Below are 71,207 nucleotides of genomic sequence, written 5' to 3'. Positions count from 1 at the left end.
TGACTGACAGGAAATAATAAAGTAGTGGTGGAGTTATTGGGTGGAGGTGTGGATCGGCCTTGCTGTTTGGGGAATCTGCTGGTCCTGGTGTGGATGCTACATTCCTACTCCCAGATGGGAGTGGGATTAACAGTTCATCAGCAGGGTGGGTGGTATCCTTCATGATGCTACTGTCCCTTTCCTGGCACCTTTCAGAAAATATGTTCTTGATAGAGTGTAGGCTGGTGATGCACTGGGCAGTTTTGAGTACCCATTGCAGAACCTTCCTGTCTGCCACAGTGAAGTTTCTGTACCAAGCAGTGATTGTCAGGATAGTCTCTTTGGCACCTCTGTTGAATGACTTGAGTTTGGGTATGCAAAGTCCACCTCTTTTGAGCCTCTTCAGAAAGCAGAGGCACTGGTGAGCTTTTCTGACTCTGTGGAATGTGTTCAGAGACCATGAGAGGTTGAAATTAACTTCAAATTATCAGTCCCACCATGTCGATTAACCTCTAGCCCTATCTGTTCGTCTCATTAAATTTATATGAATTAACTACCTTCTCATTAACCTCCCCACATGATGACCTACTGTTCCAGTTGCTACCCCGCAGTTCAGTATAAATCTTTCTGAGCAGCATTGGGAAACACCATGCAAGTATATTGATGACCCCTCCAGGATAGGTGCAACTTGTGCTTCTTGTATAGACTCACCTGCACTGGAATAGATCACAATAATCCATACTGGTGTCCATGCCTGCACCAGTTCTTGGGTCTTGCATTCAACTGTGGTATTATCCCATTTTTGCCCCACTTAGCACATGGCATAGGGTGTAATCCAAAATTACCACCTGAAAGTCAGAGAGTTATACAGGTGGAAGAAAATGTAGACATGAACCGTCAGAATCGGTGGGCCTGTATAGAGTTCTAGATACTAGCCTCTCACCAAAATAGAAATAGAGAAAGTGAGAATGAGAAAAATTGAAGATCTACTCTGTGAAGTTGAGAGCAGGTAGATATTGGCAGGAATGTTGCTGAGACATCCAGTTCAGGAAGAACAACAGGTGGGACCTAAACATCCTCCAACATCCCAAAAATGTGAACCGGATATGGCGGGGGAGGGAAGTGGGGAGGTCCCTATGGGACTGAACTAAGTATGTTCTATGTCTCTCACAGAGTGACAGGTACAGTTTAAATACATACAGGTTCTACTGCAATTCCTTCTAGTTCAATGGAGAGTGTGGCTAATGGAGAAGTTGTTGAAGGCGAGAGCATTTAGTTGTTAGGATAGGACAGTGTTGGTGGAAGGAGACTAATTGCACCCTTAACCCAAGAAGAGATGAAGGATGCTCAGGCCACCCACATGTGGCCACAAGATACAGAGACATTGGATACCTGCCATGAAAATCATCCAGTGGAGACAAGAAACTGGAAACTCATAGGGGATCAGAAGATTTGTGGGTATAGTTAGGAAGGTACAGGGCAAGGAGAGGAAGAATGAAGTCAAGAAGGAATTGATTCTGCAGGGAAACAACAGGCTAAGACAATGTAAATAGCAGGATAGTACTCTATTGCAACCTTGAGTCAGTGAAGCAGACTTCGTTGTGTCTTGTTGCTCTTAGATGTTTCAGTCTGCTTCTGAGATGACAACGATAATTATTTTCCTTCATTCTCTTTGTTCTTGTCTGTTCACACCAGGGCTCAATTCTGTTCTTGGGAACACAGCACAATGACAGTGCAACATTCCAAGGCACATCACAGCAGTGCAGTCCAACACAATTTAACCTGCAACTAATATTTGCTCTAAAGGCTGAAAAATGCTGGAAATTCTTGGCATGTTTGATAACATCAATGGTAATCACTTCCAGAAGTAGAACTCATTGCAAATGATTGAATGCTTGGTTAAAAAGTTTGTAGGTTTTAAGAACTGTCTTTAAAAGAAGAGGAAACCAGAAAGGTGCAAAGAACTGGACAGAAATTTACAGAATTTAGAAACAGCACAGATGAAAACATAAACAAGAGAGTGCAGACACGGGAATCTGGAGCAAAAAAAATCTACTGGTGGAACTGAACAGGGCAGGCAACATATGTGGAGGGAAATGGGCAGTTATCATTTCAGGCCAAGATGCTTCATCTGCAGATGAAGGCACTGTTGACAATGATAGAACAATTACAATTAGGAATAGGGTAACAGCCTGAATCAGAGACTATCTCACATGCAAATATACGTAACCCTTTAGTCCCAAAGTGTTTTCATTTCCTCTGTTCTTTCCAAGTTGTTGTCTTGTCTGCTCAAATGCAATGACGCAGGGCATTGGTCACTAAAAGAAATGTAAATCAAGTTGATTAAAACAGCTTTTTCTCATCCATTCTAGGAAAACTTGGATGTATCTGAATGTGAACTAAGTTACTAGCTGTGAAAGAAATGGATAGGGGAATTTTGCATTTGCACAACATTGGAATAGAATACAGAAATCTTGAAGAAACAAGTCAAAACATAGAACACAGGGCAAGACCGTACAAAGGACAATGGGATAATATGACAATGGGATCATTTCATCTTCAGGACATTCGAACTGCCTACATAGATGTACAGAATTCAGTTGTCCTAACCTTCCTGAGATGCTGTCCTACTGACCAGGCTCTGATGATGAACCTAGCCTCAGAGTATCAGTGGTGGAGCAATAGCTACACTGAGAAATCTGACAAGAGAATCTGTGCCAGATTAGACCTGGCACAAGCTGGGTTTGCTAACTCTGCTTAACACTCTATAGATCCTGCTTGACCTGATACTATTTGAGGCATTCTCAGTTTCTGCTTTACACCTGACACCAGTTCAACATGATGCATTCCTTTGGATTAATATACATGTACGCAGCAACATTCAAAAACATTCACTTTTGATATCAGGTTTATTCCGGGACTATGGCTTGGTCAGTAATCAAAGCGTTTCTGAGTGGTAGTGATTAAAGGACACTGCACTCAGGGCCTCACAGGTCAGGGAACAGCTTTTTTGAGGAAGGTTTTGCTCAACATACAGCAGATTCGATAGGTAAACCAGCATAGGGTGTCGTCGGCTGAAGAAGCTCAAGACAAATATTTTAGTGATCTTCATATAGATGTGCAGTATATGCATGAACACCAGAGATAATTTCTCTGCTTTTAATTTAAAAAAAAATGCAATGTACATCAACCTAAGCTGATAAACAGGGTAAGGGCACAAGAAAGCAGGAGCAGGGCATTCTGCCCCCCCAGGTCTGCCCCATTAGTCAATATGAAAGTGGCCGATCTGCCCCAGGCTTTAACTCTTCTGTGCCAGTTCACCACAGCCCTCAATCTCCAAATCTTTCAAAAATACTGTATATCGACCTACAACTTAATTACTTCTAATGATCTAGTGTCTTCATCCTCAGGGTAGAAAATTATAGAGATTCACCACTCTTCGCAAGAAGAAATCTCTCCAAATTTTATTTTAAATAGCTATCCCTTGTCATGAAACTATGTCCCTTTGTTTGAGATGCTCCTACCTGTGAAAACATCCTGTCACTCTCCCTTAGGATACAATATGTAAGTCACAGCAACATTCTTCTAAACTCCAAAGAATACTAACCCACCCTGCTTGCCCTCTCATGATAGGGCAATCTTCTCATCCCAGGAAACAGTCTGGTGAGTCTGCCTGCAATGCTATTATATGTTTTCTTAGAAAAGGGAACCAAAACTGTGCACAGTATGCATTGGGTGACCTCACCAACATTCTGTATGATCACCTCAATTTAACATTTGATCATAGAGATCTCCTTGGCTAAGGAGCTTCAGTTCTCAATGGTATGTCATTAAGCATGTGGGATGACCCATGTGCACTGATTCATCTTCTCATACTTCTATACCTACACAGTTCAAGTACTCATCTTGGCTCCTCTTCAAAGCTGTCAGGACTCTACTTCCACCAATCTCTCCTGCGGTTTATTCCAAGTACTTGCCAGCATCTGAGTGAAAATTCCTTCTAAATTTCTTACTCCTCACCTTAAGTCCATGTCATCTAGCTTCATTCACCTCTGACAAGGGAAAAAGATTCCCACAGTCTACCTTATCTATACCCTCCACAATTTATATATACCTTAATCATGTCTCCTTTTAATCTCCTCTGCTAAGTTCTTCACTGCCCACCTGAAGATTTCAAATGCACCTCAGAAATCAATCTTGATGTATTTTTAAATGGAGAAATGGGAAGGGTAATTGGATTGAAAGGATTGCTCTGCTAGGAGACAGCAGGAACAGCATGGGCTGAATGGCCTTTGCTTAATAATAAGTAGCATCTTTGATAGCACTACCAGAGTAGCAAGGCACCTTTTTATGGTGCCAAATTCTTGTTTTCTTTCTGTCAGTGATTAACTCTTCCTGATGCCCAAGGTTGTCTGCACCACATAGATGGTATCTTGCATTGCCTCTTATAAGACAGCATGAATTAAACTTTGTCATCTGACCAGTAATCCAATTCAAAGCCACGCTGTTGTAGTACCATTTGACATAGTCTGTTTGATGGTGGCTCTTAGCTGTAGTAATTTAAGAATAATCTTACAGCCCTGTTCTCATCTAATAGGCAAACAAGTTCAAGTTCTTCAAATCTTAAATCTTTTTTCTAAAGTTCCAGACTTCCTGCTGTAACCTTGGGCAAAGCATTCCATGACTCAGCAACTTGCAGTGGGAAAGCTTTCTCTTCCAATACCCTGGCCTGGGCTAACAGGTGGCAATAACACGACAGCGCAGTGGTAGCGATAATGCTTTGCAGCACCAGTGATCAACCACTGCCTGTTTGTTCTCTCTGTGACCGCGTGGGTTTCCTCTAGGTGTTCTGGTGTCCTCCCACAGTCCAAAGAATGGGTCATTGTAAATTGCTCCATGGTAAGGCTAGGATTAAATCGGGGCACTGCTGGGTGAAGCAGCTCCAAGGGCCAGAAGGGCCTACTCTGTGCTGTATCTCAATAAGTAAATAATAAACAGACATGAACACAAACTGTCTGATGATTACTCCCTGACATTCAGTGATATTCCCATCACTGAATACCTACTATCAACATTCTGAGGTTTGCTTATGACCAGAAACCATATTCTTAATGTGGCTCCCAAGATCAAGTCAGAAGCTAAGAATTCTGTGGTAAGTAATTCATCTCCTAACTCCCCAAAGCCTACCCATATTTAAAAGGCTCAAGTCAAGAGTGTGGTAGAATACTCTCTTCCTATAGATGCTGCCTGGCTTGCTGTGTTCCACCAGCATTTTGTGTTGTTTGAATTTCCAGCATCTGCAGATTTCCTCCAGATATACTCTCCACTTGCCTGGGTGAGTGCAACTTCAACAGCTCATGAAGTTTGACACCATACAGGACATAACAGGCTACACGATAGGCACCCCACCCACCACCATTCACTCACTCCACCACTGATGCACAATTATGGCAGTCTGTATCATCTACAGGATACACTGCTGCAACTTCGACTGCATTTTCCAGACTCTGTCAGCTGGGAGAATAAGGGCAGCAAAAGCATGGAAAGACCACTGCTTGAAAGTTGCCTTCCAAGCCACACACCATGCTCAGTTGGAAATATGCCACTGTTCCTTCACTGTCACTAGGTCAAAATCCTGGAATTCTTTCCCAAACAGTGCTAAGAGAATACCCACTCCTCTCAGACTGCAGTGATTCAAGAAGGCAGTTCACCACCTGATACTCAAGGTTAACTAGGGAGGGGCAATTAGATGCTGGTTCGGTCTGCAAAGCCCACGTCTCTTGAATTAATAGAATAAAATTATAATCCAACTTTTTCCAGGTTTTCCATGAAATGTCTACCTACTTTATGAAGGATGAATGGAAAAACAATTCCACACATCGAATGAATCTGCAGATGCTGGAAATAAATAAAAATACAAAATGCTGGCAGAACTCAGCAGGCCAGACAGCATCTATAGGAGGAGGTAGTGACGACATTTCGGGCCGAAACCCTTCATCAGGAGGGCTGATCAGGAGCTCCTGATGAAAGGTTTTGGCCCGAAATGTCGTCACTATCTCCTCCCATAGATGCTATTTGGCCTGCTGAGTTCTGCCAGCGTTTTGTGTTTCCACACATCAACTCTCTTCTCTGACGAATCCAATCAAATAGATTCTATTGCACTTTTCCATGCTTTTCCGGAATCTTGGCATATATCCTCTTGTTCTTTCCTCCCTGTACTATGGAACAAGGTCTGAAATTTGTTCCTGGATAAAAGGGCAAGATCCATATCTTTCACTGAGAAGAACTTCCTCCCTTCCACCACCCCACCAATCTGTAATCTCTCGACCAATCCCTTCTCCACCACAATAAGGCAAGAGAAGTCAGCACCTTTTCAATGAATAAAAATAGTTGAAAGGAAACCAAAATTATAGGGCCGATAGTGTGACAGTTAAATATGGCTAAATAAAGGGTGGCCGAATAACTCCTGAATATGATAATTTTCATGGATAATATAGGAAAGCAACATTGGGGCAAGGATGATCTGCAGCAAAAAATAAACTGACAAGCAGAATGTACCACACATGGCTACATGTACACCTAAACAAAGAAGCAGCGTCTGGTAATCCCTCAGTCATCACTCCAGTCTCCCTGATTTGTGAATGACATTGCACAGTTCCACAATGAACGGTGGGAAAAGACTTCATAGAGTCACAGTCATGGAGCAATGCAGCACAGATATGAGCCCTTCAGTGTAACGTGTCTATGGCAACTATGGTGCCCACCCAGATCATGGCAATTTTCTGTGTTGGGCCCATCTGCTTCTAAGCCCTATTCCCTCTGTGTACCTTAAATGAAACCATTATACCGGCCTCAACCACCTCCTCTGGCAGTTCGTTCCATATGCCTACCCCACTCCAGATGAAAAAGTTGCCCCTTAGGACTCTTCTAAATCTCTCCTCTGTCACTCTAAATCTATGCCCTTAGCTCTGGTCTCCTCTACCCTGGGGAAAAAGCTGTTACCATCCACCATATCTTGGCCTCTCACAATTTTAAATATTTCTTTAAGGTTGTCCTTCATTCTCTTATGTTCCAGGGAATAAAGACCTATCCTGGCCAACCTCACCCTATAACTCACATTTTCTAGTCCTGCAACATCCTCGTAAATCTTTTCTGTAGACTCTCCTGTGTAACTACAGTACATCTGTCTTATAACAGGATGACCAAAATTGTGCAGAGTACTCCAAGTGCAGCCTCGTCAATGCAATATAATGTCCCAACTCCTAAACTCAATGCCCTGACTGATAAAGGCCAGCATACCAAATACATTTTTGTCTCCTTGTCTACCTGTAATACTGCTTTAAACGAACTATGGATTGGGCTCCTAAGTTCCTCTGTTCCATTACGCTCCCCAGTGCCTACCATTCATACTATAAGTCCTATGCTGGTTTGACTTTCCAAAATGCATCATCCTACACTTATCTGTATTGAATCCATTCTCTACTCATGAGGCCACTTTCTCCATTGATCTAGCTCCCCTGAAATCCAGAATAACCTTCTTCACTTAACAAAATCTCCCAATTTCATGTAATCTGTAAATTTACAGAGCAAGCTTCATGCATTTGCCTCAAATCATTTTCATAAATAATCAATATTAAGCTCCCAAACTCAGTTGGCTTGATGACAATGATAAATACCAGAAGCTGAACACAAGGTGATGCTGTTACAACCACCCTTGGCCAGAATCGGCATTTCGTTGATACACCTTCACTTCCTCCTGCATTAAACAGGCACTAAACACCTTCAGTTACTTGATTCTGAATCATTTTGATATAGATCAATGAAGGTTCTAGACCAGACTGATTTTGTTGTGTACCACATAATCACCCAGGCATCAAGGCAGATGTTTTCTTTCTTCTACAACTTGTCGATGAGCAGGGACCCATCACTCCACATGGACAGTGAGTTACTTAGAATATTGTTATTGGAGGAGTGGGGCACAGATAAAAGAGTAAAGAGTAAGCTAAGGGGAGACACAAGACTGCAGATGCTGGTATCTGGAGCAACACACAAAATGCTAGGGGAACTCAATGGGTCAAGCAGCATCTGTGGAGGGAAATGGATGATTGATGTTTCAGTTATGGTCAATGTTACTCTACCCTTGACTCCATGTTCTCATCTAACCCTGGTAATTTTTCACCCCCTTAATTGTTTAATCCAGGACCTGTCTACTTCTGTCTTAAAATTATTCTGCTTCCACAACCCTTTGAGTAAGAGACCCAAAATATTGATTGTCCATTTCCCTCCACAGATGCTGCCAGATATGCAGAATTCTTTCAGCATTTTGTGTGTTGCTGACTGAATTGCAGGGTTGGTTTACCTTCTCATTCTAAAATTATATTCCTGTGCAGGAGTTGTTGACCACAGCCTGCCTTCTCTCCCATTGAAGACTGAATACTGCCTAATGGTGCATGGATTTGCACCAAACATGTCCAGCTGTTTGCTGCAGATCCGTGCAACAATAATCACAAAGGAAAAAGACAGGGAGAAGTCATGAATGAGGCCTCCATAGGGTAGATTGTCTTTAAACTCTTTTGAATTTCTTGTTTGTCCAGATGGACTTGGTGGTGCAGGAATACAATACACATGGATGTCCTGTTTTCCTCCTGATTCCAGAAAATGCTAACCAAGGTATCTATTGGAGTTCAACCTTCAAAAAGGGATCTAGTGCTTTCCTGGTGTATATGATGAATAAACACTCCTCAGGCTTCTAGCTGGGTACCGGCATCAATGTTAACCAATATTTCCATGACAGTCTCTGCCATCTTTATCAGGAATGATGCTTGGGCATGTCTAGTTTGTTGGTATTTATACCCCCGTTGTCTGTCCTTCCTGATTGGTTAGTCCTCATCCAATCAGGTTTCCAATGGTTTGTTAAAATTCCCTGTGTATGTGGAGCAGTGTATATCATCCTAACGGGATGAACAGTGGGTACCTACATTGAGCTCGGGAGGTGTATCCATCTGGGTAAATTGGAAAAATTGGTGAATGCACAACATTGCATTCACCATGTCCATCAGATTGACTTAGACCGTACGAATCTATTGTGCTACGCCAGTGGCTTTTGGGACTGACTGGTGAAGGAAGCCATTGAAATGAAATGAGAGGGAGAGAACTTCAACAAAGATGAAGATCTCACATTAAGTAAGAACTGAAATTCGATTGTAAAAAAGGTGGGACAGCGGAAATGTAATTGGATGAGGACTAATCAGTCAGGAGGGATAGATGATGGTAGTATAAATACCACTGGACTAGACATACCCAGGCATCATCCCTGATGAAGATGGCAGAGTTTGTCATGAAAATGTTGGTTAATATTGATACCTGTACCCATCTGGAAGCCCAAGAAGAGTTTAATTGCCATTTGCCGGCATTTGGCCTATATTCTTCTGAACATTTTTTATCCATGTATCACTCTAAATGTCTTTTAAACACTGTAACTATACCCATGTGTATAGGTTCCTCTGGTAGCTTTTCCAAATACCACCTCTGACTTTCTGAAAATGTATTTCCTCAAGTCCCTTTCCCTTCTCAGCTTAACTAACACCCTCTTACCCTGGGAAAACCTCCAAGAGGACCACAAACTTGTCATTGGGTTTGGAGGCTTGGTGCCTCAATGACCCAGAGAGTTATATTGACTGGAGTCAGGGCTCTTGGTAGGATCACCCATGCCAAACAGATCAAAGGCAGATACCAGACTAAGTGTGGCCCACTAGTCCTCCAAGTTCAAGGATTCAATTCAGGGCTAACAACTCTAACTGGTCAAACAAAATTGTTGTGAAAATAACAAAGAATCCTTCTACGTCTGAGTGTGACAGTATTCCTGAGACTTGACCTGGGGCTTGTGTGACTGACAGTAGTGAAAACCAAGAGGAAGTTACTACATGATTAAGGAAGCTCTGAATACACCAGAGATGGAGGACCTCCATTGCTGCCCTGAACACCAGTGCCATAATAGGCAGTACGTAACTACTCTGGGAAAAAGAAAATGATCAGCTACCTTATTTACACCTGTCCTACTCTCCAGGGAGTGAAATTTCAGCTTATCCAGCCTCTCCTCATAACTCCGACAATTCAATCCCAATAACATCTGCGTAAATCTTTACTGCAGCTTTTCCAGTTTAATGGCATCCTTCCTATAGCTGGGCTGTCAGAACAGAATACCCCAAGTGTGGTCTCACCAAAGACTTGTGCAGTTACAGTATTCTGATCAATGAATACCAGTGTGCCTGATGTTTTCTTCATCACCCCATCCAACAATGTCACCATTTTTACAGACGATGAACCTGTTACTGGAGGTTTCTCTGTTCAAAAATCTCTCAAAAGGCCCCGCCGTTTACTGTGCAAGTCCTGCCCTAGTCTAACTAACCAAAATGCAACACCTCACGCTTGCCAAAGTTAAATTCCATTAGTCATTCCTTAGACCACTTCTCGATCGAATTGTAATCTTATGTAACCTTCGACTGCTATTACATCACCTCACAGAGCTGGGGTTCATTTTGAGGCCGGTTTGACGTACGGGGTATTTACCTAAAGAACTTTTACCGCACTTTGCGTTGTTTTTTTGGAGTTCAATAAAAATGTTGTTATCTTCGTTTTATTTGCGAAAACCCACACCCCAAGCGGTTCATATTGATGACAAACAACTGCACTCAACAGCAACCCTGCAGCAGGCCACTGATTTCAGGTCTCCAACAACCTCTGCCTCTGAGTCCTAAAACGGAGACAATTTCGTATCTTCAAAGAACTACGGTGTAATATTTTGTCCAATTTCCAATATTTCCCTTGCATGACCACATCATTATATTCTAGTACGATTCGGGGCAGGAGAGGTAAGGCGAAGGCGGTAGCATTAGGTGACGACAAGGGGCTGGCCGGGTTCGCGCTCGGTGACGACAACGCGCGGGGCGAGCACGCGCTCGGTGACGACAACGCGCGGGACGAGCACGCGCTCTGTGACGACAACGCGCGGGGCGAGCACGCGCTCGGTGACGACAACGCGCGGGACGAGCACGCGCTCGGTGACGGCGCGCTGCAGACGCGGCCTTTTTCGGCCTCTCCACTTGTTTCCTGTCCTGCTCCCGGACTGAAGGCCGGTTGCGCAGCAACGATGTAAGTGAGGGGGCTTTTGGGGTGAAACATGCCCGGCTGAAGCTTGGGACCACAGGCTCTCCAGAGGGTCCGCTGCATCCTGAGGCAGCCCGGGGAATCTGCGCAACGGGCAGATGGCCGCGTGGAGAGTCAGTCACGCATCACGGCTCCCTCACCCTCCGCTCACCACTCCGGGATTTTTATATCTCCTGGAGACTTTACCTCTCCTCCTGCCTTCACCTCTTCCTCCTCTGCCGACCCTTGGCCCCTCTTGCACCCCGCCGACTCTTCGCCTCCTTGCACCCCCTTCTTCCTCCCTTGCACCCCTCTTCCTCCCTTGTACCCCTCTTCCTCCCTTGCCCCCCTTCCTCTCTTTTTCCTCCTCTTCCCTGACATCCCTTCTGCCCCGCTTCCCTTGACCCCTTCTCTCCCTCTTTTCTTTATCCGTCCCCCCAATCCTGCTGTCCACTGTTATCCTAATAATGAACAAAACTGTGTTTCAAGACTCTGGCCTGTATCTGAGGTGCCAGAGTGAGTTTGGTGCTGTGTATTGTTTTTGACGAGAATATGAACTGGCAATCTGAGCTACTTCACATGAAAATTGAAGTCTTTCCTGGGTTTTGACTGTGCTCTAATTACCTACAGTGTCCCATGCTATATCTATGCTGAGTAAATTACCTGCCAAATCTTGAATTTAAACAGAGGAAGGAAGTCTCTGCCTAGTTGTTTTACATCTTTGTTTTTGTTATGTGTCATTCTTAATTTTTAAAAGATAGGTTTCTTTCCCTGCTTTTAATTTTGATGTGACAACCAACTGTTAAAACTCAACAATGTTTTGGGAATTGAGTTGCTTCTCCAGAGAATGTGAAGTAAAGCAGATTGCTTGTTTTAATTTCAAGCTGAAGGGTAGGTCTTGCCTGACCGTACATGATAAATTATATTATCTCATCATTTTCTGCAACCATCAGTACTTGCATTAGTTATGGCAGACATTGATAAGGCTGCTTTTGCGGAGACCAAATGAAAATTTCTCTTGCTTTTCTTTAATTAAATTTCACACTGCCCTTGTGGGCAGGTTTGTTAGAGCTGTTTGGGAGAGAGTTTGAACCGATTTGGTGCGGGGATGGGAACTGGATTGATAGCATTGAGGATGAGGTACAGGTAGTTGGTTTGCAAACAAAGGCAGTCTATAGTGAGACTCCTAGCAAGGAGAGGCTGATGATAAGGCAAAATTCCAAAATAAAAAGCAGACAAAATTAAAAAAGGTCAATACAGGACGAAAGGTGTTATGTTTGAATGCGCAAAGTATATGGACTAAGGTAGGTGAACTTGTACCAACTACAGATTGGCATGAATGATATTGTAGGCATCACTGAATCATGGCTGAAAGAAGATTATAGCTGGGAGCTTAATGTCCAAGTATACACATATTGAAAGGGCAGGCAGGAAGGCAGAGGGGGAGTGTTCTGTTGGTAAAGAATTAATTCAAATCATTAGAAAGAGGTGACACAGGGTCTGAAGGTGTTGAATTGTTGTGGACAGAGGCTCTGGAACTGCAAGGGTAAAAAGACCCTGATGGGAGTTCTATACAGTTCCCCAAACACTCGTGAGGATGTGGGCTACAAATTACAACGGAAATAGAAAACGCATGCAAAAAGGGCAATGTTGCAATAATCATGGGGGACTTCAATATGCAGGTAGATTGAGAAAATCAGATTGGTGCTGGATTCCAAAAGGGGTGATTTCTAGAATGCCTGTGAAATGGTTTTTTTTTAAGAGCAGTTCATGGTTGAGCTCTTGAGGGGATCAGCTATTCTGGATTGGATGTTGTGCAATGAACCAAATTGATTAGATGGGTAAAAGAACCCTTAGGGGAAATGGTCATATGATCGAATTCACCCAGAAATTTGAGAGATGCTCAAGTCAGATGAATCAGTAATACAGTGGAGTAAAAGGAATTCCAGATGCATGAGAGGGGAGTTGCCCAAAATTGATCAGTAAAAAAACACTTGCAGGGTGATGACAGAAATTTCTGGAAGCAATATTGAAGGTTCAGGATGTATACATCCCAAAATGGAAGAAGTATTCTAAAGGTAAGTTGACACAACCATGGCTAACAAGGGAAGTCAAAGCCACCAGAAAAGCCAAAGAGAGGGCATATAATAGAGCAAAACTTAGTGGGAAGTTAGAGGGTTGGGAAGCTTTTTAAAAACTAACAGAAGGCAACTTTAAAAAAAGTCATTAAGAAGGAAAAGATGGAATATAGAAAATAAGCTAGCTAATATTAAAGAGGGTACCAAATGTTTCTTCAGTTACATAAAGTGTAAAAGAGAGGCAAGAGTGGATATCGGACTGCCTGAAAACAATAGTGGAGAGGTAGTAATGGCAGACAAAGAAATTACAGGCAATCTAAATAAATATTTTCTATCAATCTTCACTGTGGAAGCTCCAGAGTGTCAGGGGTCAGAAGTGTCTGAAGTTGCCATTACCAGGAGGAAGTTCTTAGAAAACTGAAAGGTCTGAATGTAGATAAATAACCTGGGCCTGGTGTTGTACACTTCAGGGTTCTGAAAGAGATGGCTGAAGAGATTGTGAAGGCATTAGTAATGATCTTTCAAGAATCACTGGATTCTGGACAGTTTTGGAAGTCTGGAAATCTGTAAATGTCATTTCACTCTTCAAGAAGGAAGAGAGGCAGAAGAAGAAATTATAGATCAGTTAGTCTAACTTTGGTGTTTGGGTAGATGTTGGAGAATCGATTGTTTAGGATGAAGTCTAAGGGTAGTTGGAGGCACATGATAAAATAGGTTGTAGTCAGCATGGTTTCTTCAAGAGATAATCTTGCCTGACAAATCTGTTGGAATTCTTTGAAGAAATAACAAGCAGGATAGGCAAAGGAGAATTGGTTAATGTGCATTTGGATTTTTAAAAGGCCTTGACAAGGTGCCACATAGAGGCTGCTTAACAAGTTAAGAGCCTATGGTATTACAGGAAAGATTCTATCATGTATAAAGCAGTGGCTGATCAGCAAGAGACAAATAGTGGGAATGAAGTAAGCCTTTTCTGGTTGGCTGCCGGTGACTTGTGGTGTTCCCCAGGGGCCTGTGTTGGGGCTGATTATTTTTATGTTATATGTCAAGGGCTTTGATGGAATTAATGGCTTTGTTGCAAAGTTTGTGGATGATACAAAAATAGGTGGAGGAGCTGGTAGTTTTGTGGAAGTAGAGAGGCTACAGAAGGATTTAGACAGATTAGGAGAATGGGGAAAGAAGTGGCAGTTGGAATACAGTGTCGAGATGAGGATTCAGATTCAGTTTATTGTCATTTAGAAAGCACAAATGCATGCAGTTAAAAAATGAGACAACGTTGTCCAGAATGATATCACAAAAAAGCACATGACAAAACAGACCACACAAGAAAAACCACATAATGTTTGGTAATCCCCAATCCAGAGTATGGTCATGCACTTTGATAGAAGAAATAAAAGGATAGACTATTTTCTAAATGGAGAGAAAATTCAAAAAACTGAGGTGCAAAGGGTCTTGGGAGTCCTTGTGCAGGATTTGCCGAAGGTTGATTTGCAGGTTGAGTGTGATGAGAAAGACAAATGCGATGTTAGTATTCATTTCAAGAGGACTGGAATTTAAAAGCAAGGATGTAATCTTCAAACTTTATAATGCACTGGTGAAGCCTCACTTGGAGTATTGTGAGCAGTTTTGAGCCCTACATCCTAGAAACGATGTGCTGACACTGGAGAGGGTTCAAATGAGGTTTATGAAAATTATTCCAGGTTTCAGTGGCTTGTCATATGAAGACTGTTTGATGGCCCTGGTCCTGTATTCACTAGAATTCAGAAGAATGAAACCTTTTAAATAGTGATAGGCCTTCAGTGAATGTGGCGAGGAAGGGACGAGAGGGGACAGCCTCAGAATAGAGGGGTGTCCTTTTACAATGGAGATTAGGAGGAATTTCTTTAGCCAGAGAGTGGTGAAATTGTGCAGTTTGTGCCACATGTAGCTGTGGAGGCTGTCTTTATGTGTATTTAATATAAGAGGTTGATAGATTGTTGATTGGTTAGGGCATGAAGGGATCCAGGGAGAAGGCAGGAGATTGGGGCTGAGAGAAAAAATGGTGGAGCAGACTCGATGGGCCAAATGGCCAAATTCTGCTCTGATATCTTATGATATGACTGCAAGCAATTATTAACTTTTAAACAATTCATATGCAGCGTGTAACAAATTTAACCGAAGTCCAACAGGGAAAATGATCCAGTTGCAGCAAGCAGAACATTTAAAGTTTAAAGTATTATTAGATCGAAGAAAAAAAAGCTTATAATGTTATCAAAAAGAGCAGTAAGCTCGAGGACAGGAAATAATACTGGAATTCATCAAAGGACAACAGATATTAATAAGGAAAAAGAAAGTAACGAGAGAAATTTTGTGAAGTGCAAGAACAGGTCAGAAAAGTTATGCAGATACGTAGGAAGATAATGTTCCTTTTTTAATGTGAGGTAGGACAATAAGGAAATAGCATAGAACAAGACACAGAAAGCCTCTCAAAATAGTGGAGAAATACAGCAAATGAAATGAAATAAATTAGCAATGATCAAGAAAGCAGCATCGGAGTAATTAGTGGGACAAGAATCACACTTGAAGAATCAATCCTCAAGATCTGATGATCTACAATGAAGCATTTTGATAAGGGTGGTTATGGAGATAAAAACAGAGCAGGTCAGGGAGCAGCTGTAGAAAGAAAAATAGTTTGCCATCCAGATGTGGGATCCTTTGTCAGAACTGGGAAAGAGAAAGTAAGTTCCATTTAACTTTCTTTTCCACTTCTGATGAAGGAGTTAGGGATCTGAAACATTAACTGTTTCTCTGTATATATTTGCTGCTTGATCTGAGTTTATAACAGCATTTTCTGTTTTTATGTCAGGTTTCCAGTGTTGGTGTTCATAGGGACCTGGGTGTCTTCTTCATGAATCACTGAAAGTCAATGGGCTAGTACAGTAAACAGTTAAGAAGGCAAATAGAATGTTGCATTTATTCTAAGAGGGTTTGTATAAGAGCAAAGATACTTTGCTGAATTTATGTATGACCTGAGTGAGACTGTATCCAGAGTGTGGTGTACAGTTTGGGTCTCCCTACCTGAAAAGGGGTGATTAGGAGCACAATAAATTATCACAAGATGGAATCCTGGGATGACAGTTCTTCCTATGAGGCCAGATTAAGATCTCTGGACCTTCACTTTATTTTTCTTTAGAAAGGGTAGGAGGTGATCTTACTGAAAAGTGCAAAATCTTAGAGCCCATGAAGATTCGGTATTTCCAGTGGCTGTGTAGTACAGAACCATGAATCATGATTTTCAAAGTAAAGGATATGCTGTTCAGAACAGAATTAAGAAATTCTGCATCAAGAGTGTGGTGGTGAGTACATACTTGAAAGATTAATTTTTTAAAATATGTTAAGGAAATAAAGGGATGTGGTGTTAGTGCAGTAAAGTCTTGTTGAGATAGATCAGCGAAGATCTCATTGAATAGATCAGTCTGCATAAGGCTGAATGGCTTTACTTTTCCTCTATATATGCTATCCTAACCATTTAGCAGCTACATTTCTTTAGAACATAATGAGTTTGACAGGAGCACTGTTTTACAGAATTTGCAAGTAAAGAGAACCAATACTTCAGGAGCATCTCAGTGGAAAGAGGAAATTTAGGAACTAGGGATTGCTGGTTTAGCAAGATGAATGGTTTCATGTGTTGGAGCAAATTTAAATGTAATGTCTCAGAAGAATGTGAGGCTATAGAGAATGTTAGAAGTAGGAGAAACAAGGCTGAGATTTTTAACTTGTAGGAATTTTGAAATCAAATGAAGTGAATTGTTCTGCTGTGCCATGTTTTTAGAGAATTCTTGCATGTCCGGTGAAGGTTCAAATCCTAGTCCTGATGCAGGGTCTCAATCGGAAACATTGACTATGTTTTTGCCTGAATGCTGCCTGAGGTTTCTCCAGCAGTTTGTTATTTTGCTGAAAAGTCAATTCCTGCTTAATAAAATATTGAATGTTCCAGATTCTAGCAGGAAGTGAAAATACACAAGGTTCTTTTGGAGGGGAAGGTATGTTAATTGTTGCAAGCTTGGAGCCAGTTATTTGTAGTAGTCCTTGTAATTGTGGAGAGATTGCTCTCAGCACTTGGAAGGCTAAGTCATCATGTCCTCCCAGGTAATTCTGCATCCCAGTTCTCCAGTATTTGGAGTGATCCTGGCTGAACAAGAAAACAAAAATTCAATACTTCTGTGCTTTCATAAACTACACAGATCATGATTTACTATGGAGGTGCCTCTGCTCCCTCATTTAATGATATTTTGAAATGGATGTCCTTTTGATCTGTGCTTTGACACTCTCTACTTGGATTTCAGTGGGAATGTTTATGCCTTATAGAGAATTTTTGAACATCTGTACATTTTGGACTGTTAAACTAGGGGGAAAGATGACTTCATGCTCTCCCCATCATTGATTTTAAAGTTTGAGTTTGTGAATTGTAATGTTAATAAATTAATGCAACTATCTTCTTTAAATATTTGGATTGTGCTATCTTGTTTCAGATGCATAATCTGGGTTTAGATCATAAAACAGTAGCAGAATTAGGCCATTCAGCCCGTCGAGCCTACTTTGCCATTCCATCATGGCTGATCCTGGATACCACTCAACCCCATATATCTGCCTTCTCGCCATATCATTTGGTGCCCTGACCAATTAGGAAACGGTCAACTTCCGCCTTACAGACAAACTTGGCCTTCACCACACTCTGTGACAGAGCATTCCATAGATTTACCACACTCTGGCTAAAAAATTCCTCTTTACCTCTGTTCTAAAGGGTTGCCTCTCAATTTTGAGGCTGTGCTGTCTAGTTCTGGGTACCTCCACCATAGGAATCATCCTCTCCACATCCATCCTATCTAGCCCTTTCAACATTCAGTAGGTTTCAATGAGATCCCCCCACCCCCACATTCTTCTAAATTCCAATGAATTCAGCTCCAAAGCTGCCAAACACTCCTCATATGTTAACACCGTCATTCCTGGAATCATCCTTGTGAACTTCCTCTGGACTCTGTCCAATGACAATACATTCTTTCTGAGATATAGGGCCCAAAAATGTTGACAATACACCAAGTACAGCCTGACTAGTGTCTTATAAAGGCTCAGCATTAGCTCCTTGCTTTTATATTCTATTCCCCTTGAAATAAATGACAACATTGCATTTGCCTTTACCATAGACTCAACTTGTAAATTAACCTTTTGGAAGTCTTGTACAAGGACTCCTAAGTCTCTCTGCACCTCATGTTTGAACCTTCTCTCTATTTAGATAATAAGCTGCACTATGGTTCCTTTTACCAAAATGCATTATCATACATTTCCCAACACATCTAACACACATGAAATGCTGATGGTACTCCATCTAACGAAACACCCAAAAGGTTGGTAGCCTCCAACCTGATGGCATGAACATTGATTTCTGTAACTTCTGTTAATGGCCTTCTCCCCTTCTTACCCCATCCCTTATTTATTTCTTATTTTCCCCTTTTTTTCCTCTCTCTGTCCCTCTCACAATCACTCCTTGCCTGCTCTCCATCTTCCTCTGGTGCTCCCCTCCCCCTTTCTTTCTCCCTCGGCCTCCCATCCCATGATCCTCTCCCTTCTCTAGACTTGTATCTCTTTTGCCAATCAACTTTCCAGCTTTTAGCTTCATCCCTCCCCCTCCTGTCTTCTATCATTTCGGATCTCCCCCTCCCCTTTCAAATCTCTTACTATCTCTTCTTTCAGTTAGTCCTGACGAAGGGTCTCGGCCTGAAACGTTGACAATGCTTCTTCCTATAGATGCTGTCTGGCTTGCTGCATTCCACCAGCACTTTGTGTGTGTTGCTTGAATTTCCAGCATCTGCAGATTTACTCGTATTTGTGACTGTATTCCATCTGCCACTTTTTTGCCCATTCTTCCAATATGTCTTAAGTCCTGCTGCAATCATGTTGCTTCCTCAGCATTACCTACAAAAGTTTTTTTGGTTATATAGAGTAAAAGAGAGTTAAGAGTTGATATTGGACCACTGGTGAGGTTGTAATGGGGGGAAAAGAAATGGCAGATGAACTTAATGGACACTTTGCATCAGTCTTCTGTGGAAGACACTAGCAGTGTGCCAGAGGTCTGAGAGTGTCAGGGAGCAGGAGTGAGTGCCATCGCTATCACAAAGGAAGAAGTGCTAGGCACAATTAAAGGCTTAAGATGGATAAGTCACCTGAGCCAGATTGACTACATCCCGGAGTCCTGAGAGAGGTTGCTGAAGTGATAATGAATGCACTGGCCATGATTTTTCAAGAATCAATTGATCCTGGCATGGTCCCAGAGGACTGGAAGATAGAAAATGTCATTCCACTCTCTAAGAAGGGAGGAAGGCAAAAGAAAGGACATTATAGGCCAGTTAGCATTACCTCATTGGTTGGGAAAGTGTTGGAATCTATTATTAAGGATGATGTTTCAAGGTATTGAAGCATATTACGAGTGTGAGGTATTGCACTTTGGAAGGAAAAACCAAGGTAGAACATACAAGGTAAATGGTAGGGCACTGAGGAGTGCAGTAGAACAGAGGGATCTGGGAATACAGATACATAATTCCCTAAAAGTGGTGTCATAGGTAGATAGGGTAGTAAAGAGAGCTTTTGGTACTCTGGCCTTTATAAATCAAAGTACTGAGTATAAGAGTTGAAATGTTATGGTGAGGTTGTATAAGGCATTGGGGAGGCCAAATTTGGAGTATTGTGTGCAGTTTTGGTCACCGAATTACAGGAAGGATATTAATAAGGTTGAAAGACTGCAGAGAAGGTTTACAAGGATGTTGCCGGGACTTGAGAAACTGAGTTACAGAGAAAGGTTGAATAAGGTTAGGACTTTCAATATTCAACTGAATACATCAGGAACTTAATGCAGTTGGAAACATCCAATTGAATACATTAACTTCCTGAATTATGCCTTGCAGATAATCAACAAGACTTTTAAGGCATTTTTCTTTTTGGCTATGTACTATTGGAATCTGTTGATTTGACAGACACAGATTAGTTCCTGGTCAGTGGTGACCCCTTAGATCTTGGCAGATATTTCACCAGTGCTGGTGATGTGGTCAAGGGAAAGTAACTGAAATTCCTTTTGTTCACTGTCCATTTACTAGTGTGAATGGTTTCTGCTGCCTGTCACATTATTGGTTCATTTTATCCTGGTTTTGCCATGGACTGTCACAGGCTGTCTCATTAATGGAATAGTCTGTGAAGCTTGACCTTCTCAAACTTTTACATCTCTTGTTTTATAACCAGCAGCCAGTTTCTTATCCAGTTAAGATTTAACTTGACTCCACATTTTGAAAGTCTTTCATGGGGGAAATGTTTGCAGAATATTTCTGGAAATCTGATTGTATGTGACTGTTTATCATGGTTGACACACTTGGGAGTAAGTGCTTTAAATATGTTAGCAACATACAAAACGCAGAAGGAATTCAGTGGGTCAGGAGGCATCCTCTGCGCCATTGTTTTGACTTTAGAAGGCATAGAAAGCACTGCATGAGATTAGAAAATTTAATAGCACATTCTCTGATTTAAGAAGAGGAAGGTAGAGGGATGTCTGTTGAAAAATTGCTAGATCATACAATTTATCTACAAAATTATTTCTACTGATCTGAGACAGGCTTGGATTTGGTAAAGGCAGATAAAGTGCTTGATAAAGTGGATTGAAAAATTTTCAAGGTGACTGACAGAGGGTGGGGGAATGTCTGATTTTATTTGTATGGTGTCTCAAAAGTAATCTAATAAAGTTCCTCATAAGAGACTTTCAACTCAAGCTGCAACTCCTGGGTTTGAGATTAATGTACTGACCTGGTATAAAATTGTCTGAACAGGTGACAAATTGGCAGCAGTGATGACTAATTCGGCAAATTTATTTCAAAGTGTGTAGATGATGTAGGTAATGGGATTGAGAGCCATTTATCCAAATTTTCCTCCTTGTCTAGCTTTCCTTGGCAATGTTGGATAAAAGCTATTTGGTCTGTGAGACCAAACCATTCTACTAAGCACAGGTGGACTTTCTGGTATATCCTACCTATCATTTTAATTGCCAAAATCATCTCTATTTCAACCAATACTTTGACAGCATCCTGTCTGTAGACATTGCTGAGTACTCACTGAGTCTTGCTCTATGCATTTAATCATGTTCCACCTTTGAAACTAATTTATCTTTTTTTGTAATTTATTTTTTCATCATCAAACATTTCCATAAGATGTATTTCAGATATTGTACATTTATATCGTATAGTCATATTTGCCACAAATCTCCATGTAATATTTATCTGAGGTATACACTTACAGAAAAGAAAGGAAAGAAAGAACAAGCAAAAGGAGAAAACTATGTACAAATAGGGAGTGATTTTTTTTTTGCAACATATTCATTGATTTGTGAGGATAAAATCAGGCCTGTGAGGTGTTATGTAGTTCTTATTACATCCTTCCTTCCAGTATGAATCAAATTGTTCCAACGTATGATTAATAGATACTGTTATCTTCTCCATTTTGTAAATGTCCATTGCAATTTCCATCCATGCATTTAAAGTTGGGTTGTCCTGTGATAACCATTTCCTAGTAAGAGTTTTTTTTTACCAGCCACCAACAGTATATTCATTAAATATTTATTTCTTTGCAACCATTCTTGAGGTATATACCCAAAATACATGGTCTTACTTTCTAAGGGTATTTCACATTTAAGGATGTCTTGTAGGGCATTGTATATCCCACTGCAATAGTCTTTGATAACAGGGCATTCCCAGAAAATATGATAATGGTTTGCATTTTGATTTCCACAATTTCTTCAGCAAACAGGGAGGTTACTATTATAATGGGATTTCTGAGCGGGTGTAATAAAATATCAAGTTTTTCCATCCAAACTCCCTCCATTTCTGTGAACTGGTACACTTCCATTGATACCTCCATATTATTGTCCATTCTTCCTCAGATATAATTATCCCTCCTTCCTTATAACCATATAACAATTACAGCACGGAAACAGGCCATCTTGGCCCTTCTAGTCTGTGCCGAACACTTACTCTCACCTAGTCCCACCAACCTGCACTCAGCCCATAACCTTCCATTCCTTTCCTGTCCATATACCTATCCAATTTTACTTTAAATGACAATACCGAACCTGCCTCTAGAACTTCTACTGGAAACTCGTTCCACACAGCTACCACTCTCTGACTAAAGAAGTTCCCCCTTGTGTTACCCCTAAACTTTTGCCCCCAACTCTATCAAGTCCCCCCTCAACTTTCTACGCTCCAAAGAATAAAGGCCTAACTTGTTCAACCTATCTCTGTAACTTAGGTGCTGAAACCCAGGTAACATTCTAGTAAATCTTCTCTGCACTCTCTCTATCTTGTTAACATCTTTCCTATAATTCGATGGCCTGAACTGTACACAGTACTCCAAATTTGGCCTTGTACAATTTTAACATTGCGTCCCAGCTCCTTTACTCAATCACACACACAAAATGGTGGAACACAGCAGGCCAGGCAGCATCTATAAGGAGAAGCACTGTCGATGTTTCGGGCCCAGACCCTTCATCAAGACTATACTCAATGCTCTGATTTATAAAGGCCAGCATGCCAAAAGCTTTCTTCACCACCCTATCCACATGAGATTCCACCTTCTTCCTAGATCACTCTGTTCTACTACATTCTTCAATGCCCTACCATTTACCATGTATGTCCTATTTGGATTATTTCTACCAAAATGCAGCACCTCACACTTATCAGCATTAAACTCCATCTGCCATCTTTCAGCCTACCCTTCTAACTGATCTAAATCTCTCTGCAAGCTTTGAAAACCTACTTCATTATCCACAACGCCACCTATCTTAGTATCATCTGCATACTTACTAATCCAATTTACTACCCCATCATCCAGATCATTGATGTATATGACAACATTGGACCCAGTACAGATCCCTGAGGCACACCACTAGTTAGCAGCCTCCAACCTGACAAACAGTTATCCACCACTACTCTCTGGCATCTCCCATCCAGCCACTGTTGAATCCATTTTATTACTTCAATATTAACACCTAAAGAACCTTCCTAACTAACCTTCCGTGTGGAATCTTGTCAAAGGCCTTACTGAAGTCCATATAGACAACATCCACTGCTTTACTCCCGTCAACTTTCCTAGTAACCTCTTCAAAAAATTCAATAAGATCTGTCAAACATGACCTTCCATGCACAAATCCATGTTGACTGTTCCTAATCAGACTGTGTCTATCCAGATAATTATATACACCATCTATAAGAATACTTTCCATTAATTTACCCACCACTGACGTCAAACTTACAGGCCTATGATTGCTAGGTTTACACTTAGAACCCTTTTTAAACAATGGAACAACATGAGCAATACACCAATCCTCTGGCATCATCCCCGTTTCTAATGACATTTGAAATATTTCTGTCAGAGCAATTTCTACTCTAACTTCACTCAAGGTCCTAGGGAATATCCTGTCAGGATCCAGAGATTTATCTGCTTTTATATTCTCCCATTTTGTTTTAATGTACAAACCCCATTTCCAGAAAAGTTGGGATATTTTCCAAAATGCAATAAAAACAAAAATCTGTGATATGTTAATTCACATGAACCTTTATTTAACTGACAAAAGTACAAAGAAAAGATTTTCAATAGTTTTGCTGACCAACTTAAATGTATTTTGTAAATATACACAAATTTAGAATTTGATGGCTGCAACACACTCAAAAGTTGGGACAGAGTTAAAATAAGATTGAAAAGTGCACAGAATATTCAAGTAACACCGGTTTGGAAGACTCCACATTAAGCAGGCTAATTGGTAGCAGGTATCATGACTGGGTATAAAAGTAGTGTCCATCAAAGGCTCAGTCTTTGCAAGCAAGGATGGGTCGTGGCTCACCCCTTTGTGCCAAAATTCATGAAAGAATTGTTAGTCAGTTCAAAAGGAACATTTCCCAACGCAAGATTGCAGAGAATTTAGGTCTTTCAACATCTACAGTACATAATACTGTGAAAAGATTCAGAGAATTCACAGATATCTCAGTGCATAAAGAGCAAGGTCAGAAACCACTGTTGAATGCGTGTGATCTTCGAGCCCTCAGGCAGCACTGCCTAAGAAACCATCATGCTACTGTGACAATTATAGCCACCTGGGCTCAGGAGTGCTTCGGAAAACCATTGTCACTTAACACAGTCCGTCGCTGCATCCAGAAATGCAACTTGAAACTGTATTATGCAAGGAGGAAGCCATACATCAACTCTGTGCAGAAATGCCGGCGAGTTCTCTGGGCCCGAGCTCATCTCAGATGGACCAAAAGACTCTAGAATCATGTGCTGTGGTCAGAAGAGCCAAATTTCAGCTAGTTTTCAGAAAAAATGGGCGTCGAGTTCTCTGTGCCAAAGATGAAAACGACCATCCTGATTGTTATCAGTGAAAGGTGCAAAAGCCGGCATCTGTAATGGTATGGGGGTGCATCAGTGCCCACAGCATGGGTGAATTGCATGTATGTGAAGGTACCATTGACTCTGAGGCGTATATTAGGATTTTAGAGAGACATATGTTGCCATCAAGGCGACGTCTCTTCCCAAGACATCCATGCTTATTTCAGCAGGACGATGCCAGACCACATTCTGCATGGGCTACAACAGGGTGGCTTTGTTGACACAGAGTGCGTGTGCTTGACTGGCCTGCTGCCAGTCCAGATCTATCTCCTATTGAAAATGTATGGCGCATCATGAAGAGAATCAGACAACAGAGACGACAGACTGTTGAGCAGCTGAAGTCTTATATCAAGCAAGAATGGACAGAATTTCCAATTGCAAATCTACTACAATTAGTATCCTCAGTTCCAAAACGATTAAAAAGTGTTATTAAAAGGAAAGGTGATGTAACAGAATGGTAAACATGCCTCTGTCCCAACTTTTGTTGAGTGTGTTGCAGCCATCAAATTCTAAATTTGTGTATATTTACAAAATACAATTAAGTTGGTCAGTAAAACTATTGAAAAATTTTTCTTTGTACTTTTGTCAGTTAAATAAAGGTTCACGTGAATTAACATATCACAGGTGTTTGTTTTTATTGCATTTTGGAAAATATCCCAACTTTTCTGGAAATGGGGTTTGTACGAAGTCAAATGTGTTTTAAGATTTGACAAACCTTTATATACGCTTGAAATGATTCTACTACTGTTATCTGAATTATTTGCTTTGCTAAATAGCTCTATCAAATATGTACTTGCCTTGGTTACATTTTTAACCTTCCTATTAACATATTGTCACATCTGTAAATACCGATAAAAGTCATTTTTCTAATAAGTGCTTCTCTTTAAGCATTTCAAAACTGAACAGTGTTCCTTTTATTATATTGCAAAGAACTGTTATTCCTTTAGCTGTCCAGTCCTTAATCTAGCATCCAGTTTATACGGCGTAAAATCTGAGTCATATGCACACCACTTAAGAATTGCACTATCTCCCTCTAGTTTCTATTCTTTTATAATAGTTTTCCATATTTTCAGAGTCCATTTCAACCATGGGTTATCAATATTATTTATGTACCTTTGTAGGTTGTTATCAGCCAAAATTGCCTGTATGGGGATGGGAAGTAGCCCCCCTCAATGTTTTCCCATTGAGCGTCATATGATGGGTTGCACCAACATATCACAGCTCTCAACTGTGCTGCAAAATAATAATCTCTAAGAGAAGGTAGGCCCCCCCCCCCCCTTTCCTTGACTAATTGCAAAGTCTTGAGATGAACTCTAGGTCTTTTACCTTGCCAAATATATCTTGATAACATTTGTTCCATTCATTGAATTGATTTTGATTAATCTCTATTGGTAGGGTCTGAAAGAGATTTAATAATCTGGGCAGTATATTCATTTTAATAGATTCAATCCTTGAACTGAGACTAAAAAAAAAGAATTGGGTTCTATCTTGTTATATCTTCCTTAATTTTTTTAATATATAGGCTAATAATTGCATTCTGATAATTTTGCCAAATCTTTTGGCATAATGATGACCAAATAAATATTTGAAAGACTCTGTTTGCCATGCCCAGGGATATCTACTTTCAATTTCTCTTGGTGGGCTATAGTTAGATGAAAGTAATTGGGTTTTATCTATGTTGATCTTGTATCCTGATAATTGACCATATTGTTCCAAAGAATGCATCAGTTTAGGTTAAGAGTATGTTGGTTGCCCTAGATAGATGAAAATGTCATCTGCATAACAGGCCAATTTATGCTCTATTCCTTTAATAGTAATTCCCCTGATACCTTCATTTTGTCTGATGTATTGAGCTAATGGCTCCAGATATAATGCGAAGAGACTCCACACACTTTGTTAGATGGAGGGGAAGTTTCCCTCTATTTGACCTTCAACCTTTGCTCCTTGTCTTAGATGCCCCACCATGATCGACCCTATCACCCTCATATGGTCACCTCTTAGCTTCCTCCACTCAGACCTAGATGATTCAGTCTCTCCTTTTAACTGAAGTACAACCTATGCCTTAGAGAAACTTTATATACTTTATTGTTTTGATATTGGTGTATTCTATAAAGACCATTAGCAAATCAATTGGTGAGAGTTTGTCTTGTTTTATTATGGGAGTTTTCATCAGGTATTCATTCTGTGTCATGATGTTGCTTAATCCACCTTCTTGATAGAGACAGAGAAAACCTACAGTGCAATACAGGCCCTTCGGCCCATAGTGCTGTGCCAAACATGTACTTGCTTTAGAAATTACCCAGGGTTACCCATAGCCCTCTTATTTTTCTAAGCTCCATGTACCTATCCAGGAGTCTCTTAAAAGACCCTATCATAACCACCTCCACCACTGTTGCCTGCAGTCCATTCCATGCACTCACCATTCTCTGCATGAAAAAACACTTACCTCTGACATCTCCTCTGTACCTACTACACCTTAAAACTATGCCTTTTCGTGTTAGCCATTTTTACCCTGGGAAAAAGCCTCTGACTATCCACATGATCAATGGCTCTCATCATCTTGTACACCTTGATACTTCATTATGAGTGAAACCAAATGAATTATATTATTGCAATGTTTGAATTGTACACAAGGAACCAATAGGCCTTTTGATGTTGGAAAACAGTATCCTAACATGTGTCTTTTAATTCTACAGGGCGGATTACTGGAAGTCCCAGCCAAAGAAGTTCTGCGAGTACTGCAAATGTTGGATAGCAGATAATAAGCCTGTATGTTGAATTTTGCTATTTGACTCATTTTGACTGTGTAGATTTGTTTTAGCTACTGTGACTCATTTTGACTGTGTAGATTTGTTTTAGCTACTGTCTAACCCAACCCACCATATTGTTATAGCATAATTTTTTATTATTAAAAGGATATGTTTTCTACATAATTTTCAGCATCCTATTTAACTAGAGTTTGAAGGTTGCACTTCTTCCATGAAACTTATTTGTTAGGTTCATCAGGATAGTTTTGAAGACAGAGGAGAGAGTTAGTGGTCAGGTTAGGTTTTAGGGACAGGGATATGATTGAGTTAGAGGTCAGGCTGGTCTAGGGTCTGCTCCACACTCTGCTGTCAAAGGCCAGTGATCTCCATGTACGGACGTCAGGCCAGTAAGGCTGTGGATGAAAACCAACAAGGGTTAGGGTTGGTTGCCCTTCAGGTTGGTGAATCCCTCTGGGTCAGCGGAACCTACGATTGGAGGTCTTTGTGGGCTAAAGGCATGAGAATTAGCAATCCCTTAAGTTGTCGAGTCCAGAGTTTGAGGCCTAGAGTTTGGTGTCCTGTCATTGGCAAGTCTTGGAGTTGATACTGAAGAAAGAAAGACAAAAACCGAAATTGGGGAGTCCAGAGGATGAGGACTGATGACCGAAGCCTTGGGTCTGCAGGTCTGCATGTCCACTGGGGAAATTGGAGTTTGATGTCAGAGTCTGATGGAGGCCCAGAAGTGGCCTATATTTGTGTGAATGGATGTGTGCATGGGAGGGAGGAGATGGGCTTGTTTTGCTGTTACTATTTTGGCTTGTGTTGTTCTGAACATTGTAGGCCTGTTATATTGGCATCAGAATGTGTGGTGACACTTGGAGGCTGTGTTGGTTGTTAATACAATCAACATTTTAGACTGTTTCGATGTGCATGTGATAAATGAATCTGAAACTATTGAATTGTAATAGATTTGGTTCAATAACATCGTGATGACTTTCACTAAATTTACAGTCCTTGATTAGTCTGACGTATACAAGGCACTGGGCCTCAGCATAGTGGAAATGACTTGTATTAAAATTTACAGGAAGTTTAAAATAGGATGAACCACCTGACATCAGTTCAGGCACTGAACAAGATGGATAGAGAGATTCTTTATTGATCGCAATGGAAATTAGTGTCACAGTAACATTACAAAATAAAGACATACACAGCTCAGTGACCTCTACAAGGTCAAGCTCACTATCATCTGATGATTGACAGAACTTAAAAGAGTGCTTTAAACAATGGCCTGGCACAATTCATCTGAGCTGAACCAGACTCTTCATCACTGTCTCTGTGAAGGCCCATGCTGGCTTTGTGATATCAGGAAATAGCTTAGTGCATTAGATTCAACAGAAGCTATGGATTTCAAATATAGTGAACGGACCTGTCAACTAGAATAGGTACATTCCAATGTAACTGCAGTGACATCCACCTGACTAGGAAAAGGCAGGATCTGTCAGTCTAGCCAGTCACTGCCCAGTTGTTCAAACAGTTATGAGCAAAATGTTATTGTGACAGTACTAACAGCACTTGAACATCAGTAATCTACTTTTGGTTGGTACTTTGCTTCCATTAAGGCTAGTAGATCTTATTTTAAGCTTGTTCCACACAGCATAAAGAACTGGATTCCAGGGGTTGTTGCTCTTGATATCCAGGCAGTATTTGACTGACAGTGAAGATAGCCTGTCTCTAACGACTTTTTACCTAGCAGCAAGGAAGTATGGTCATCTCTGCCCTCAGGATGTTATAATATTTTAAAAGACCATTTACTGTGGAAATTCAGAAACTCCTTAAGACAGACTTTGTTAATAAAACAGAAAATATGTATAACTAGTGGGTCTAGCTTTGAGTTTTTTCCAGTTGTGACCACATGGGTTTTTTCCAGCCATTCCTGTTTTCCCCCCCTCATCCCAGAGTTCTGAGTTGTTTGGGTATTTAGCTATGGGCAAGAAGTATATTCTGAGGGGAGTTATGGGAATATAAGGAGAATAAAACTGAGTTTTGTATAAGGTTAATGTAAATAGGTACTTGACGATCAGCATGGACTCAATGGCTGTTTTGTTTTTATACAATGATATCACCACAGATCTACACCTTTGATATAGTGATCTGCTGTAACAGATCCCTTTTCTATTATAGAACCTACTTGATTTCAAACTGATTAAAGGCGCCAACCAATTGATTGTGTTTAATATGTATTTCAGTTTTACATTTTCCATTTACATTTTAATTGACATTTGATCATTCCTTATAATGTAGTGTTATAACAATATGTTTGGAAAGGATTTGGTTTTAAAGATAATATTTTTAGGAACATAATTTCATCTGGTATTTTAAAAGTTATGCTCTGTACACTTACAGTCACAGTATTTGTATTGACTATGTTGGATTCTGATGTTTCTTGGTGAAAGGTTCTTTCAGAAGTCAAAGAGACATAATGGCTCTGGAAATGGACAGTAGTGGGAGTCTAGTAGGGGAAGGAAAAGAAGCAAAGATGGTGGTCCAACATGCCCTTACACCATGGATAAGAGACATTTTATTCAAATTTGTAGATAAGAGTTAACCAATCAGATAGCCCCTATTTGAATAACTTGACACCTAATAAGCTTCCAAAAAGAGGGGAAAGAACACTAAGGGGTACACTGAACAACTGCATATATATACTATGACTATTAGGAAACATACTGAGTGATTACATGTATGTAGGTAATTATATAGTTATAAAATAGATGCAGGCATAAAAAGTTAACCTGCAAACAAAATGACTATTATACAGTCCAATCCGATATTGCACCCTTAGATTGTAAATCACACAAAATCATTATATCTGAAAATTCAAAGACAGAAAAACTTGATATCTACGTTAAGTATAAAATAATCAAAAACCTACCTAAATTATTGAAATATCGAAGGGTATTCATAGAATTAAGTTATTGTTAGATTAGAAGGCACACTTGCTTGAGTTTGAACTACTGTATTGATCGCCCTTATCCAAGTAAAAATTAAGAAGAGGCATATCAGGATAAATAATATGACTCATAATATTGAGTAACCCTAGCTTCTCTCAGTTAAATGAATCAAACAAAATAAATCCTGTCAATCAGGTTGATGTATTTTAGCTGCTTCTTTACAAATATGATCAGTCAAATCAGTTATGTCTTCAGACTCATCAGGTATGATGTGATTGGAATCAAGCTGTAAAGTTTAATTCATGAAGCTTTAAGCTGTATAATACGTAGACTACATTATTTTTCGCAACTGTTTCCTACAGAGTGTGGAATTTCATGAAAGGGGAAAGAATCATCAAGAAAATGTGGCAAGAAAAATTAGTGAGGTATCTCTTTTTTTTCAGTTTCCATTTTTTTTGTTGTTGGCTATGTGCACATACTTTTCCTATTCCTGTTTTCTGCTGTATTGCAGATTAAAAAGAAAAGTTTGGATAAAGCAAAGGAAGAGGAGAAAAAGGCAAAGGAATTTGCTGAGATGGAGAATGCAGCCATGAAAGCTTATCAGGAAGATCTGAAGCGGCTAGGAGTAAATACTTCAGGTAGTTTTACATGTTGGTGTATTTTGAGGACTGACTTGTATGTGATTTTGGACTATTTTTAATTGGTGATTAACGAAAAATGGATCTTCTCAGGAATCCTGAGAAAGATGGTAGATGAAAAATTGTTTAGATCTTTTTTAATAGGTAATGATTAGTCATTAAAGGAAAGGTTAGAAGATTAGCATTTAATAAAATAGACTTAACATTGTTTACTGTTTTGAATTTAGCTAGGAGCTCTTTAATCAATTTAACCACCTTGTGTTACTTGGGAAGTTTAATTGTTCAGAGGTCACATTTTACATTATAAAACAGCAAATAGAAAGAGCTTTGTGCAGTCTCATTGAAAACTTCTTGATATGAAAGAAAACCATCGCTTTATATTGAAGTAATGAACATTTTAACCTAATTACTGTTAATTCCCTCCTATCAACTCAGTTTTAGAATATCTTTGCCACTTAGAAACTTAATTTTATGGATTAGAATGTGGTCATGTCAAACAACAATTAGCTTACAACTAAACCATTTAGTACACTTCACAAGGATCAATTTGGCATGAAGGACAAATTTAGTTGGACCAAATAGATTTTTAAAGGTCAATCCACCTAATTATAAAAGGGTAGCCCCCTCAATTAAACTTGGATTAGCAGACCTCTTTGCTTAATTTAGATTGTTTGCAGCAATTCTGTTTTAGAATTGTAATTTCTATGAATATAGTTGATTGGTGCTTATGGCTCCTTAGTACACAATGTTTCGTTCTTTGAGCAGCATTGTTCACTTCTCTGTGACTATTCTTTAGTATACTCCTTTCAGTAATTGGTGTCTTCCACAGCTTTAGTGCAATTCAGTGCTATTTGTTGTCTTAGATGTAATCTAAGATACAAAGAGGATGAGGAACTAAGGTTAAAAATAATGCTGGAAAAGTTGGTTTGAGTGAAAACCAACAAATTCTTAGGACCTAATGATGTACGTCTCAGCATTGTGAAAGCAGTGGCTTTAGAGATGGATGAACCTCTTATCATTTTCTAAAACTTGATATATCCTGGAACTGTTCTTTGGAATAGTAAGTGTGACTACATTGTTCAAGGAAGGAGGGATAAAGGAAATAGGGAGCCAGCAAGCTGTTAGCTTGATAGCAGTGATGGGAAAAGTATTAAACTTATAATGCAGGATATAATAGCACCACCCTGAAAAGTGTGAGGGGATTGAAAGTGTTTACATTGTTTAATGAAAATAAAACCCATTTTATTAGATAAGGGGGAGCTTGTAAACGTGTACATTTGGATTTAAGGAAGGCATTGAGTAAGGTCCCACATAAGAGGTTGGTCAGTCAGGTTTGAGTACAAGTAATAGGGCGTTATGGTGACAGCCATTTAAAACAAATGGTTGTTTGACAGAAGACAAAGAGTGAGAATGGAGGGACCTTTCTCAGATTTGGAGTCTGTGGATTATGGGCAAGGATTAATGCTGGGGTTCCAGTTTATTACTACATATGTCAGTGATGAGAGTGTCGTATTTTTATGATTACTTGTAGTACCAAGATAAGCTAAGTGGGATTATGAATACAGAGGATATAAGGAGTCTTCATAGGGGAAACAGTGTGAGTGAATAGGCATTTTTAGAATATAATAAAGAAAAATAATTTATCCACTTGCACAAAACAGAAAAGTGATATGTTTGTTAAGTGGTGAGAGGTTGGGTAATGTTCAAAGCATACAAACACAGCAAGACTATGTTATTAAAGAGCTACAGTACATACACTTAGTGTGCAATAAAAATAGGAAATGGTACATTAACCTGGGAACTCTATTTTCTGAAGTTCAGATTTATAAAAGGCAACCTCATCAAGCTGTACAGCATTCTTATTGGGCTTAACAACTAGGTGTAAGGAGAGGTTCCTCCTATCTGAGTCTAGAAGCAGAGGTTAGGCTATTAAGGACTGACATGAGAAGTTCTTCACTCAGGAACCTTTCGAATTCTCTGCCTTGGAAGGTGTGGAGGTTCAGTTACTGATATCCAAAACACAGATAGAAAGATTTCTGGGCATTAGTCCAGGAATCAAAGAATAAGAGCTTTGACTTGCAGCCAGTCCAGACATTGGAAGTTTTAAGAGGAGGGGATTTCAATCAAAGGGAATATTCCTCTTGCGGGATGTGGGAAGGCAGGGAGACCTCCAGTGTCCCTGACGACTACAGTTGTGAGAAGGCATCCAGTTGCAGCTTCTAACAATCTGCGTTAGAGAATTGGAGCTTGACCTGGATGAACTCCAGATCATTTGGGAGGTTGGAGGGGGTGATGGATAGGACATACAGGGAGATTGTTACATCCAAGGTGCAGGATACAGGAAACTGGGTGACTGTCAGAAAGGGCAAAGAATTTTAGGAGCCATTGCAGATTTTTCCTGTGGCCACCCCTCTGAACAACAGGTATGTCGCTTTGGATACTCTCAAGGGTGATGACCTAACACAGTAAAGTCACACTGGCACTGAGGATGTGATGCTAAGGCTTTATAAGGCAATGGTGAAGCCTCACCTTGAGTATTGTGAAGAGTTTTTGGCCCCTCATCTTAGAAAAGATGGAGAGGGACCAGAGGAGGTTCATAAGGAGGATTCCAGGAATGTAAGGGCTATCATACAAGGAACATTTGATGACTCTGGGTCTGTACTCACTGGAGTTCAGAAGGATGAGGGGGGATCTCATTGAAATCTTTCAAATGTTGAAAGGCCCAGACAGATGTGGAAAGGATGTTTTCCATGGTTGGAGAGTCTGAGACAAGGGGGCAGAGCCTCAGACAGGGGGGTATCCTTTCAAAGCAGATGTGGAGAAATTTCTTTAGCCAGAAGATGGTGAAATAATGGAATTTGCTGCCACATGCAACGATGGAGGCCAGGTCGTTCACTGTATTTAAGCAGAGATTGAAAGGTTCTTGATTGAATATGGCATCAAAGATCATGGGGAGAAGGCTGGGAAATGGGGTTGAGGAGGAAAAAAAAGGATCAGCCATGATTAAATGGCGGAGCAGACTCGATAGACCAAATGGCCTACCTCTGTTTCTATGTCTTAGGGTCTTATGGCTTGTTAATGCTGTACAGTGGGGTTTAAACTAGAGTTACAGGGGAGATGGGATCCAGAGTGCCAGAACAGTTAGTGGTGAGGTGGTGGAGGTAGATGTTGGTTAGACCTCAGACTAAGTTAGGGTTCAGAAGGTTGAGCATGATGCGACTGGAGCTGCGTATTTTTCAATGCAAGATGTATTATAGGAAAGGTGGATAATAGAGAAGAAGATGAGGTAGCTGGTATTCAAATGGGCAATGTGTAGTGAGGGAGAGGTTGTTGATGGGTGAAGACTGGAGTCAATACGTTGAGTTGCAGCATAAAAGGTGGACAATATCAAAAGGGTGAATACAGGACTGATGGTGTTATTTGAATGAGTGCAGTGTATGGAATAAAGTAGATGGACTTGTAGCACAGTTGCAGATAGGCAGGTATGATGTTGTAGGCATCACTGAATCATGGCTGAAAGAAGATTATAACTGGGAGCCTAATGTCCAAGGATGCACATTGTATCAAAAGCATAGGCAGAAAGGCAGAGGGAGTGACATTGCTCTGTTGGTTTTTAAAAAAAAGTGAAATCAAATCATTAGAGGTCACATAGAGTTGGGAAGTGTTGAATCATTGTGGATAGAGTTAAGGCACTGCAAGGATAAAAAGACCCTGATGGGAGTTGTATACAGACCTTCAAACAGTAGCAAGGATGTGACCTACAAATTACAACTGGAGATGGAAAATGCATGCCAAAAGGTCAATGTTACAATAGTCATGGGAGACTTCAGTATGCAGGTAGATTGGAGGAAATCAGGTTGGTGCTGGATTCCAGTAGGGGAATTTCTAGAGTGCCTATGAGATGGGTTTTTAGAGCAGCTTGTGGCTGAGCCCACTAGGAAATTAGCTACTTTGGATTGGATGTTCAGTGCACCGAATTGATAAGTGAGCTTAAGGTAAAAGAACCCTTAGGGGAAGTGATCATAATATAATTGAATTCACCCTGAAATTTGTGAAAGAGAAGCTAAAGTCAGATGTATCAGTATACATACACAATGCTGGAAGAACTCAGCAGGTCAGGCAGCATCCGTGAGAAGAGAGTAGCCAACATTTCGGGCCGAGACCCTTCATCAGGAATGGGGGGGGGGGTGGAAGAGAGGGCCGAAGCCCAGTAATAGAGATAGGGGAGGGGGTAGGGCCTAGAGGCACCAGGTGGAAAACCAATCAGAAGAAAGATAAAGATGTATCAGTATTGTGGTCGAGTAAAGGGAATTGCAGAGGCATGAGAGAGGAGTTGGCTAGAATTGATTGGAAAAGAACACTGGCTGGGATGATGGCAGAGCAGCAATGGTTGGAATTGCTGGAAGCAATTCAGAAGGCAGAGGATGTATACATACCAAAGGGGAAGAAGTATTCTAAAGGAAAGATTACACAACCATGGCCGACAAGACAACAAAAGGCAAAGAGAGGGCATATAATAGAGCAAAAAATTAGTGGGAAGTTAGAGGATTGGGAAGCTTTTAAAAACCAACAGAAAACAACTAGTTATTAAGAAGGCAAAGATGGAATACGAAAGTAAGCTAGCCAGTAATATTTGTTAGCCAAGAGGATATTGAAGTTTCTTCAGATACATAAGTGTGAAGGAGAGTTGAGAGTGGATATTGGACTGCTGAAAACCGGTGCTGGAGAGGTAGTCATGGGAGACAATGGAATGGCAGACATAATAAGTATGGAGGAAGTTCCAAGAGTCTGGAGTCATGAAGTCTGTGAAGTTACCATCACTAAAAAGGTCTTGGGAATCTGAAAGGTCTGAAGGTAGATCAACACCCGAACCAGATGGTGTACACCCAGGGTACTTAAAGAGATGGCTTAAAAGGTTGTGGAGGCATTAGTGAGATCTTTCAAGTGTTACTAGATTCTGGAATGTTTCTGGAAGACTGGAAAATTGCAAATGTCATTCCATACTTCAAGAAGGGAGAGAGGCAGAAGAAAGGACTCTAAAGGCCAGTTAGTCTGACCTCAATCATTTGGAAGGTATTGGAGTTGATTGTTAAGGATATGGTCTTGGGGTACTTGGAGACACATGATAAAATAGGCCATAGTCAGTATGGTTTCCTTAAGGGATAATCTCCCTGACAAATCTGTTGGAATTCTTTGAGGAAATAACAAGCAGGATAAACAAGGAGAATTGGTTGATGTGTACATGGATTTTCAGAAGACTTCTGACAAGTTGCCTACAGGAGACAAGTTTTAAGAGCCAATGATATGACAGGAAAGGTTCTAACATTTCTAAAGCAGTGACTGATTGGCAAGAGGCAAATAGGGGGAACAAGGGTGCCTTCTGGTTGGGTGCCAGTGACTAGTGATGTTCACAGGGGTCTGTGTTGTGATTGATTCTTTTTATGTTATATGTCAATGATTTGGATAGTGGAATTGGTGGCTTTGTTGCAGAGTTTGCGGAGGATATGAAGTTAATTGGACGGGCTGGTAGTTTTGATGGAGTCAGCTACAGAAGGACTTAAGCAGGTTAGGAGACTGGGCAAAGAAATGGCAGATGGAATATAGTGTCAGGAAGTGTATGGTCATGCACTTTGGTAGAAGAAATGAAAGAATTGACTATTTTCTAAATGGAGAGAAAATACATAAAAACTGAGTTTAGAGGAACTTCCCTAAAGATTAATTTGCAGGTTGAGTCTGGTGAGAAAGGCAAATGCAATGTTAGCATTCATTTCAAGGGGACTAGAATATAAAAGCAAGGATGTAATGTTGAGACTTTATAAAGTAGTCGTGAGGCCTCACTTCAAATACTGTGAACAGTTTTGGGCTCCTCATTATAGAAAGGATGTGCTGAAACTGGAGAGTGTTCAAAAGTGGTTCACGAAAATGATTCCAGGATGAATGGCTTTTCATATGAAGAGTGGCTCTGGGCCTGTATTTACTGGAATTCAGAAGAATGAGGGGTGACCTCTTTGAAACCTGTCAAATGGTGAAAGGCCTTGATAGAATGGATGTGGAGAGGAAGTGTCTTCTGGTGGGAGAGTCTAAGATCAAAGGATGCAGCCTCAGGATAGAGTGACCTTTTAGATAAGGAATTTCTTTAGCTAGGGAGTAGTGAATCTGGAATTCTTTGCCACAAGCAGCTATGGATGCCAAGTTTTTATGTATATTTAGGGCAGAGGTTGATAGATTCTAGATTGGTTAGGGCTTGAAAGGATATGGAGAGAAGGCATGAGATTGGGGCTGAGAGGAAAATTGGATCAGCCATGATGAAATAGCGGAGCAGACTTGGCCAAATAGCTTAATTCTGCTCCTGTATTTTATGGTCATGGATATTGAGCAAAAGAATAGCGGCATAGTCAAAGGGCCAGATGGCCTGCTCCTGTTATTAATATTTTTATGAGGGAGGCCAATGGTCTAATCAGATTATTTTTTAAAAAATCTGCTTTGTACATTTTAATGTCAGATAAATGTTTATCTTTTTGAAATCTGGGCAGTTGTCTTGATAAATGCAAGTAAGTAGCTTACGAATAAAAATATGCTTTGGTCAGCTTCAGCCATCAGACCGAAAGGGAAGAACAGACAAGGTGAGTTAAAGCACAGTATTTATCGTGTGTTCCCTTTCACTAAATACTGAAATTTAGAGAAATGAGACCTTGGAATGCTAGCTGCAGACCTCTATAGGTAGCATAGTAGTATGAAGGTAGACATACTATAAGGAGTAGGCTGGTTTTTCCCAGGATTGTATTTAGCATTAGTTGGATCACAAACATGCAAAGAAAGTGATGAAAGCATTCAGCAGGTCAAATGGTGTCCATGGGAGAAAACGTGATTCAGACCCACTGTCTGAACAGTAAAAGCAAAGATACAAGCGTGTTTTAAATTACAGAGGCAGGTGAGGAAAACAGTGAAAATATGTGATAGGGTGCAAATCCAAGTTAGAACATAGAACAGTACAACAAAGGAATAGGCCCTTTGGCCCAATTTGTTATGCAGAGCTCATTAAATGTCCAACTAAACTAATCCCTTCTGCCTATACAATGTCCATGTACCTCCATTCTCTCTATGTTCATGTGTCTAAAAGCCTCTTCAATGCCAATATCTTTTTTGCTGCTTCTACTAACACCACCCCTCCCTACCCCCCCCCCCCCCCCCCCCCCCGGAAGTCCAGGCACTTACCACTCTGTGTAAAATAAAGAAAAACTTGTCCTGCACATTCCCTTTGAACCATCCTTTAAATGCATGTCCTCTAATATCAGACATATCTATGGGGTGGAAGATACCAGGTCACTGCTCTTATCTTTGTTTCGCATCATTTTAGAAATTTGTATCACAGCTACATCCTTCTTATACTCAATCAGATTTATTGTCAGTCCTGTGTAGTGTGAAATTTCCTGTTTTGCAGCAGGAGTGCAAAAACATAGAATTTCAATAAAATACAAAATAATTAAATAGTGCAAAGAAGTAGTGGTCATGGACTTTTCAGGAATGCAATGACAAAGGGGAAGAATCGTGAGTGTGGTCTTCAGCCTCCTGTACCTCCTCCCTCTTGATAGTAATGAGAAGAAGGCATGTCCTGGCTGGTGAAGTTTGTTAATGATGTTACCTTCTTGAACATGTCTTCGATGGTCAGGAGGGTTGTGCCTGTGATGTGTCTGGCTAAGTCTACAACCTTGTGCAGTCTTGTGCGATCCTGTGTATTAGAGCCTCCATACCAACCTGTGATGCAACCAATTAAAGTGACTTCTACTGTACATCTATATAAATTTGCAATAGTCTATTGTGACGTACCAAATCTCTTTAAACTCTGAATGAAGTAGAATCACTGGTGTCCTTCTTTGTGTAGGACAGATCCTCTAAGATGTTGACACCCAGGAATTTAAAGCTACTCAACCTTTCCACTGCAGACCTCCTCAATGAAGACCGGTCCTTTAAAGGCATGGCAGTGCTGCTATTTCCTTGGGAGTTTGTGAAGATTTGGCATGACATCTAAAACTTTGAGAAACTTTTATAGATGTGGAGTGGAGACTATATTGACTGGCTGCTTCACAGCCTAGTATGGAAACACTAATGCCTTGAACAGAAAATCCTACAAAAAGTAGTGGATACGGCCTGTCCCTCATGGGTAAAGCTCTTCCAGTCATTGAGCACATCTACGTGAAACATTGTCTTGGAAAAGCAGCATCCATCATCATGGACCCTCTTTTTTTGCCTCTGCCATCAGGAAGAAGGTACCGGAGCCTCAAGACTCACCAACAGGTTCAGGAACAGTTACTGCCCCTCAACCTTCAGGTTCTTGAACCAAAGGGGAAAACTCCACTCAACTTTACTTGCCCCATCATTGAAATGTTTCCATAACCAATAGAGTCACTTTCAAGAACTCTTCATCTCATACTCTCGATATTTATTTTTTATTAATTATTATTAATTTATTTTTGTATTTAAGTTTGTTGTCTTTTGCACACTGGTTGAATGCCCACAATGGTGGTTATTCTATTATGGATTTATTGAGTATGCCTATATGAATTTCTGGGTTGTATATGTTGCTGTATATGTACTTTATTAATAAATTTACTGTAAACTTTGAGTCAATAACTAGAAGACACTGAATTTAATAGGTAAGAGATGTGAGGAGCAAAGTTATTCACCAAAGGGAGGAGTGGATATTGAACCTGTATATATACAGGACTTAAAAAACATCACTGTTTAAAGGTACAGGAAAGAGCATGACACAAGAGGCAAGAGCTGGAAAGTAGGGCTTCCATTTCCTTTGGTATGGGTATTATACAGACTGCACAAAAGTGTTAGACACCCTTGATTTTTAATATAAATTTTGTTTTGGATGTTTATTTTTGTTTTCTGCATTGGTCTGTCAGTAGAAAAGAACAAATTTTAGATTTCCAAACATTAATTTTCCCAAAAAAATTAATGTTACAGAAAAACATTTGTATTTTGTTAAAGAAAATAACATAGGTAATCAACCACTTTTCAAATTAAAACTTGAGATTACTTTGCAGGTATATAGCCCAGTGCATGATTAAACAAAGATAACAAACAGATGCTATTGATGAGTTGAATGAACTAACTGATTAACTGAAAGTGAAATGGGTGTAGAAGGAACCAAATTTAGCAAAGGACAACCAATCTAAAAGGTGAGGGTTTGGCAGATGTGACAGTTTAACCTTCAAATCATCAAACCTTTAAGATCTCTGCAAGAGTGAGTATAGCACCAAGATACAAGGTGGTCATCCTGCATCAGTACTCCTCTCTACAGTCTGGAGAAGTCTTGTCAGAAGTGGTCTTCATGGAAGAGTTGCTGTCAAAAAGCCATTTCTCTGGTGTAAGTAAAGCCAAATGACTCACTTATTTACAAGGACTAGGGTGCTGAATAATGGCAACAAATGCTCAGGACTGATGAGACAAATTTAAAACTTTTGCCTCAAAAGGTTGTAATTTGTCCACGGAAGGCTGGAGAGTTTTACATAGATTATTGTCCGCCACCAGCAATGAAATATGGTGGAGGTTCCCTGCAAGTTTGGGACTGCATTTTTGCAAATGGAGTTGGTGATCTGGCCAGAACTAATGGAGTCCTCGATGCTGAGAAATGCAAGAGATTCTAATCTATCACGCAGTACCATCAGGGAGACTTCATTCTGCAACAGGTCTATGACCCAAAACACATGGCCAAGATCATAAAGAACTACAGTGAAAAGTAGAACAAGGAGTTCTGCAACAGATGTCATGGCCTTTATAGAGCCCTGATCTCAACTCATTGAGGCTATCTGCAAACACTGGAGAAAGAAGCAAGCAAGACCTCTGAAGTCTGCAGAAGAACTGTAGCAAGTTGTCTAAGATGCTTGGAACAACCTAGCAGCTGATTTCTCTTACAGAACTGCACAACAGTATATCTATGAGAATTGATGCAGTTTTAAAGGCAAAGTCACAACAAATATTGATTTGATATAGTTTATTTTTACTGTTTGCTGGTCTTCATGAAAAGATTTTGTTATTCATTTTATTATTTTTGAAAGCATCTTTGTTTTACAGAATTTTGTTTTAAATGTGCCTAAGGCTTTTGCACAGTTCTGTAGGTGAAACTATTCTGTTCAACACACAGAAAATGCTCAGGAACTCAGCAGGCCTGGTAGCGTCTGTGAAAAAACAGTACACTCAACACTTTGGGCTGAAACCCTTTGGCAGGACTGGAGGGAAAAAAGCTGAGGAGTAGATTGAAAGGTGGGGGGGAAGGGAGAGAAACACCAGGTGATAGATGAAACCTGGGCAGGGAAGAATGAAGTAAAGAGCTGGCAAGTTGATTGGTGAAAGAGATGGAAAGCCATGGAAGAAAGAAAAAGGGGGGAGGATCACTGGAGGGAGGTTGCAAGGAGTTGGTGAGAGAGTGAAAAGGGTATTGGAAATGGTGAAGGAGGGGGGTGGTTGGGGTCATTACTGGAAGTTTGAGAAATTGATGTTCATGCCATTAGCTTGGAGGCTACCCAAACAGAATACAAGGTATTGTTCCTCCAACCTAAGTGTGGCCTCAGGCTTTTTTTATCCAGTCCTACCAAAGAAGCGTCGACTTGAAGTCGGCTTGAAGCGTCGACTGTACTTTTTTACATGTTGCCTGGCCCACTGAGTTCCTCCAGCATTTTCCATGTGTTACTCGAATTTCCAGCATCTGCAGATTTTCTCTTCTCTGTATTCTATTCGTTGTTTTAATTCCAATGAAGATTAATTCCTGTCACCACTTAGAGCATAAATGTTTGTTAATATGTTATTTCTGTGTGGAATTTGATGGTTAGTATGACGGTGTTTTGAAAGTATTTTTAATGGTATTCCCATATGTTTTCCCCAACCTGAATCCCACATGTGAGAGAATGTCTCTGAAGAAGAAAGCACCAGAATTTAAATCTGGAGTTGGGTCTTGGAGATAAATTGACTACCTATTTGGTTCAAAGACAGAAACTGAGAATCCCGTGTGAAGGTAACTTCTACACTGAAAAATAAGTGTCAACTGGTCAGGGTTTCAATTATAATAAAAAGATTAATTTAAATTAACACCATTCAAAAAAAAACTGGTGAGTATAAAATGTGAAATATTTTAAAGCATTCTGTTTCCTTAAATCACAAATATATTGTCTTATTAGCTTCGTCATCATCAAGCACAACTGAAAAAAAGCCAACAGAAACAGTTTCTGATACACAACGTGGTACAAAGCAAAGTAAAGCAAATGTTTGGGTGGAAGGTGTCTCACCTGAAGGGTATACCTATTACTACAACACTGGAACAGGAGGTAAGAATTGGAGTGATTTAAATTAAATCAATTTAATAAACTTGTAAAAAAATATAGTTGTTGAATGCTGGTAATTTATCCCCTATCTATGACAAAAATGGTAGTTTTGCTTCTGAGCTACAGGCTTTTGAGAAATCTTTTGTAGCACAATAACCTAAAGGTAACACAAATAAAAGCTAAACACAAGATTCTGCAGTTGCAGGAAATTCAGCAGTGCACACAAAATGCTGGAGGAACTCAGCAAGTTAGGCAACATCTATGGAGGGAAATAAACAGTCGGCATTTCAGGGCAAGACCCTTCATCAGGACAGGAAAGGAAAGGGAAAGAAGCTAGAATAAGGTGGGAGGGGAAGAAGTACAAGCTGGCAGGTGATAGGTGAAACCAGGTAAAGGGGGAAATTGTTAAAACATAAAGGTCTGAAGGAATCTGATAGAGGACAGTGGACCTTAGGAGAAAGGGAATGAGGAGGGGCTCCAGAGGGTTGTGATGGGCAGTTGAGAAGAGCAGGGTTAAGAAGGGAGCCAGAATGGGGAATGGAAAAAAAGAGAGACTAGGGGTGAAGGGGAGGAGTGAGAAATTACCAGAGGTTAGAGAAATTGATGTCCATGCCATCAGATTAGAGGCTACCCAAACAGAATGAGGAGCTGCTCCTCCAACCTGAGTGTGACCTCATTGTGGCAGTGGAGAAGCCATGTACCAACATGTTGGAATGGGAATGGAAAGTTGAATTAAATTGGCTAGCCACTGGAAAATCCTGGCTTTCGTGACAGATGGATTGAAAGCACTCAGCGAAGCGGTCTCTCAATCTACATTGACTGCCTCTGATTTCGAGGAGAACTCAATTGGGAGTACCTGAAAGAATGCATGATTACAACAGACTTGAAAGTGTAGTTTTGCCTCAACTGGGAAGACTGTTTGGGGCCTTGAATGGTGGTGAAGGAAGAGATATAGGGGCAGGTGTAGCTTGCAGGGATGTGCCAGGAGGCAAATCAGTGGAGAGGGATGAGTGGACAAGGGAATCAAGTGGAGGGCGACCTCTGCAGAAAGTGGAATGTTGGGGTTGTGGTGGGTAGCGGGAAAGATGTGCTTAGTGGTAGGATTCTGTTGTAGGTGGCAGGTTATGGAGAATGTGGTGGATACGGAGACTCATGAGGTGGTAAATACTTGCATAATCTACCTTCTACTTTAAAGAACACCTTATTTATGCTTCCTGCAAGCAGAATTGATACTCAAACTTGGAAGCTGCTCCTACAGCATTATTGTGCATAAAACAGAAAATGCAGGAAATAGTTGAGTCAAGCAGCAGCTATGGAAAGAGAAGTAGAGCTGATCTTTCAGGCTGATGACTTCTGAAAATAATGGTCTTTGAAGAGTCTGCAAACTCTTTCTTCTTTCTCCATCCATAGATCTGCCTGACTTGCTGAGTGTTTTCAGCAATTTCTACATTTTCTTCAGATTTCTGATATCTGCATGTTTTAAATCTACAACTGTTCTGTAATTGAATCCAAAATAAATGCTTGATTTAATGCTTGAGAAATAACTTTTAGCTTGCTGATCTCCAGTTTATAAATGATCGTGTAAGATATCTACCAGTGTTTATTCATTCTACTTTGTATCATTTTATCTCCATTTGGCTCTTCTTGAGCACTATTGACTTGTCCTATCTCCTTTCCTCTCATCTAGCTGCTAGTTTTAAAGTTGCTGTGAATCCACCAGTAGACTAGGATGTCATCTCTGGGGTTCTGGCATTATATTTTCTGGAGGCGACCTGAATTCCTTTCATGCTTTTGTGTTGCATTAAATTTTATGGATTAATTTGCCATCTGCCTCTCTAAATGGCATAACCCCTCATTGTGCATCTCTTCCAACAGAGATGTCTGTTTTCCTCTTCATAAAACAGTGATGTTTTATTCTCCATTTTGTACTGTTCTGAATCATTTTCTGGATCTTTACATTTTGGTATGTTTGATGCATTTTCTTTGATTTAAAGAAGAATCTTTGTTTCTCATAAGGATTGTTAGCAGCAAAGGTCTCATAATTTCTTAAATCATGTACATACTTGAGCATTCTTCCTCATTATCAAAATGTTCGTGAAAATTTAAGTCATACTTTCTATCCAAAAATGCACTTTTCTTACTCACCACTCTGCAACTCTTAGTCTGTCAAATCCATAATACTTTATGAGAGAAATTTTTCCTTTATCCCTCAAGCAGATTAATGGAAACTGGTTCTTCGATAGCTTACACTCCTTTTGATTAGTCATTAATTGCTTTGCTTTACTCTTTCCCATTTCCTAAAAGATGCAGCCTCCATATGTTCTACTTGGATTCCATCATCTCCTATTCAAAGCACCTATTTTTCCCCTGGCTCCCAACTTCAGTCTATGGTACTGTAACACTGGTTAAAAACCTCCTCATTGGACTTTACTTGATCTCCTCTCTTCATTTCCATATTTGAATTTGCCTTGTGAAGACATTTCTTTCTTGAACTAAAGTTGTTTAACCTGAGTAGCTTGTAGAGTTACATTTAAATTAAAAAGAAAGCTATTGTGTATCAAATTATATTTAAGTATTATGTAGCTTGAGAGGAAAGGTGTTTGGGTTGTTAAGCATCTGCATATCTGAACTGTGCTCTCCCATTGCTTAATACAGGTTGGAGGAAAATTATTCAAAGTACATATCTGTAGCATATGTCAAACATTTATTGAAGCTTGTGTTCAGATAAATATTTGAAATAAGATTTGTTAATATAGAGGGTTGTTTTAATGTTAACTGCCACAGTACGCAGTCCTAAAATTGTTACTGGAATGCACACAGGAGGCTGGAAATAACTATGACACTGTTCTGTCTAAAAGCTGTGCAAGGCTTTCAGGTATCTCTGATGTCAGGGCTAACATTTTACTTCAGGGCACCAATTAAAATGTTCTCTTCAGCTAGATTTTAGGAGTATTTTGTTTTGTGGTTCCTTTGGCTATCCAGGCACCAGGCCACCACTGTGAATATGGCAATAAACCTTCAAACTTAGGAATCTTATTTCTCCCAACTTGGTTCTCACATGGAGTGTGTGGAAAATTTGATATTTGCCCAATTTGCTCAACTTCATCAATTATTGGAACACCTGAAGGCAATCAAGGACTTTGGAAAACATGAATTAGTAAATGTCAGTGTGGATTTGATGTAGACAATTTGATTTTAACTTCTTCACAGTCTCTGAAGTTGCAGGATTTTTAAAGATAGAATGGTCAAATTTGTGTGAATACTGTATATTAACAAAAGCCATACTTGATGAAGTATAAAATGGCCATGGCAAAATTGAGCTCTATGTAATTAATGGGGTATTGCTTGCATAAAAGTGCAAATGGATAAAGGTCAGAAGCAGGAGGTAGTTACGATATGTTTCCACAGGCTGGTGAAGAGTATACAGTATCAGAGCACCACTTTTCAGTATAATGGCTGAGAGTCAGATAAGCAGGTCATTATTTAATTTTCTGCTGGTGATACAAACCTTACAATTGAAGATAGAGTTTGGTCACAGACTTTGGTTAGAAATAATAAAACCAGTATTTGCAATAGAGTATTAAATGCTGGCTTTGGCAATAGATTCTGCATCCTGTGAGTGAGTCTTGAAGCAGCAATTCTGTATAATGACTAAAGAAAATGAGTTTGCTAGCTGGAAATGATCAAAGGGAGATCTGACAGGCTCTTGAAATCTTGGTTTACTAGATGGGCTGACTCCATGGAGATTCTAGCACTGGAGTGCTATAGATAATGGTTGGAGATCTACCTGTGGTCAGGATGTTTGGGTCTTCTAAGGTTATAGAGAAGTTCCAAAAATTACTGATGTTGAGAAATGGTGGTAACTCCATGCCATACTGCTAGTTGAAACCCAAAACAATCCAAGCTATTGAATCTTAATCAATTTTATTCCTTTCAATGAACCTGTGAAAATTTTGTACTTTATTCTGCATTCTTATTGCATCAGAATATCTTAACCTCCCTTGACAGCTTCAGGGTAAAATGTATAATGAATGCATTATACAAGATATTTCTGTGGTCTTTATTTGCTTATCTTTTAAACTGCCTGCCTTTAATTTGGTTGAAGAGAGCCAAATCACCAGTTTGGTTTTCCTTAGCTAAAAATTCTTTGTACTTAGACAAATATTTAAATCAGCCTTTAGCATCTACCTTGATGCACTGTGTTTTGAATTGATCCATATGAGCACTATGCAAGACAAGCTATTACAGGACTTGACAATAATTCCAATTCCATCTTTGTAGACTTTGATATTTTATTTCTGGTAACTGGAGCTTAGAATTCTGGAATTGGTCAAAAATATTATGCCAGAATTTAATGCGCTAGATTTGTACTAAGCCATTTCATGTTTTGGTAGATCTCGTGGTATCTGACAGTAGTTTGGATCAGCTTTGCAAAAGTTTAGAAAAATACTAATTGGGAGGTTTTTTTTATTCAAGCTGTTTGGAAATTATGCTAAATAGTACCTCCTTCCTCATAGTTAGAGACTTTGCATATTCATTATTCCAGCTTTTAGAAATTCTTGAAGTTTTCTGTTCAAGAAAGTTATTAGTGAAAGGCCTGGCTCTCACTATAAACAATTCTTATTGTAGATTGCTTGTCCTTGATTTAACATTCTAATGGAATTCATCAGATTGATTTCTTCATATCATTAATCAAATATGTATGGTTGAAGGAGCTTTTTCTCCCCATTTTATCTGCCACCATAAATCAGAGTTGTTGTGTATATCTTAGAGTTACTTGTAGAAGCAAGTGTTCTTCATAGCTTTGAGGCAATGTATTTCCCATTATATAATAAGTGAGGCCAAATTAAATGGTTCCAGCACACTATAAGCTAAACATTCTGTAGGAAAAGTTGCTCAAGTTAAAGTCAAAGGTCATTTTATTCACAATGTTCACTAATTTATAATATTCACTACTTACTGCCTATTTATGCAAATCCAAGCTATTGAATCTTAATCAACTCCATTCCTTTCAATGAGCCAGTGAGAATTTTTTACTTAATTCTTTTTGCATCAGAATATCTTAACCCCCCCTTGACAGCTTCAGAAGAAGCAATGTATTATACAAGATATTTCTGTTTAGGACAACAATGAAGGTTCTCCATTGCTGTCTGTCCAACCAATTTTGGTCTTTGTGATGTCCAGGGTTTCCTTCATCAAGCCAGTAGCTTCCTCTCTGTTTTCACAACTGTCAGCCATGCAAGTCCTGGGTGGAGACTGAAGAATACCGTTGCATATACAATACTGTACAAAAGTCTTAGCGCATATACAGTTGCAAGAAAAAGTTTGTGAAAAGTTTGCAATTACCTTCAGCAAAAGGACAATATAGGGACAAGATCCAGACACACGCAGCTCATGGCAAGGTCTATATATCATCGCAGACTTCAAAGCTAAATGCAGGTCCAATCCACTGCCTCTCTTCCAGATAAACTGAATCTTTTTTATGCTTAGTTTGATATCGTCAACACAGCCCCTGAGGAGAGCTGTCAAATTGACCTGCACCTTGGTCATCTCCGAGGCTGAAGTACCCAGGTGTTTCCAACGAATGGACAGCCACAAGGCTGCGGGACCCGACACACACATTTTTAATCTCTCCCTCTCCCAGTGTAGAGTGCCCTCCTGCTTCAAAATATCCACCTTTGCCCTCTACCTACAAAGACCAAGGTAACATCTCTGAATGACTGGCATCCTATCGCACTCACCTCAATAATAAGCAAATTCGTTGAGAGGCTGGTCAAGGACTACATCTGCAGCATGCTGCCAACCACACTGGATCCCCTACATTTCGCCTACTGACACAACCGGTCGACAAATGACGCAATAGCCATTGCTCAACCCACCATCCTTACACATCTGGAGAAGGATGCTTATGTGAGAATGCTGTTCTTGGACTACAGTTCAGCATTCAACATCATAATTCCCTCCATGCTCGACCCTGCCTTGTGTAGCTGGATTTTAGACTTCCTGTCAGACCGCAGCAGGTGGTAAGAGTGGGCTCCCTCATCTTTGCCCCCCAACCCTCAACACAGATGCCCCTCAGGGCTGTCCAAAGCCCCTTTACTCTCTGTATATCCATGACTGTGTTGCCACCCACAGATCCAATCTGCTAATTAAATTTTCTGACGATACTACATTGATTGGCCTAATCTCAAATAATAATGAGGCAAGCTACGGAGAAAAAGCCATCACGGTGTCAAGAAAGCAACCTCAATGTCACAAGAATAAAGGAGCTAGTTGTGGACTACAGGAGAAATGGAGACAGGCTCACCCCTCTTGATATCAATGGATCTGGGGTTGAGAGGGTGAACAGCTTTAAGTTCCTTGGCATACACATCACCGAGGATCTCATGTGGTCTGTACATACTGGCTATGTGATGAAAAAGGCACAACAGCACCTCTTTCACCTTAGACGGTTGAAGAAGTTTGGTATGGGCCCCCAAATCCTAAGAACTTTCTACAGGTGCACACTTGGGAGCATGCTGACTGGCTGCATCTCTGTCTGGTATGGGAATTGTACTCCTCCCCCCCCCCCCCCCAATTGCAGGACTCTGCAGAGAGTGGTGCGGACAGCCCAGCATATCTGTAGATGTGAACTTCCCATTATTCGGGGCATTTACAAAGACAGGTGTGTAAAAAGGGCCTGAAGGATGACCTCATTGGAGGCCTGAGCCACCCCAACCACAAACTTTTCCAACTACTACCAACTGGGAAACTGTACCGCCGCATTAAAGCCAGGACTAACAGGTTCTGGGACAGCTTCTTCCACCAGGCCATACGACTGATTAATTCATTCTGATACAATTGTATTTCTATGCTATATTGACTGTCCTGTTGTACATGCTATTTATTACAAACTACTATGCATTGCACAGATGGGAGACATAAAGATTTCTACTCATCGTGTATGTGAAGGGTGTGAGTAATAAAGTCAATTCAATACCTGTTTTTTTTTGCATTAATTTCTCATAAAATGCCTGATCATCTAAGCCACAATAATAGACAAAGACAGTTTGCCTAGGCTAATAATAATTATACTACTTTTCGTCAATACTAAGTACACCATTTAAACAATCTCAGTCCAGGTTAGAAAAAGTATGTGAACCTCTAGGGTATGCCTTCTACAAAAGCCATTTATAGTCAGGTGTTCCTATCAATGAGATGAGATTAGAAGTGTTGGTTGTAGAGGTGCCCTGCCCTATATTTAAAAAAAAGGCACAGTCAGCTTACTGACAGAGCATGCTCCATTCAAGAAAGATATGTTTATCTGCACCATGCCTTGATTAAAACAACTTTCAGATGACCTGAGAAGAATTGTAAAGATGCATGAAGTTGGAAAACACTACAAAAGCATTTCTAAATACCCGTGTTCATCATTCCACAGTAAGAGAAATTGTCTATAAATGGAGGAAATTCAGTACTGTCGCTACTCTTCCTGGGAGTGGGCATCTTTCACACCAAGAGCACAATGTGCAATGCTGAAGGAGGTGAAAAAAAACTGAAGGGTAACAGCAAAAGACTTGTAGAAATATCTAGAACCTGCTAAAGTCTTTATTCATATGTCCACTATAATAAACACACCGAACAAGAATGGTGTTCATGGAAGGACACCACAGAGGAAAACACTGCTCTGCAAAAATAAAAATTGATGCACATCTCAAGTTTGCAAAAGACCTCTTGGATGTTCTAGAAGGCTTCTGGGACAATGTTCTGTGTACAGATGAGACAACAGTTGAACTTTTTGGCAGATATGCACATTGCTAAGACTGGAGGAAAAATGGCACTGCACACTAACAACAAAACATCATCATCCCATGGTGGGAGGAGCATCATGGTTTGGGGCTGCTTTACTGCCTCAGGACTTGGACAGCTTGTAACTGTTTAGGGAGCAATGAAATCATAATTGTATCAAGACATTTTGCTGGAGAATATCAGGGTAGCAGTCCATCGTCACCTGTAGCTTAATAGAGATGGATGATGAAACAAGTCAATAATCCGAAACACAAGAGTAAATCAACACCAGAATGGTTTAAAAGGATGATAATTTGTGTTTTGGAATGGCTAAGCCAGTGTCTAGAACTTAACCCAATTGAGATGCTGTGGTATGACCTGAAGAGGGCTGATCGTGCAAGGTCTCCCAGAAATATTGATGAACTGAAACAGTTTTATGTGGAGGAATGGTCTGAAATTCCTCCTCGCTGTTGTGCAAGTCTGATCAGCAGCTACAGGAAACATTTGGTGGAGGTTTTGACTGCTAAAGGGGTTCTGTCAGTTATCAAGTGCAAGGGTTCACATAATTTTCACAGCCTGGACTGTGAATGTTTAAACAATGCGTTCAATAAAGACATGAAAAGTACAATTGTGTGTGTGTGTGTGTTACTGGTTAGGCAGATTGTGTTTGTCTATTATTGTGAACTAGATGAAGTTCAGACCACATTTTATGAATAATTAATGCAGGAAACCAAGTAATTGCAAAAGGTTCACAAATGTTTTCTTGCAGCTGTATATAGTTAAGGTGCCAAAGACTGGATTTGTCAATGTGAAGCAAAGAGCAAGTTTATAAACCCGGTGGGAGCAAAGGATGTGGGGAATGGCGACGGTGGAGTGCCCCGGGAGAGGTGTGGGACAGGTGACAGAGAAAGAGTGCCGGGGTGGGATGAGGCATGGGTGCAGACACAGTCAGCCCTGAGATGTCAGGCAAGGTAGGTAATTCCATTCCAAACGGTTTATTGATCTTTGCAGAAATGTATCTCTGGTGCTTCATGCTCCCTCCCCTCTCCCTGCTCTCTTCCCACTCTCAGTCCACAATAGAGACCCATATTAGATTTAGGTTTATCATCACTCACATATGTCATGAAATGTGTGTGTGTGTGTGTGTGCTTTTTTGCACCAGCAGTACGAAACTTAAATTTACTACAGTATTGTGTAAAAGTCTTAGGCACCCCAGCTGTATAAATGTGCCTGAGACTTTTGCACAGTACTGTAGATGTAGGATTTTTCATTGCTGTTTTTGTAAGTTTTGTTTGTCCAGTTAGGGTGGTCAGACCACTCAGTCTGGCCTCTACCCATTGAGCTGTTTGGCATGGGTGACCCTAGCAAGAGCTGAAGCCTAAGGCCCTGGCTTCAGCTAGCATAGCTTTCTGGGTCAGTGAGGCATGCAAGCCTCCAAACCATGGCAAGGTTGTCTTCTTGGTGGTGATAACATGCATGATGTAATTTTGCTTTCAGAAGCTCGGTTTACCCTTCTGTAGGTATATAACTGTTTGGTTATAATTCCAGTGTATGCAGAGGACGTAAAGTGAAGTGGATGATTGTGCATCATTAAAAGAACAGAGGGCCCACATTTACAATTTCAGAATGGGAAGAGGGTTGTGAATACTTGTTTTTGGCTTAGCACACATCAGGACAAACTGAATGAAATTTTGATTTCAGTTATTGAGAATTTGTTCAATGTGCTCATAAATATTGATTAATGTTCATCAAAGCCTTGGAGAAGATCTCAAGAAGATGAACTAGAATGGGACTAGTTTAGCAGGATTGAAGTATATTTGAAGAGTGAAGAGGTTTTTGAAGTGAAGTTTGGCGCATTTGATAGAGAATGTATAAGATTTAAAGTTTGGTAGTATTGGAAGAAACTTTACTAGTGTCAGCTGGATTGAAAATGGGAGGATACAGATTTGAGATGCTTGACAAAAATATTAGTAAGGAAATAGATCCTTACACAGGGTATTACAATACCCTGTTTGTCCTTCCATTCAATGCCAGCTAGTCTTTTCTGTCTACAACAGGTTTGAGCTCCTGAAACATAATATACCACCTACACAGACTGGCAGAGCAGGAACCCAGCAGTATACTGCCAACTGAAGTTACAAAGCAGTTACTGCATGGGGAGGAGTGGGTGAGAAGACACCATGCTAGTTATTCCTTGTCAAATAAATTGACATTTTTGGGGAGTTACAATCAAGTGAAGGTATTTGGAGCATTGCCTCATAGATCTGTAATAAGTCAAAACTAGTCTTAATTCTCCTTTCTCCTTATTGGTCTGTTTCTCAATCAAAAATTAATTCCAATCTGTATCATTATCTGCTTTGAACTCTTATCATTTACTATTAGTTTCTTGTGAGGGGTGAAGTTACCTTGATGATAAGGTAACAGATAAAATTACTACTTAGAGGTGGTTATTACGCTTAGTACAATGAGGAATGCACTTAGAATATTTTGTTCTTTTCTATGAAACCTGCCATGGTGTCACAGTCTGTCTTCGAAGAAAGGTTTAATTGCTTTTGAATCTTTTACATGCTTTTTGTGTTGGCCTTGCAGTGTACTTAGTCTTATGTACATTTCTTCAGATGATTTGGCAGGAATAGTACCATAGTTCTCCAGGTTTAATTACAATCTTGTTCTTTGCTCTCAGTTATTTGCAAATCAAGCAGCTGGTTATGGCAGCCAGGTACAATGGATTCAGGCTAATTGGGGCACATCAAGACCAGGAGGCTTGGCCCAATTAAGCAGCTGCCCCAGTTCTTCAGATTTTCATGGAAATAGTTAGAAAGTTATAAGAGACAAACTGCCATTTAATTGAGTAATAAATAATGTATTTAAATGAAACACTGAACAAATTAGAGCACGGGCAATATTACTACAGTACTATAAGACTTTTTATTAGTTTGTAATGGTTGCAGCTGAGGAATTCATCAAATGTATGCTGGTGTAGTCTCGATTGGTAAACTATCCATTCTTAACCCCTTCTTAAAGCTTTGAAGTTTAACGTTTTTCCAATAACAAAAAATTTAACAAAAAATCCTGACATATTTGAACAATACAACAGTTATAAAGAACAATACAGCACAGTACTGGTCTTTCGGCCCACAGTGATGTGCTGACCCTTAAACCTTCCCCCCCCTCCCCCAATATAACCCTCCACCTTAAATTTCACCATGTACCTGTTTAGTAGTCTCTTAAATTTCACTAGTGTATCTGCCTCCACCACTGACTCAGGCAGTGCATTCCAAGCACCAACCACTATGAGTAAAAAAATCCTTCCTCTGATATCCCCCTTGAACTTTTCTCCCCTTACCTTAAAGCCATTTTCTCTTGTATTGAGCAGTGGTGCCCTGGGAAGAGGCGCTGGCTGTCCACTCTATCTATTCCTCTTAATATCTCGTACACCTCTATCATGTCTCCTGTCATCCTCCTCCTCTCCAAAGAGTAAAGCCCTAGCTCCCTTAGTCTCTGATCATAATGCATACTCTCTAAACCGAGCAGCATCCTGGTAAATCTCTGTACCCTTTCCAATGCTTCCACATCCTTCCTATAGTGAGGCGACCAGAACTGGACACAGTACTCGGCCAAACCAGAGTTTTATAGAGCAGCAACATTACCCCGTGACTCTTAAACTCTATCCCTCGACTTATGAAAGCTAAAATTCCATAAGCTTTCTTAACTACCCTATCTACCTATGAGACAACTTTCAGGGATCTGTGGACATGTACCCCCAGATCCCTCTGCTCCTCCACACTCCCAAGTATCCTGCCATTTACTTTGTACTCTGCCTTGGAGTTTGTCCTTCCAAAGTGTACCACCCCACACTTCTCTGGGTTGAACTCCATCTGCCACTTCTCAGCCCACTTCTGCATCCTTTCAGTGCCTTTCTACAATCCTCAATGCTATCCACAACACTGCCAACCTTTGTGTCGTCTGCAAACTTGCCAACCTTCTCTTCTACCCCCACCTCCAGGTCGTTAATGAAAAGACCCTCTGGCTTCTGCGGGCAAACCAATTCTGAATCCACCTGGCCAAACTTCCCTGGATCCCATGCCTTCTGATTTTCTGAATAAGCCTACCGTGTGGTACCTTGTCAAATGCCTTACTAAAATTCATGTAGATCACATCCACTGCACTACCATCATCTATATGCCTGGTCACCTTCTCAAAGAACTCTCTCAGGCTTGTTAGACATGATCTGCCCTTCACAAAGCCTTGCTGACTGTCCCTGATCAGACCATGATTTTCTAAATGCCCATAGATTCTATCTCTAAGAATCTTTTCCAACAGCTTTCCCACCACAGACGTAAGGCTCACTGGTCTGTAATTACCTATAATTATACTATCCTTAGCTTTCTGATAGTGTTGCATGTTTGTAGGGAAGGGAACCATCTGGCGTGTTTCATTGGCATTGTAGTTATCTGTTGTCATCTGCACAAAATTTTTGAAGCAAGTTGAAGAGTTTTGTAGATTTTCATGTTTCTGTGTTTACAGCATCATCACTATCTTTTTTTGTCGTGTGCTTTATTGAATTTAATGTGGTGCTTACATATCCAACTAAGACAACCAACCATGTGTTGCTTGAAATTCTTTGTGACCCAGCTTCTTGGACATCTCCTCTGACTTGTTTTTTAACATTGGTCCATTTACAAGCACATCTTGTCCAGTCACAATGTAAAACCGTTGAGGGCCTCTTCAAAACCTGGATCTTTACTTTCACACTTTTGTTTTTGGGATGTTTGCTATTGTTTCTCATGTAATGCCCATTCTTCTTGCAGTTTAACTTGCTGATGTGTCAAATGTGCAATTGTAGATTTTGGCACTCCAGTTATCTCTGCCCCCTGCTGATGAGTGGTGTTAGGCAGATGCCTTTTAATTTGGTCCAGTAGGGTAATTTTTTTGGCTAGTGTTAAATTGTTTTGTGACAAGGGTCTCAAAAAATTTAAAGTCAAAATAAAAAAAATGTCAAAGTGATCAAAAATAACTGCTTTTTCAATTTGCATCTGTCATCCCAAATGGATAAAACTAATGCTGTTTCTCCCTTTCAGCACAGTGTAGCATCTAATAGCCACACAATTACACATACTAACCATCTCCTGTCCCAATTAAGCAGCACGGTGTCCCAAATGAACAAAGGGAATCCTGGCTATTTTCTCGAACTAGTTTTTGTTGCTTAAGGTTTGTCCCAAATAATCGGCTGCCCTGATTAACTGATGGCTCAATTAACCAGAATCCATTGTGTATATATGGCTATACACAGAATTCTATAAATTCTTCTGAGGTTTCTTGTTTGAGAAAGCTTCACAAAATTGGTACATGTATAACTGATGGGTCAAATATGTTCTTGTTCTTGTTAGTCTTTATCGCTCCATCCCTAACCCTGTGCTTTAGAAGGTAGTGCTAATGTGCTACCTTGATTTTCTGTTATTGTGTGGGAGTGGTCCCATAATAAATTACTTGGAACTATATGGGAATATTAAGCACGTCATGCTGCATTCTTGGATCACTGTGTGATGCATGGATTTTCTCTGTGTCCTCTGGTTTCCTCCCATTGTCCAAAGTTGTAATGGGCAGTAAATCATACAAATAGTCCCTTTATTAGACTAGGGTGACATTGAGGGTTGCTGGGTTGTGCTGCTCGAATGGCCGGAAGGGCCCACTCCACACTGCATCTCTAAGTAAAATGTAATAAATAAAGCAAAATTCTGTCACAGCAGAGACCACAGTTTGGTGAGGCTGAGCTTGTCATCTACTCTTGAATAATTGTATTTATTTGTCTGGTCAGCTTTGAGCTCCAGGATGTGATGGTGAATGATTTGTCAATGTTGTTTGTTAAGACTCTCTCACTGCAGTTGACCATAACTTCACATTTTGTAGTTAGTCTCTGGGTCCATTCCAGGGGAACTGTTTGAAAGTCAGAAATGAAAAACTCTGGTAGAGAATCATAGGATCTGTGGTGATAGGAAGAGTGACTGCCAGCCAGCCTTACTCAGTGAGTCAATCTGTTTAACACTCCAGCTCTGCCCAATTCAACCCAGCCCTGATTGATACAGGTCAGAGGACATTGGTGAGGAGAAAGAACACAGATGAAAATGTCTGCAAACCCCTTATTAGCTGGCAATTCCATTCCCATCCATCTCACTGTTCTCTTAAACATTTGTTCGGATGTACTGGTGCCCATAAATTGGACATTCATTACCCAGGGAGGGGCTTATATGGAGAACAGGCAACTTGGCTGTCACCATTTAATTCCAGATGTCTTGCTGTATGTGGACATTGACAACTTTATTATCTGAGATGCTGTAAATGGTACTGATGGAGGTGAACATTGTTAAACACATCACCACCCCTTTCTTCTGACCTTATGATGGAGAAATATTCAAGATAATTGAACTTACACCTAAGTCACCCCTGTAGCAATCTCTGGGGACTGAGATTGTCTTTAAATCATCTTCCTTTTGTGTTTAGATTGATTCCAGTCAGTGCAGAGTTTTTCAGTTGATTTACGCTGACTTGAGTTCTTGCTCAAGTTTGTTATTCGACCAATCAGACATTACTGCTCGCCTTGATATTGAGTTGGCTGTACTGCCTTGCATGTATAATTTCCTTATGCTTGGACCGAAGCTACAAAATGATCTGGAGAGGCGATCCAGGCCAAACAATTTGTATTGTTTAAGGATGCACAGATTCCTCATCTGCATAAGATAGAGCAGCTAACTTCCTGAAAATAACAGTTCGTGTAGATGCTACTAGGCCTTTCTCCTATGTATAGAGGCATAGAGAGGTACTGCATGGAAATGGCCCTTCAGCCCATTGAATCTGCACTGACCATCAACAAGATGATTACTGCAACCTAAGTTTTTTCATTCTCTCTCTCTCTCCCCCCCCACCAATTTTCTACTACTCATCTGCACAGTAAGGGCAGTTCACTAAGTGTCTTTAGGAAGGAAGCTGGCTCTTTATTTACAGAAAACTGTATGAAAGGTGCATAGGAACAGGCATTCAGCTTGCCTTGGTGCTGACATTCATCTTCCCTAGGAATCTACATTTCATCAAATTGATTTTTGCTTTTACTACTTCTCTTTTACTTCACTGTTACTTCAAAGTACTCAGGATATTTGCCTTTGTTATTTCCTATGTCCTGTACTCAATTCCACTCAAAGAAGATTTTCTAATTGCTTACATTTATTAGTAACCATTTTGTTTAAATGCCCCCTAATTTTGAATTCAACTACAAGTGGAAACATCACCATATACCTTCCCTGTCATAAATTTGAGGAACTCTTAACAGTCTTTGGTTCGTAATCTAAAGAAAAAACTTTTTCAATTTTTCTTGTAACTTGTGATCTCTCAGGTATGGTATCAGCCTGTAATATAGTTTATTGCTCTTTCTCCAGTGTTATCCTCTTCTGATGGCCTTGTTACCCTATTACAAATTACCCTACTCCATGTGAACACTGATCAGAGTTCTATCTGAGTCTTGCAATATTGCTCCCTGATTCTGATGACTAATTGAAAGCCTCTCCATTTTGGTTTACAGGTCTTCTTTATTTGTGCTTAAGAATGTGTTTTCCTTTAATATTAAGTGGAGCTGATAGAAAAGTATGACCATCAGTGGGGGAGGGGTGAGGAGAGAAAATATTTTTAGGCTCATCTTGTACAATACAAACAAGACTTACAAAAAAAATTGAACATTTGTTCAAGATACTGTCTTGTAAAATCTCCATTGCACTAACATTTCTGATTTCATGAACTGTGTATTTAAAAACTGAAAAAAAGGCATAAATGAATCTATATAGCTAGAAAAAAAATTGTTCTATAATGGAGCAAACTTCAGTGTAGGCTATTAAGTTGAAGTAAACCTTACAAAGTTGTTCAGGTCTCTGATCTTGAGAAATATGGTTCAAATATAACTTCTGCATGTGACTGTTAAGTAATTCAGTTCTGATGACTGGAAATTAAGTAGACACTACTGATGGTCTAAGTTGGATCCTGACATCCACTAATGAGCTGCAAGGACTGTTATGTGCTCCTGGAGGTGGGCGGATAGACTAGAAAGAGTAATATTTTCCTTCAGGAGTAATGAAAGGAGGAAGTCAGTAGAAGCAGAAATATTGACACTAGGACAAATGAAGCTGTGCAGAGGGATGTTTCTTTTGGGAGGTAGAGTGAGGTTGTCTGAAACTTCCAGCTGGTCATTTATTGGGTAAATAAGTATTATTTGACTCTGTATTAAATACGAATGGCATGTAGAAAATGTATTGCAGAGCATTTAAGTTCTTGTTTTGGATCAGTAATCTTATGGTCTAATCTCCACCTTTGCATAAATTAATTCTTAACATAATGTTTCAAAATGAGATAGATTCAAGTGTTCTATTTAAAGTTACTGTATAACTAAACAGTAGGATATGGATTTGTACAAAGAACTTCCTTTAAGAGATTTCAATTTAACATTAAAAATTATCTTTGCATTCTTCTCATCTAATGAACTTTTGTTAAGAAATACTGACTGAAAAGTAAGTTGGATAGAAGTTCATCATTTATATTTCTGCAGGCCAGTAAATTTGTGAATTTATGGTGTGCATCCATCTTGTTATCCATGCAGTATGCTTTTTAGTAATTTGCTGCTGTAATGAATATAAATCATAATGGTATTACTCTTAATCAGATAGGTAGTGCATCATCTTATTTCAATGTATTTTTATTGTATTCTAGCCTTTTTGCTATCATTTCGATGTCTATTTGGTTCAGAGCAATGGTGTATTTTTATAATTCAATGAAGTAACCACAAGATTTGTTGCATGTTTTCTTTTTGAATGTGGTTAATTTGTCATGTTCATTTTTTCAGCAGAATTAAAAAATACTTTTAATGTTCAAGTTTAAAGTTTGATTAGTCTTGAGTGACTTTTGTTTCAAGGAAGCAAAATACATGTGCTAAATTATTGTAGCAGAGGAACTACTTGTGCTGAATCTCGTGCTAAAATCTGTACTGCATGGATGATAAAGGTATATTTAGAACTGTTCAAAATGATTTAACTTAAATTGATAGCTTATGTTATCATGGAGTGGTGTGTGTTTTATATTTCAAAGGCACTGCTAAAACTTTGTATCCATATGGAAATAGGAACATGTAATGTACAGATTGTGTTCAGGCCAAGTACCAGTGAGAGACTCACAGGCAATTATTTCTTCATTGTACAGAATCACAATGGGAAAAGCCTGAAGGGTTCCAAGAGAGCTCAAACTTTGTGCAGAGTGAAGTTGCACAACAGGTACTTTGTTGGTTTGGATTTGCCTACCACATCATTTAGGGCTATTGTATCTGTGGACCAAAAGTACTCAAAATTAACCATATTTTGTAATCAAATGCCCCTTCCAGCAGACACAGTCATGTGCTTTCAAGGAGGGGTAATTAGTTAGAATGCACTCCTTATAAAACTATTCATATCACCCGTGGACTATTAAATGGACTTGAATGATAAAGATGGAGCCTTGACTTACAAGGTTTGAGCAGGCAGTTATCTTAATACTGCAAACGTTTTGCTTCTGTGATACTTTTTAACTTTTCCGAGCTTGTGCTTTTGGATGTCGTGTCTGTACATTGCAAATGAAGCTGGTACATCATCTCTGACGTGGTGATGTGTTTTGCTTTGATGCTTGTTGAGAACCCGGTGCAGGTGAAGTTTTACAGGTGAGAAATCACATTGATTTTTAAGGATTGTGGTTCATTTCAATCATACATTCTGGGTGGGAGGAACTGTGGGCCCTTTTACTTTTCCACCTGTACATGGGTGGGTACCAGGTTTGGGCCTAGGCTTTGTGAATTCAATTAACTTACCATTTGCACAATTTTGGACGGGAAGCTGTAAGTTGTGATTTCCTTTGACAAAGCAATTGATAGATCTGATTTAAAAATAACAAATTTATTAGAGCTGGTTCTCTTGAAAATGAGCAGTTTGTATTCCAACTTCTGTGGTCATGAGAGTAGCATAAGGAGGACTTGGGTTTTTAATTGCTGAATGATTTAAATAGTTTAAGAAATTATTGTCTCCTCAAAATTCATAGCGTGCATGTTATTTTTCATGGAATGGGATTTATCTAGCATATATCAAAAACTTGTGAAATTGTCTTTTCAGATGAGACATTATACACATTTAATTCTATTCTAATAGGTGTTAAGAAGGATTGTATGATACTAGCTTTCACATTCACTATTAATCATACCTCTTCAAATCGTAGACTATTACTGTTACTGCTTCAAAAGCAGTTAATTGGCCATACTGTGCCTTGGGCATTGTTGAGAAACTTACGATGTAAATACACTTTGTCTCATTTTAATCCAGGTCCATCTGAATTACAATTCCAAGTTCTGAGATTGAACCTTATCCTATTTCTTAAAGAAAAAGAATCATGCACTTACTGTAACAGATCTCAAGATTATTAGAATTTCATAACCTGAAAATGAGTATGTGTGTGTATTACACTATATTTCTTATTGAATACTATCCTGAAGAACAAGACAGCTCAAATTTATCACAGCACTGATAATTAATTGTGCTGGTTTGAACATGTGCTTGTCATTGTCTTAAACGGCAGCCATGATCAAAACAACCCAAATAACATGCAAGTTCCTGTGTCATATCTCAGCTTGCAAGTGTATGAAAAAACGATATTGACAATAGCAAACTGGAAGTAACTGGAACTGGATACACTTTGCAACAGTTGTTTAACTTGCAAATGGATAAAAATATAGTCAGATATATTGATTGATAGAAATTCGCCAGATTGGTGTGAATAGTTTCTATCACAGCACACATTGTTTGCACAGTCCAAAAATGTACCTTGCCTCACTCTGTTATTTTCTTCTTATCAGCACCTGTCAGCCTCTTCATGGGTAGAAGGAATAACTCCAGAAGGGTGCACCTACTATTACAATCTTGTAACAAGAGGTATGTATGTTGACAGTGAACTGTCCATGGCAGCATCTATGGAAAGAGAAACAGTTGATGTTTCAACAGGACCCTGCCCTGTTGAATAGTTTTATTTCAAATTTCCAGTATCTGTGGATTTTATTTATTTCTATTTACTGATCATGCCCTCTGTTTTAATACCATTGGGGAGAAGGTATAGAAATCTGAAGATAACGCTCTCAACCTTTTAGGAAGACCTTCTCCTCCACCATCAGATTTCTGAACACTACCTCATTATTCCTGTTCTTGCACAATTTATTTTTGTAACTTACAGTAATTTTGTTTACATTGTCCTGCTGCTGCAAAGCAAGAAATTTCACAGCACATGTCAGTGGTAATAAACCTGATTCTGGTGTTCTACCCTTCTGAAACCAAATTTGTTTGCTGGCAATTTCCAGATCATAAGGGAATGAATTTTGGTAATTTTATTTGCCCCTTTTTTTAGTGAGCCACACTTCATATAAGCATCAGATTTATTACAATGTTTGAGTTTCCTACTCATCCTTCTGATAAATCTAGAGCTTTCTTTTTGGCTGGTTTCTACTGCCTCTCTGAGCCAAGTAAACACAACAAATAAGGGGCACTGGGATACAAGGGCATTACTGGAGTTTATTCAGGTAATGCAGCATGTCTTAATGGTAATTTTGCCCATCTCCTGTACAGTTAAGACCAATCTAACTATTGGACACATGCTGATATAATTAAGATAAGATGGGTGGGTTTGCCTAGACTAACTATCTAGAAACCAGAGTTCTACTCCCAACGAGGCAACTATGGAATTTCTGTATAAAAATAATATGGAACTTTAAAAAACAGTGAAGTTGACCATAAAGTTAGCAAATGTCAAAAATATTTCTGATTCACCAATGTCCTTAAGCTGAAGAAATTTGCCATCCTTGAACTTGCCTTATCTTTGACTCCAGACCTGTATGAATTGTGTTTGCTCTTAACTGCCTTCTGAAATTACCTAACAAGCTACTTCACTGTATCATAATCACTAAGTACAGCATTATGACAGTCCTAGAAGATGGCTAATGATTACCTCAGTAATAAATAGGAATGGCATTATGACATTAATTGTCAGTGGTCAAAGTCAAATTTGCATTTATTGTCACTTGTACAGGTGCAAATCAAAATTCCTTTCAAAAGCATCATAGCCACATAACAGTAGAGACATTCATAAGAAAAAAATGTAAATTAAACATAAACTATAACATTTTCAATGAACACAATTAGAACAAAATAAAACAAAGTCTATTGTAGTGCAAAGTGGCTATGCTGTTGCTAGCGATTTGGGTTGTGCAGGTTGTTTCAAGAACTGAATGATTGAAGGGAAATTGCTTTGCTTGAACTTGTGTGGGACTTCAGGCATCTGTACCTCCTGTCCAATGGTAGCTGTGAGAAATTGGCATGGTCAGGCTGATGAGGATCTTTGATAGATGCTGTCTTTTTGAGATAGCATCTCCTGTAGATACTTTAGATGGTGGGGAGGGATGTGCCTACATCCCAGAAAATATATAGATAAGCACCTCTAGTAACAGCTCCAACCCTGAAATTACCTTCTTCAACCAACTTCAGTTATTCCAAGTGTGCTGGGATATAGCAGACTTGCTTGGATAATGGATGTGCCCTAGGTATTTAACATGTAAGTACAGTTGGGCCATTAGGCTGCTTTGTCTCAGGAAAGGCTATTTATAAGCTATATTGAGCTTCATTTATGATACCTTTTAGCTTCACAGTGGGAAAAGCCTGAAGGCTTCATCTCTGCTAGCGATTGCTCAGATACTGCTAGCAAAGATAAGATGGAACCTGAGGAATCCACTAAAGAATCCACAACTGCAGAAGTTACTGAGAAAGGCTCTGAAGATTGTTCTACAGGAGAAGAGGAGCAACTGCAAAGTGAAACAAATGTCTCTCTCCAGGTATGTTCTGCAATCTCAGCAATAAGGAAATTTGAAGGTTGTTAAGTAATGCAGAGATAAGGTAAGTCTGCGAAGTCCTTGTGTATCTGGTGGACATGTGAAGAAGTAATGAGAGCTTTGCACTGTTGGGACAGAGTGTTCACATCATGTTGAATTCACAGGCGTTAAAAATAAGTATTGGCAGTGTGAAAATCATAGTGTGTGCGTGGATCATAGAACATAAAGGCAGGAAATGTAGGGCATTATTTACTATTTGCCTTAATATAAAGCAAATTTTTGCCATGAATACATATATGTTCTTTTGTCTGATTAGTAATTAACAGAGCAACTTTTTTAATGGGTGTAAATCAAACTGAGATGAGGAAGGAGATTGGTGGAAAAAAATCATGTGGGAGAAATGCCTCTTTTGTTTGCTAACTTACATATTATTCTCTCTATCTTACTTTCCTATTTGTACCAAAAAGAATTCTAGCAATTGCAAGACATTAGCAAAATTGCAGAATGGGAAGGTAATAACTTTATGATTCACTTATCAGTGGCGGGCACACACAGCAGCTGCTTGTCTGGAGTTTGCACATTCTCTCTGTGACTGCATGAGTTTCTCTCAGTGCTCTAGTTTCTTCCTAAGATGAATGGGTTGATTGATTAATTGATAACTGTAAAATTTCCCTTTTGTGTAAATGGTCTAATTATTCACAATCTATTCCAGTGATTTGATATGAGTATCAATTGTAATATAATCAAGTTTTCTGATAATACACAGCCAGATGGCAGAGTGTGTTTTGTATAGGATGTAGAGAGACTTCAAAGGGTAGGAGAATGGATGAGTACAAAGCAGAGTATCGTGATAAATACTTGCTTATCTACATTTGATAGAAAAAAAATCAGTTTTTTTTTTAGAATTGAGAAATTGAAAAGTGTTGGTCTTCACAGGAACCCAGAGTTCTTGTAAATGAAGCATTAAAGGTATGTGCAGGTACAGAACACAGTTAAGACAGTCTTTGTATCAAGAAGATTTGAGTACAAGATTGAGTAAAGCAGTTTTGTTTTGCCTGGTGAAGTTTTAGCTGGAATATGGTGTTCAGGTTTGGAGTTTCTATGTAAAGAAGAATGTATTTATAATAGAAATGAAGTTTATCAGTGTGATTCCTGGGTAGTAGAATTGTCCCATTAGAAGAGATTAAACAGACTGGCCTAAACACTTTTTAAGTTAAAAAGAATGAGAGGTGGTTTTGTTGAAATATTCTAATTTCTTGTATGGTTTCATATGCTAGATGTCGTGATGTTGAGTCAAAAGTTCAGCCAAGATTTAATTTAATTGCAGAACAGGTATTGAGTCTGAATAGCCTTCTGTTTATGCATGTGTACAAACTTCGAAAATTTAATTCCAATTTCCAAGCCCAGTTATTAACAGTGGCAGGAAAAGGTTTGGGCACTCCAGTCAGAATTTCTGTTACTGTGAATAGTTAAGTGAGTAGAAGATGAAAGTCTTAAAGATGAAACTTTTTTCAACATTTTAAGCAAGATTAGTGTACAATTTTAGAGTGAAAAAAGGAAAGGAGTACCATGCAAAAGTTTGGGCACACCAAGAGATTTGAGCTCTCAGATAACTTTTACCAAGGTCTCAGACCTTAATTCGCTTGTTAGAACTATGGCTTGTTCACAGTCATTATTAGGAAAGGCCAAGTAATGCAAATTCCAAAGCTTTATAACACCTGACTCCTCAAACCTTGTCCCAACAATTAGCAGCCATGGGCTCCTCTAAGCAGCTGCCTAGCACTCTGAAAATTAAAATAAATGATGCCCACAAAGCAGAAGAAGACTATAAGAAGATAGCAAAGTGTTTTCAGGTAGCCATTTCCTCAGTTCATAATGTAATGAAGAAATGGCAGCTAACAGGAACGGTGGAGGTCAAGTTGAGGTCCAGAAGACCAAGAAAACTTTCCGAGAGAACTGCTCGTAGGATTGCTAGAAAGGCAAATCAAAACCCCCATTTGACTGCAAAAGACCTTCAGGAAAATTTAGCAGACTCTGGAGTGGTGGTACACTGTTCTACTGTGCAGCGACACCTGCACAAATATGACCTTCATGGAAGAGTCATCAGAAGAAAACATTTCCTGCATCCTCACCAGAAAATTCAACGTCAGAAGTTTGCAAAGGAACATCTAAACAAGCCTGATGAATTTTGGAAACAAGTCCTGTGGACTGATGAAGTTAAAATAGAACTTTTTGGCCACAATGAGCAAAGGTATGATTGGAGAGAAAAGGGTGCAGATTTTCATGAAAAGAACACCTCTCCAACTATTGAGCATGGGGTTGGATTGATAATGCTTTGGGCTTGTGTTGCAGCCAGTGGCACTGGGAGCATTTCACTGAGGGGAGAATGAATTCAATGAAATACCAGCAAATTCTGGAAGCAAACATCACACCGTCTGTTTAAAAAAAAAAGCTGAAGATTAAAAGAGGATGGCTTCTACAACAGGATAATGATCCTAAACACACCTCAAGATACCTCAAGAGGTGCAAGCTGAAGGTTTTGCCATGGCCCTCACAGTCCCCCGACCTAAACATCATCAAAAATCTGTAGATAGTCCTCAAAAGAGCAGTGCATGCAAGATGGCCCAAGAATCTCACAGAACTAGAAGCTTTTTGCCAGGAAGAATGGGCAAAAATCACCCAAACAAGAATTGAAAGACTCTTAGCTGGCTACAGAAAGTGTGATACTTGCCAAAGGGGGTGTTACTAAGTGCTGACCATGCAGAGTGCCCAAACTTTTGTTTCGGGCCCTTTTTCTTTTCTGTTGCTTTGAAACTGTAAAAGATGGAAATAAAAAAGTAATCTTGCTTAAAATATTAAAGAAATATGTCATCTTTAACTTTATGCCTTTTGGAAATCAAGTCATCTTTTACTATTCACAATAACAGAAATTTTGACTGGGGTGCCCAAACTTTTGTAGCCACTGTATGTAAGCTGTATTAACAACAGTCTCAGCATTCTGTGAAGCACTGCTTTCTGCTTCATGTCAGCTTAAGTAATTGCTTTGAACCATTACGTTTTTTTAAAATTGCCAATTCTTACCTCCAAGTTTTTTGGCCTGAATTTAGTCACAAGTCAAAGGTACCTTCTTGAACAGTTTTTGAATAGCTTCATCAATTTCATTTCTTCTGTTTGCTTTTTCTGCTTGGAAAATTTGCTGGCAAGTTTAGTCAAAATTACCTTGCTTTGATACCAGAACTGACTGATCAGTTGTAGTTGTATTCTGTAATTTTTCTCATTAAAATTTTTTGAGTTATAATATTGACTGCTGATATTGTGATATCTTTCCTGTTAACTGATAAAGCCTGATAATTATGTTTCAAACTTATACTATTTTACTTTGAGGAAAAGACATTTACAGGTGGAACATTAGCAGTTGGTTAGCTACATTCATCATATTTTTAGTGTTACAGTTTCATCAGGAATGATCAGGTTACAGGGATGTTATGTCAGACTGTTCTGAAAAGGTAATGAGTGTTGATGAGGGTAGCTTATTTGATCTCATCTACATGATTTTAACTAAATGTCATTCCTTTGAAGAATTAAAAACCCAGGGGATCCATGTAGGAGATTGGATCCAAAACTAGTTTCACAAGAGTTTTAGTGAAAGGAAGATTCCTTTTGGTAATAACTATCAAAGATTTGGACAAGTACATGGGCTGTGATAATAGATTCTCTGGGTGGTCTGTTGTGGTCAGTAGAAAATAAATTCTGAGCTGGAGGAAATAATGGACTGATCAGTTGAGCCTAAAAAGAGAAGTAAATGGAATTTTGTGGAGGGCAACCAAATTGAAGAAATACACAATTTAATGGAGGAAAATTATCTCAGGGCACAAATGCATGATCACAAAATGTATGAGGACAAGTGGGTAAGATTACAGTGTATGGTGCTGGAAGGATCTAATGACTCTAAATAGGTTACTCTAGGGCTGTGTCAAAACTAGAGTTAATTTCTTTGGAATAATAGGTGAGATATAAATGAGGGATATAAAACTATGAAAGTGTTGGATTGAATAGATTAATAATTAGGAGATTCAAATCCAAGATGGTTGTTTGTGGGAATCTGCTGGTGGTGTGGTGGTAGAAAAAGAAATTCATCATATTTAAAAAGTACTTGAATATACACTTGAACTGATCTGACATTCAAGGCTACAAGCATGGAGTGAAAAACCAAAATATACAGGCATAGATGTGAATTTCTTCTGTGATTCTGCTATTAGTAACCAGAATGATTTTAGAAAATGACTGTTAAAAATTCTCTTGCATTGCAGAAGCAAATTGTTGCAGGAATTGACAGCAATGCAAAGTCCTCTGAGGGAAATCTTGATACTGAGCAGGAAAGCGCAATGCCCCAAGATGAGCAACAACAGGAAGCAAAGAAATCTTTCAAGAGGAAGAATGTAAACCCCTATGGGGAATGGGAAACTGTTAGAGTGGAAGAGAAGTAAGTAGCTGAACACCAATCTCAAGCTTCCTGTTCATGTCTTTATTCAAAGAAATTTTAAGTTTCCATCCAATGGTAATTCCATCTTATTACTAATTTCAGAAATGTACTGGAATTCCAAATTACAGTATTTTTATCTGTTCTTCATGCAGAGATTTATTTAAATGTGAATATTTTAAAGGGATCTCTTTTTCTTGTCAAAAATGTCAATGCTCAAAATAATGTTTGAGCTGAGGAGATCAGGTAGCATCTATAGAGGGAAATGGACAATTGACCTTTGGAGTTGAACTCTATCCAGTCCTGATGAAGGATTTTGATCCGAAATGGTGACTGTTTATTTCCCTCTGTCGATGCTGCCTGATTTGCTGAGTTGCAACAGTGTTTTGTTTGTTCTCCCCAGTGTCCGATATCTTTGGCCTCTCATATCTCCATGTCACATTACTTTTTGCCATTCCATGATAATAGGAAGATACAGACAATAATTCTGCCTCTGTTAAAGGAACTTGTTTTTTCAAACTTTTGTGTGAGTAATTGTTGTCTGAGTGCAGTTGGTTGATGCCTTTTAAATTACCTGAATTGTAGCTAAGAGAATTCACCTGACTGATTTAAAATATTAATGTTAATTCTGCCAGATGTTGAAGAATGCAAAATGATCAGGTTTAACATCTAATGCTGTAATTGGTGATCAGCTTTTAGTCATTTCCTCCCTAGTCACTTTTCAAGCTTTACTGCAAGTGATCAGAAATCTAAGAGAGGGGGTCAGTCTAATATTAGGGATATTAAGGATATTAGGGACTGAAGGGAACCAAAAAGTTGATTATGACTGTAACATCACGGCAAGGTGATTCCTCCTGAACACCAGAGCAAATGAATCTTTGCTGAATCTTGATCATATCTGTATAACCTAAATAGGAGAACTGAGAAAAAGTTGCAAATAAAGTTGTGAAATCCAGATTGCAGTAAGCATGGGAATAGGATTTTGTTTATTGCTATCACATGTAGCTGTAGTGCATTTAATATTTCAGTAACATTGTAAATAAAATATTGTTTAATTAAGCATTGCTTACATAATTCATTATGGATTATATACAAGAAGTACGTGAATGGCATATGTTATGCCACACTGTCATGTGAGTGCCTCACTTAAAAAAAAGGAAGAAAAACAAAGTAGACCAGTATCCAGTTCCTGTGTTTCTCTTTCAGTTAGTTTCTAGTTACAAAGTATAGCAGTACATTGAGGCAGTATTAGGTAAAACTGTAACAGAATGCAGAATAAACTGCAGTAGCTGAAGAGAAAGTTTAGTGCTTTATTTAGAAAATAAGGTGCAAGGTTATAACAAAGATTGTGAGGTCAAGTTCATTTTAATGTATTAGAGAACTATTCAATAGTCTTTTAACACAGGGTAGAAAATGTCCTTCACTTGTACATGTTTACAGGCTTTTATCTTCAGTATTATTAGCAAAGACAATCAAGCTTTTGTAAATTGGGCGATGCCTACACCTGTGGGCAATTGTGGATTCAAATCCTATTCTAAATAGTTGACTTTATAATTCAGGCTGACTCTCATGCTGTTGTGAATTATTGCTGTCATAAGCATGGCACTGACCTTTTGTTAAACCAAGGCTACATCTCCTCTCTCATTAGACATAGAGTCCAATGCACCAAGCATTCTACTGGGTATCTATAGACATCCCTCACTCCGCTTCACAAGCAGTTGTTGTTACAGACCTACTGGGCATGACCCACAGCCCTGCAATTAGCAGCATATAACACCAATAAATAAGCGTAACCTACCTGTAACTGCAAAACTAATTTATTTGGTTATGTTCTATCCGAGATGCTCCCTTTGTTCTGTTTCAACTTCACCTTCTCTACAACTAACTTATTTTCTCTTTCCCAGTTCTGATGAGAGGTCTTGGACCTGAAATATTAACTGTATTTCTCATTCCACAGAGATACTGACCTACTTGTTTCCACCATTCTACTTGTGTATGGTTGGCCAAAAATTTGTTTGTAAACTGTTGAATATGCAATGTACAAATTAATCATGGTGTGCTTAAATCTCTCCCCTTATTGTGCAGTGAACAGATAGATCTGCAGCTGCCTACAGTGGAGTACTCTGCTCCAACAGTGATCGATGTAAACCAGGAACCTAAAGTCAAATTTAAACAGAAAGAAATAACTTCACTGGGGAGTGATGCAGGAGGAGAGACAATGTTTAAAAAAAGGAAAGTTGAAAATGGAAAATCTAGAAACCTTCGACAGAAAGGAAATGATAATTGAATATCACGAAGTATAATACAGAAATATGTGCAATGTTATCTGGCTTTGATTTCTGTAGTAAAGACAATCTTGCCTAGATTTTCATTTAGCTCATTGGCCTTGTTTGGTGTAAAATACTGCAATATTTTTTTAAAAGAACAATATCTTTTTAAGTCAGCATTGTTTTGAATTAAGTCGGTAGTTTGAATAAGAGCACAAACTTGTGAAGCATTATTTCTGTATCCTTATTCCAGTTTATACCTGGTTTGACAGCATTTACTAGGTTTGGTTTAGTAATTTTTTTAAGTCATTAAGATTTTTTTGGTGTACTAATTATAAAAAGAAATAATGTATGCTGTGATAGCTTATAATTGATAAATAGAATTCTATTGTGTGCTGTGGATTTATGATTCTTTACATAAGACATCTTTATTAAAATATTATGCATCTTTACATAAGGTTCTAAAGGAAAGTAGTTTAATATTTTGCATAATAACTTCTGTAAGTGAAGACACAGCTGTCAAAATAAAACTGAAATGTACCCAATATTTTTGTTCTTATTGTGTGCTAATACGTTGGGCTCCCAGCAGTTGACAGAGTATTATCCTAAAAAATATAAGAAATAACCTGAACTGTGTGGTAGTTATGTATACATTGCTAATGAGAGATATGTTGTTGATTGGAGCTGTATTTCCACATTTCATTCTGGCAAAGCCTCAAAGGGCCTACTCTGCACTGTATCTCAGCATATTTTAAAAATATGTTGGTTCACAAATAAACCAGATTCCCCACTAACTCTCCTTCATGTTCACTCCATATTTCTATCAACCCAGGTACAGTAAGGACAGTATACAGTCTGCCCTTCTTATCCGCGAATTCAACCAACTGCGATTCGAGAAAACCCGGAAGTGCTCTTCCAGCACTTGTTGTTCGAGCACGTACAGACTTTTTTTTCTTGTCATTATTCCCTAAACAATGCAGTATAACAACTATTTTACGTAGCATTTACATTGTATTAGGTATTATAAGTAATCTAGAGATGATTTAAAGTATATGGGAGGATGTGCAGGGGTTATCGTGGATCGGGATCGAAAAAAATTGTAAGTTCTCTTACTAGGTAAGTCGGAACAGGTACATCCAGTATTATTTAGTGTCAGTCAAACATTTGTCATAGTGTATAATATATATTTTACCTTCCTATGAATATAAAACACTTATAGGATCAAAAACCCAAAACCCAATAATTAAACCACTGCGTTGCTTAGTAATAATTGTAGCTTTCATCAGGGCAGGGCCTTTCTCACTTTATCCTTTAAAATTGTTCTGATCGTTGACTGATGTAGCTTAACACTTTTCCAGTGACCGATGGCGTTTCACCTCTTTCTGATCGCTTTATTATTTCCACTTTATTTTCAATCGTGATTGTGATTATTTTCTTGAACAGAAACACTGTGGATTC

General features: G+C 39.4%; 1 protein-coding gene across 1 annotated transcript; it reads left to right on the top strand.

The window, feature by feature from the left end:
* The first annotated feature begins 10,932 nt into the window (after positions 1-10,932).
* wbp4 (WW domain binding protein 4) lies at positions 10,933-70,546 on the top strand. Its single transcript, XM_059967795.1, has 10 exons — positions 10,933-11,130; positions 27,347-27,419; positions 30,711-30,773; positions 30,860-30,986; positions 42,170-42,316; positions 59,315-59,385; positions 60,987-61,062; positions 62,815-63,005; positions 67,313-67,485; positions 69,568-70,546. Coding segments are annotated over exons 1-10 (1,125 nt in total). The 5' UTR covers positions 10,933-11,128; the 3' UTR covers positions 69,770-70,546.
* The last annotated feature ends 661 nt before the right edge of the window (positions 70,547-71,207 follow it).

Source organism: Hypanus sabinus, chromosome 4 (genome assembly GCF_030144855.1).
Source record: "Hypanus sabinus isolate sHypSab1 chromosome 4, sHypSab1.hap1, whole genome shotgun sequence".
Lineage (NCBI taxonomy): Eukaryota > Metazoa > Chordata > Chondrichthyes > Myliobatiformes > Dasyatidae > Hypanus > Hypanus sabinus.
Note: the sequence above shows the minus strand (reverse complement) of the source record. Positions and strands in the feature narration are given on the sequence as shown.

Coding starts and splice junctions, on each gene's coding strand:
- wbp4 (XM_059967795.1), top strand. Junction 59,386..60,986: donor AGAGTGAAGTTGCACAACAG/GTACTTTGTTGG, acceptor TCTTCTTATCAG/CACCTGTCAGCCTCTTCATG. Junction 63,006..67,312: donor AAACAAATGTCTCTCTCCAG/GTATGTTCTGCA, acceptor CTTGCATTGCAG/AAGCAAATTGTTGCAGGAAT.